Source organism: Hemiscyllium ocellatum, chromosome 37, assembly GCF_020745735.1.
Source record: "Hemiscyllium ocellatum isolate sHemOce1 chromosome 37, sHemOce1.pat.X.cur, whole genome shotgun sequence".
Lineage (NCBI taxonomy): Eukaryota > Metazoa > Chordata > Chondrichthyes > Orectolobiformes > Hemiscylliidae > Hemiscyllium > Hemiscyllium ocellatum.
This window is the reverse complement of record NC_083437.1, coordinates 22,039,182-22,111,270: the sequence shown is the minus strand read 5'-3', so window position 1 is coordinate 22,111,270 and position 72,089 is coordinate 22,039,182. Positions and strand designations below refer to the sequence as shown.

Genomic DNA, 72,089 nt, shown 5'->3' with positions numbered 1-72,089 from the left:
AGGTTACCTCAGATTACAATGGGATCTTGTTCAGATGGGCCAATGAGCCGAGGAGTGGCAGATGGAGTTTAATTTAGATAAATGCGAACTGCTGCATTTTGGGAAAGCAAATCTTAACAGAACTTATACACTTAATGGTAAGGTCCAAGGGACTGTTGCTGAACAAAAAGACCTTGGAGTGCAGGTTCATAGTTCCTTGAAAATAAAGTCACAGGTAGATAGGATAGTGAAGAAGGCATTTGGTATGCTTTCCTTTATTGGTCAGAGTATTGAGTACAGGAGTTGGGAGGTCATGTTCCAGCTGTATAGGACACTGGTAAGGCCACTGTTAGAATATTGTATTCAATTCTGTTCTCCCTTCCATAGGAAGGATGTTGTAAAACTTGAAAGGGTTCAGAAAGGATTTTCAAGGATGTTTCTAGGGTTGGAGGATTTGAGCTATAGGGAGAGGCTGAATAGGCTGGCGCTGTTTTCTCTGGAGCATCAGAGGCTGAGTGATGACCTGAAAGAGGTTTATAAAATTATGAGGGGCATGGATAGGGTAAATTGATAAGGTCTTTTCCTAGGGTGGGGGAGTCCAGAACTAGAGGGCATAGGTTTACGATGAGAGGGGCAAGATATAAAAGAGAGCTAAGAGGCAACTTTTTCACATAGAGGGTAGTGTGTGTATGGAATGAGCTGCCAGAAGAAGTGATGGAAGCTGGTACAATTACAACATTTAAAAGTCTATCTGGGATTATATGAATAGGAAGAGTTTAGAGGGATATCGGCTAAATGCTCGCAAATGGGACTAGGTTAGGTTAGGATATCTGGTCAGCATGGATGAGTTGGAGAGAAAGGTCTGTTTCCGTGCTGTACATCTCTATGACTCTATGACTGTCTGACCTGCACCTTGTCTAAGCCAGGTAGCCTGTCCATTAGCTAAGGTGTCTGACCTTGTAAATTGTCCATTCCTAACTCATTACTCTTGTTCACAGGTTTGTTTATAGTTTTACGTTGTGCCACTCCAGGATGGATTGTCCCAACAACATCTGAAGAGGCTTTTGAAATGTGTTTTAGTACATCAAACTGTTCTTTAAGCTTTGTTATCACCTTGCAAATCCTACCATTTTGCAACAATCCCTTTTATACAAAGTGCCCTAAAATATGAAAATAAGGCCAACAGACCACCACTTATATCACAGTTGTGTATCATTATCTGTAGTGGTATGTGGTTCTACCTTGTAACAGCCTTATACCATCCCACTAGGAATTATGGTTTATCTCCATGAGGGCTGAGGAAGGCCAAGAAAAAACTGTAATCTGAAAGCCATGGAATCTCTTTGTAAATTCATTGGTGGGTAAATCCACTGTCCTCCACGCAAATGGGGCCACTCAGAGATGAGGTACAGAATTAGTCGCTGAGCAGTGCTGTGTTACCTATTCTCATTGTCCTCAGCGGGCCTGAGCTAAAATGTAAAATTCAGCTGGGCCTCCTGCTCCTAACCTATACCCAGTAAGCCTTGTTGGAAAGCACCTACCTCGCAACATTCGGTGATAACAGATTCTGGGTGGCTGCCAGGTGCCCAGGAGCAAGACTTTCCTGCCAACATTCACTTACTAAATTCACACAGGAAAAGCAATAATTTGGGAGAAATAACCAAAGATGGAACATCGTCCTGTCTCCTGAGCTGCCCCCCTTCCCTCTGCTGTGTTAGTCAGTGCCCTCAGTAGCGAGGGAAGAAAATTAGAACTGGGTATTGTGCATCAAACAGGTGTTCTGGTTGTAGGTTCAGAGAACTGAACGTCAAAGCAACGAAACTGAGGAGGAAATCTGAGCGCAAAGATAAATTTTAAACCCTGACTCATTTCTGTTTGAAGATCTGTGGTCAATGATTAATCTCTTTGATCTTTCCTGAAGACATTTTAAGGAAGGTGTGGGTAGATAGTATTTCCTAAACTAGCATTTCATCACAAGCGCAAGGTTTGCAATCAGTTCATTCAATAATTTCTACTGAATCCAGACTGCCATTTCAGTTGGGTGTAAAGGGTCCCTTGAGGTGGACTGAACAGATTCTCCTAAAGACATGGCCAATCCATCGTTTAACCAGTTTACTTGGACATATCTCCTCTTCACAGTTTTGAGCCCCAGCTGTGCACATAATAGCAATGCCAGTGCTAGTTGCTTGATCATTAATTTGGGATTGCACTGAAGTGAGAAAAAACATTCTTCCTGAGAAGGTGAGTCTGTCTATAGCACAATGACAAATTCATCAAGAGCCCTCAGGCTTGTGAAGGATATCTCACACTACTCAAAAGGAGAGCCTCCCATTCAGAAACTGCCCGATCCCTCCCCTTGTTGCAGTGAAGTGAGTGTTCATGGGCTGGAAGCAAAGGAGCAACTTTAACCTTTTTTCCAGAACACAGCAATCCTCCCTGACCAACTACAAAGCAACTGAACATGGCTACTCCATGAATAAAATGCTGACACAAAAAGCTGAAGTACTGCGGGGGGAGGGAATCTGAAATGCAAACAGTAATACTGAAAAAACATTCAACAGGAGAGGCAACTTTTTTAAAAATTAATTTACAGGATACAAGTATCTTGGGCCACCATTTATTGCCCATCTCTAATTGCCCAGAGGGCAGTTCAGACTCAATCACATTGCTGTGGGTCTAGAGTCACAGGTAGACCAGACTGGGTAAGGATGGCAGTTTGAAAAATGTGTTGCTGGAAAAGCGCAGCAGGTCACGCAGCATCCAAAGAGCAGGAGAATCGATGTTTCAGGCATGAGCCCTTCTTCAGGAATGCCCGAAACGTTGATTCTCCTGCTCTTTGGATGCTGCCTGACCTGCTGCGCTTTTCCAGCAACACATTTTTCAGCTCTGATCTCCAGCATCTGTAGTCCTCACTTTCTCCAAGAAAGATGGCAGTTTCCTTGCCTCAAGGACATTAGTGAACCAGGTAGGCTTTTCTGACCATTGACTGTGGATTCACATTCATCATTAGACTCCAGATATTTTCATTATTCAGTTCATATATGACCATCTGCCATGGTGGGATTTGAACCTGAGATCCCCAGAACATCATCTAATTATCTGGATGAACAGTCCAGCGATAATACCAGTAGACTGTTGCCTCCTCAACTCACCTCTGTGGTGAGATAGAAAAACCCATCCAACGTTCAATCTATCAACCACACTTATAACAATGGTTGTGTACTGCTCCTTCAGATTAGCAGCGACAGTGACACCCCCTCCTACAGATGATCTCAAGCCCCTCTGACAAAAGTCAGTCAATGGAAGTCCATTGGACATACGACAATTGAAAGCCTCCCCTGTGGTTGATTGATAGTAAAATAAATAACTAAAAGTCTTAAATCAATAAAAAAAACAATAAATTCAAGGCTCACAGTATTGTTAAATAAAACTCGGTTCATTTATCTTTGCCTTTTGATTACAAGGATTTATCTTCACCTTTAACATAATCGGATTTGTTGCTTAATTGTTAAAAAAAAGTATCAGGTCATTCCAGTACAACCAACCTGGATGCTCAGTAAAGGAAGACGGAGTGAGAGGAATGCGCTTCAGGCTTTCCCTTTATTTCATTATTGATCCCTTAGGGTTGTTGGCTGTTGTCTCTGCAGAACTGATGCTTGACTTTGTGCTGACATTTTGCATAGTCTGATAATTGGCACTCGCACCAATCCCAGCAGTGTATCCTGCTGTCAGTAACTCACACAGCCACACTCCTGTACTTTAGCCAAGTGGCTTTTTTTTTTGTGAACGCGTGGGCAGTCTGTGGCTGGGTCCAAGATACTGTTACATGAGGAATCTAATGACAGTTAGAAAATTGTGTTGGGATACTGGTCTAATCATGATTTGGAGGTGCCAGTGATGGACTGGGGTGTACAGAATTAAAATTCACACAACACCAGGTTATGGTCCAACAGCTTTATTTGGAAGCACTAGCTTTTGGAGCGCTGCTCCTTCATCAGGTGGTTTTGGAGTACACAGTTGTAGGACTTAAAATTGTGTACTTCACAACCACGTGGTGAAGGAGCAGTGCTCCGAAAGCTAGTGCTTCTAAATAAACCTGTTGGACTATAACCTCGTGTTGTGTGTGATTTTTAACTTGGTCTAATCATGTCAGTGGACTTCAGACACTGTTAACGTGATCCTGTCAGAATGTAAAGTTCCAAGAATCTCACAAAACAGCTAAATTTGTGCAGATTTGGGGAGGCAATGGCCTAGTTTTATGATCACTAGGCTATTGACACAGAGATCACCAGGCAATGTTCTGGGGGCAAGGGTTCAAATCGCTGCCATGGAAGATGGTGGAATTTCAACTAATTTTTTTTTTAAAAACTGCTTAAAAATGTAATGATGACAATGAAATTGTTGGGGAAAAGCCACCTTGTTCACTACTGCCCTTTAGGGAAGGGACATTGCTGTCCTTTCCTGGCCTGGTTTACATGAGACTCCAATTGACAGTATGTGTCTCTGGCAATTAGGAATGGCCAATAAATGCTGGCCTAACCAGTGACACCCTCATCCCGTGAATGAATTAATAAAACAACTGTCACTCTAAGATGGTGTCCACATTTACCTCTAGATGGTGGTTGAGGATGAGTTTGTAGGTTTTAGAGTGAACAGGTGGATAATTTAGAATGAAGAAGTAGTGTGCTTAAAATAGGTTGGTGATGGTGGGGTAGGCCTTTGCAGAGGGTTGTGTAGAAGGTTTGGAATGAGCTGGTGGGTTGAGGGCAGATGGAAGACAAGGTTTATTAGCTATTTCCCTGGTGATAATTTTCAAACAGTTTCAAGTTGTGTAGACAGTGTAATTGGTTCAATTATACCAATTAATCCTATTAAATATGACACTGTTAGTTATTCACTCAATGAAGTTTTGGAAAATAAATTCTGACAATTAATTAAAACAGATTAGCCTAGGGTCATTTCCACAGTAATAAACAACCAACACAAAGTTTGTTTGGCCAGTCATCCTTGACACATTATTGAACTAAGATGTTAGGGCTTGAAAATTGCATCTATGAGGAGAGATTAGATAACCCAGGATTGTTTCCTTAGAACAAATGAGTGACTTAATCAAGGTGTATAAAATTACAAGGGACTAAGACATGGTGGCTCAGTGGTTAGCACTGCTGCTTCACAGCGCCAGGGACCCAGGGTCAATTCTACCCTCGGGCGACTGTCTGTGCAGAGTTTTCGCATTCTCCCTGTGTCTGCATGGGTTTCCTCTGGCTGCTCCGGTTTCCTCCAATAGTCCAAAGATGTGCAGGTTGGGTGAACTGGCCATGCTAAATTGCCCATAGTGTCCAGGGATGCATGGGTTAGGTGCATTAGTCAGAGGAATGCAGAGTAATAGGGTAGGGGGAATGGGTCTGGATGTGTTACTCTTTGGAGGGTCGGTGTAGATTTGTTGGGCCAAATAGCCTGTTTCTACACTGTAGGGATTCTAAGACAGAATAAACTGGGAAGATCTGTTTCCGCAGATGTGAAAGTGCCTATGTTGGATTGGGATGGACAAAGTCAGAGTTCAGGTGACACCAGGTTATAGCCCAGCAGGTTTATTTGAAATCACAAGCTTTCAGAGTGTAGCCCCTACTTCACCTGATGAAGGAGCAGCGCTCTGAAAGCTTGTGATTTCAATTAAAACAGTTGGACTGGAACCTGGTGTCATGTGACTTCTGGCTTCATCCAAGCAGAGAGGTCAATTAGTGCAGACACAGATTTCAGGTGGTTAGGAGAAGGATTAGAGGGGACATAAGGAAAAACATTTTCATTCAGTGGGTGATGGGTCTCTGGAATTCACTGACTAGATTGGTGATGCAAACAGAAACCCTCAGCCCATTGAAAAAGAACCTGGACCTACAACTGAAATGCTATTGACCAGGGGTTGGATGGTGATTTTAGGATAAGTATTTCTTGTTTTCTGTTGGTATAGATGTGATGGACTGAATGGTCTTGTTCTTGTGCTGTACCTTTTCAATGATTCAATCAACATGAGTGAAGGAGTCACCAAAACCTTACCAGACATAGGGCTACTGTAGAGGAACATTTCAACTTCCCCTCCCACTCTGCTGAGGACATGGAGGTCCTGGGCCTCCTTCACCGCTGCTCCGCCACCACCAGACGCCTGGAGGAAGAACGCCTCATCGTTCGCCTCGGAACACTTCAACCCCAGGGCATCAATGTGGACTTCAACAGTTTCCTCATTTCCCCTTCCCCCACCTCACCCTAGTTCCAAACTTCCAGCTCAGCACTGTCCCCATGACTTGTCTGGACTTGTCCTACCTGCCTATCTCCTTTTCCACTTGTCCACTCCACCCTCTCCTCCCTGTCCTATCACCTTCATCCCCTCCCCCACTCACCCATTGTACCATATACTACTTTCTCCCCACCCCCACCCTCCTCTAGCTTATCTCTCCACGCTTCAGGCTCACTGCCTTTATTCCTGATGAAGGGCTTTTGCCCAAATCATCGATTTCACTGCTCCTTGGATGCTGCCTGAACTGCTGCGCTCTTCCAGCACCACTAATCCAGAAATAGGGCTACTGTCTCGTTAGACCTGTTTGTTTGACCTGAGGGTCACCATGCCTCAGGCAAAGAGAGAAGTTGAGAAGGAGACTCCTTCATGGTAATCTTAGCCAGTACAGAAATTGAATACATGCTGTTGGCGCCACTCTGCAAGAGCAAACCAACCATCCAGCCAACTGAGCTAACCAAACCCCATGTGAAGGAATAGACTGTTGGAATGTTGAAAATTTGTAAATCAAATATAAAGTGCAGACTTTTGATGAAATGGAATCAGAGGGTGGGGTATAATTGGACCATGGTTAGCAGATATAATTTAGTCCCTGTTTTAAAATTATACATTCAGACCTTACTATTGCATAACACTTTGATTCATATTATTTATAATTAACTTACAAATCTTACAAAAGTGGTGGTAGGAAGTGGAGTTGAATAGTTGAAACCTTGAGATTTCACTGTTTACTGACTGGAGAAATGGAGACACAAAACTGAGGTCTTTGTGTATGGCAGGATGCCATAATTATGACAGAACATATTTACAAAGAGAGTTTTATGTGCAAATTAATTTAAGGGGATATTTCAGAACAGATAGAATAGCTACGTCCTAAGACGGAAAAATTCCACCATCTGTGGTTAATTAATACAGTTCAAGGTAGTATCAAAATAAAGAAAAAACATATAATTAGAAAAACTTGAAGTGACAAGTCAGAGGATTGAGCAGAATATTTAAAAAATAGCAAAAAAAGACTAAAATATTAATACGGAGGGAAAATTTAGAGTATGAGAGAATGCTAGATAGAAATATTAAAAAATGTAAGAGTTTCTATAGATTTTTAAAAAGAAAAGAGTTAATGTGAACATTGGTCCTATAGAAACTGAATCTGAGGAATTATTAATGGGAAATGGGAGACTAATTGAACAGGTAGTTTGTGATAGTTTTCACCACAAGCAATATCCCAGAAATAGCTGGAATTCCAGAAATGGGAAGGAAGGAGGAATCCAAGCAGATTGCAATCATTATGGAAGTGGTACCGAGTAATTTGCTGGAACTATGGGCTGGCAGACCACCAGGTCCTGACGGACTTTATCCTCGGGTCATAAAAGAACGTGCAAGTGAGTTAGTTGACACATTGGTTTTAATGTTTCATAGTTCCCTACATTTGGGAAGAATTTCATTAGATTAGAAAATAGCAAGTATATATGCTTTATTAAAAATGAAAGGCAGCAAACGACAGGGCTGTTAGATTAATATTTGACACAGGGCAGACATTAGAAGCTATTGTTAAAAGATATGGGGTCACCTTATCGAGGTTTATAAAATCATGAGCGGCATGGGTAGGATAAATAGACAAAGTCAATTCCCTGGGGTGGGGGAATCCAGAACTAGAGGGCATAGGTTTAGGGTGAGAGAGGAAATATATAAAAGAGACCTAAGAGGCAACTTCTTCACACACAAGTTGGTACATGTATGGTATGAGCTGCCAGATGAAGTGGTGGAGGCTGGTACAACTGCAACATTTAAAAGGTACCTGAATGGGTATATGAATAGGAAGGGTTTGGAGGGATATGGGCCGGGTGCTGGCAGGTGGGACTAGATTGGGTTGGGAAAACTGGTCGGCATGGACAAGTTGGACTGAAGGGTCTGTTTCCGTGCTGTACATCTCTATGACTCTATGTTACAGGAAAGCACTTTGAAAATAATAAAAGTAATCAGGCAGAGTCAATGCTGTTTTGTGAAGGGAAAAATCATCTGTAACCAATCTTTTCGAGTTCTTTAAGAAAGTAACATGCTAAACGGGAACCATTGGATGTACTTAGATTTTCAGAGGACATTTGATAAGATGCCACGTCAAAGATGATTGTGGAAAATAAAACACTAATGCTGTATGGGATAGCATATTGGGCATGGATAGAAGACTAACTTGTAAACAGGAAATGAAGAATAAGCATAAAAGGGTAATTTTCTGTATGGTTAGATGTAATGAACATTGTGATACAGGGATCAGTGTGGACGTCTCAAATTTTTACATTATTTATTTAACTGAATTGGATTAAAGAACTGAAAGTTGCAGTTGCTAAATTTGCTGATGACACAAAGGTAAGTAGGTAACTAAGTAGTTTGCGAAGAGGAGATAAGGAGGCTAGAAAGGGGTATATCCAGATTAAGTGGGTGAGCAAAGATCTGGCAAATGGAATACATTATGGGAAAATGGGAAATTGTTTATTTTGAAAGAAATGATAAAGAAGCAGCCGATCATATACATGGTGACGGATTGCAGAGCTCTGAGCAATCTGGATGCCCTAAGTGCAAGGATCACAAAAGGTTATTATGTAGATATAACAATAATCAGGAAAACTAGGAGAATGTTTTTGTTTATTGCAAGGTGAGTTGAATACAGAAGTAGAAAGTTAAAATCACACAACACCAGGTAATAGTACTTCCAATTAAACCTGTTGGACTATAACCTGGTGTTGTGTGATTTTTAACTTTGTTCATCCCAGTCCAACACCGGTATTTCTAAGTCATGGCAAAAGTAGCAAGGCTATGCTTCAGAAATACAGGGCATTGGTGTGACCATGTCTGGACTACTGTGTGCTTCCTTATTTAAGGAAGAATGTAAGTGTTTTCAGAGCAGGTCAGATACTTCAAAACAGATACTAGACCAATACTTCAAAATAACAGGCTGTCTTATGAGGAAAAGTTGGACAAACTATACTTGTATCCATTGCAGTTTGGAAGAGTAAGAGATAGTTTAATTTAAACATATCAAATCCCAAGGGGTCTTGACAGAGTACATGTGGGAAGGATGTTATCTCTTGTGAGAGAATCTATAACTAGGACCACTGTTTAAAAAATATGGGTTCGGCAAAAGTGAGGACTGCAGATGCTGGAAACCAGAGTTTAGATTAGAGTGGTGCTGGAAAAGCACACCAGGTCAGGCAGCATCCCAGGAGCAGGAAAATTGATGTTTCGGGCAGAAGGAATACGGGTTGCCCATTTAAGGTAGAATTGAGGAAATTGTTTTTTCCCTTCCTTTGGAAGGCTCTTTTTCTAAAGGCAGTGAATAGAATCTTTGAAAACTTTGAAGACGGACATAGATTGAGGAAGGAGGTGAAAAGTTATGTAGGAAGGAAAATGGTGTAATCAGATCAACCATGATCTTATGAATGATGAGGGAGCAAGTGGCCTACTCATGATCCTAATCTGTATGTTTACATATATATATGAAATGTAGACATTATCATTTGTAACAGAAACGTTGGCAGAATAATGTAGCAGAAACATAAAGAATGAAGCGTTTACCTCACAAGAAAGACATGCAGATTTAAGATATTTAATATATTAGAAATTATATATAAGTTGATGATCTGTTTCTTTGTGGACTCAATTCACTGAACTAAACATTAAAATAAGGCCAGATGTTTTGCTACTCTATAATTATTAAAAGCAACAGAAACTCTATCGGGGTCCATGATAAACTGATGATTGATGTAGTTAAAAATAATCATGTTAGTTTTGTTTATCGTTATTACTGAAAGATTATCTGGAGATCAATGCTGGTGAAGACGTTGTCAAAGGCACAAGGATAACACATAAGGGCTCATCTAACAGATGAATCTAAAATTTGGAAGGCAAATTATCTATTGTAAGCACAATAGAACATACTCAGCTTTGCAACTCTTGATTTGAGTTTACTCAGATATAACATGGTAAATAGAGATAGAGTTTGATATCACAGTCTGTGTCTGTTTCGGATCTGAATGTAGCATTCATCATTTATTTATTTTTTTCAAAAATCAACCGTTCAAAGATGTAATTGCACATCCCTGGGGCAGCTGGGATTTGAAGGTAGGTTTCCTGGATTTCACAGGTAAGGACACTACCATTGTGGTGCAACAATTACTATTTACACTTTCACAGATAATTGCTTCCACCTTTAACAAGAACCTAACTGGGAAGATAAATTGCTCAAACATGGGCGATGAATTGGGATAGATTGGTAATAGGAGAAAGCAGAGATAAGTTGCTACAGGTTTCAGAATGTTTGTTTGGCAGTGGCAGAGGGATTAGTTTAAAATGAAAGAACTGCCGATGCTGTAAATTAGAAACAAAAACCGAAATTGCCGGAAACCTTCAGCAGGTCTGGCAGAGAAATCAGAGTTAACATCTCAGAACAAGAGAAAGGGTCACTTGACCTGACACGTTAGCTCTGATTTCTCTCCATGTATGCTGCCAGACCTGCAAAGCTTTTCCAGCAATTTCTGTCTTTGTCGCAGAGGAAATTAGTTCCTGATCTTAGCTTCGATTTCAGATGAAGTGATATTTGACACAAAAATTTGTTGCAGCCCATTTCGGAGCCTAGAACTGATGCCATGCTTCCATCTGATCCAGTAAGCTCAACACACTGCCCCAAATTGGGCCTCAGCTTGTTGTAATGGCCTATGTTCAGACACAATTTGCTGGTGTACCAGAAGCCAATTTGACCCATTTGCTTCATTGGGTAATGTCCTGAAGCCAGCAAAGGAAGAACCAATGAGCAGAAAGCGGCAAACAATGGAACCACGCTGCAGTTCGGATCATATCATTGAGGGAAAAAGTTCCTCGAGTTGCAATGATGTGGAGGTGCCAGTGTTGGACAGGGGTGGACAAAGTTAAAAATCATCTAGGAGAAAGTGAGGACTGCAGAGGCTGGAGATCAGAGCTGAAAATGTGTTGCTGGAAAAGCGCAGCAGGGCAGGCAGCATCCAAGGAGCAGGAGAATCAGAAGGACTCCTGAAGAAGGGTTCATGCCCGAAACGTCAATTCTCCTGCTCCTTGGATGCTGCCTGACCTGCTGCGTCTTTCCAGCAACACATTTTCAGCAAAGTTAAAAATTACACAACACCAACCTGATGTTATGTGATTTTTAACTTTGTCCAGTTGCAATAAAAGCTTATGTAAATGGCACTGTAATTATTTTAGGTGTAGCTTGTGTTGTCATCAGTAGTAGAGGGGTCCTGATTGCCTCCTTGGCCTCAGACACTTATGGCTATTGAGGTAATTCAGTTTCAGTGTTTGATCAGTAAATAAAGCTTGTTTGGGAATTTGACTCTGTACTTTTACAGAGTCTCTCCATAGACACAGAGGAAGCTTTGATCCCAGTGGGGGAGGGGATGGAGGTGGGAAGAATTCAAGCAAGAAGTGTTGAGGTAGTTAAAACGTGTTAACAAAGGAAGCAGAACACACTGATTAGAAGATGCGAGGCCTGGTTCCTGACAAAATGCTCTGGTCAATCAATTGCAACCTGGATATAAGTGGAGCAGTATAACTGACCCTGATTTCAGGTGACGAAAAACAAACCAGTCAGGATTTGTGCTCCAGATCTCTTTGTATACCCCTGGAAGCCCCAACATGAATACAAGATAAAAACAGGGTTTAACTATCTCCTGTTGGCATGTTAAAATGTTATACACACTGGCACAGACATGATGGCCCTCAGAGTCTGTTCCTATGCTGAACTGTTCCACAGTTCAGTGGGCGGCACGGTGGCACAGTGGTTAGCACTGCTGCCTCACAGCACCAGAGACCCAGGTTCGATTCCCGACTCAGGCGACTGACTGTGTGAGTTTGCACATTCTCCCCATGGGTTTCCTCCGGGTGCTCCAGTTTCCTCTCACAGTCCAAAGATGTGCAGATTAGGTGAATTGGCCATGCTAAATTGCCTGTCGTGTTAGATAAAAGGATAAATGTAGGGGAATGGGTGGGTTGCGCTTCGGCGGGTCGGTGTGGACTTGTTGAGCCGAAGGGCCTGTTTCCACATTGTAAGTAATCTAATCTAATCCTTTGAGTGTAATAAATGTGGTGGCAGGTGGATCAAGATGTATGTCTAAGGGTTTGAGAAAGACAAGTTAAATTGTGGAAACATAAAATGTTTATAGCACAGTACACCATTCAGCCCATTCTTTCTATGCTGCAACCCGCTATCATAAGATGAAATGATGCAGGAGAAGTAGGTCATTCAGCCCATTGAATTTGCTCTACTATTTAATGAGAACATGGCTGATTTGATAATGCTTAACTCCACCTTCCTGCCTGAATTCTCTATTCCTGAGATGCTGCCTGGCCTGCTGTGCTTTGACCAGCAACACATTTGCAGCTTTTTCCCACAACTGCCGACTCCCCTTACTGACTAAACTTTAACCCTTAGCCCTGCAATCATTTACCCCTTCAGATAATTCTTCACTAGGCTTTTGAAAGCTATAGTTGAAACTCTCACATTCACAGGAGGTGCATTTCAGATGCAAGCACAGTGTTAAATATGTTTTTTTCTCATGTTGCCTTTGGTCCTTTTGTCATTTCACTTTAAATCATTGTTCTTTGGTTCTGGACCTTTAACCCCAGTTAGAACAATTTCTTCTTATCTAGGCTGTCCAGACCCATTATTATTACAAACACCTTTATCAAATTCTTCTCCACATCTCTTCTCAAAGAAGAAAACCTCATCTTCTTCAATCTGTTCATACAACTGAAGTCCCCCATTCATGGAGCCATTCTGAGAAATCTTTCCAAATCACACAGGTGATTCCAGGATCAAATCATTTAGCCATCTAAAGAAATATAGCAGATGATCTCAACTAGCCCCTGGTTCGAGAAAGCTTTGTGGGGTTGTGGTAGTGTCCCTACCTCCAGGCCAGTGAGGCCCAGGTTAAAACCCCTACCTGCTCCAGAGCTGTGTCATAACGTCTCTGAGCAAGTTGATATAGGGAAAATTTCTTTGAAGGCAACCCTCTCAAAGGTGACCAAATGAATTACTTCAGAAACATTAGGGAAGGTAGGGTGTAGCATTAGACATAATACTGAAGCCAAACTAGTATCTTATAAAAGTTTACTATAACATTTTTTAAGTAAAAAATCTCTCTCATTCCTGATGAAGGGCTTATGCTCGAAACGTCGAATTCTCTATTCCTGAGATGCTGCCTGGCCTGCTGTGCTTTGACCAGCAAAGCATTTTCAGCTATAACATTTTTTAGTTAACTTTGTTTACTATAACTTTCTTACTTTTCCTTCTCTATTCCAAAACCTTTTGGACTATAACCTGGTGTGTGCTTTTGTGCGGGTTAGGTGGATTGGCCATGCTAAACTGTCCCCTCATGTCCAGGGTTATGCAGGCGGGGTGGATTAGCCTTGGAAAATACAGGGGATGAGGGAAGGGGATGGGTCGGATGCTCTTCAGAGGGGCAGTGTGGACTTGATGGGCCAAATGGCCTGCTTCCCCACTGTAGACATTCTATGAGCACTTTCTTAACCTGCCCTGTCACTTTCAAGTATGTGTGTGCATGTTCTCGAGTCCCTGCATCATCTTTGCAAAGGTTCCATATTTCCTGCTCCACTTCATCCCTTTCGAAATGTTTCACTTGACAATTCTCTCACTAGGAGTGGGAATTAAAGGTAAAGTCACCGCAGTTCCATAGAGCTGCTCTCTCATTACAGATAGATATAGATAGATAGTGTGGTGGTGGTTTAACCTGACGGTCACCACACCTTAGGAGAGGTTGAGAAGGTGATCCCTTCATAGTAATCTCAGCCCAAAGTGGGAACTTGAATACTGACGAGTTGAGCTTTTAACCAAGAGCTTCAGAAAGAGTCAAAGAGATGTATAGCATGGAAACAGACCCTTTGGTCCAACTTGTCCATGTTGACTAGATATCCTAAATTAATCTAGTCCCATTTGCCAGCACTTGACCCATATCCCTCTAAACCCCTCCTATTCAAATACCCATCCAGATGCCTTTTAAATGCTGCAATTGTACCAGCCTCCACCACTTCTTCTGGCAGCTCATTCCATACATGCACCATCCTCTGTGAAAACATAACGCCTTAGATCCCTTTTATATCTTTCCCCTCTCATTCTAAACCTATGCCCTCTAGCTCTGGATGCCCTCACCCCAGGGAAAAGACTTTGGCTATTTATCCTATCCATGCCCCTCATGATTTTAAAAACCTTTATCAGGTCACCAACCTGCAGGGAAAACAGTCCCCGCCTATTCAGCCTCTCCCTATAGCTCAAATCCTCCAACCATGGCAACATCCTTATCAATCTTTTCTGAACCCTTTCAAGTTTCACAACATTGTTCTGATAGGAAGGAGACCAGAACTGCATGCAATATTCCAAAAATGGAACATCCTGTACAGCTGCAACATGACCTCCCAACTCCTATACTCAATATTCTGACCAATAAAGGAAAGCATACCAAATGCCTCCTTCACTATCCTATCGACCTGTGACTCTACTTGCAAGGAACTATGAACCTGCACTCCAAGGTCTTTTTGTTCGGCAACAGTCCCTAGGACCTTACCATTTAGTGTATAAGTCCTGTTAAGATTTGCTTTTCCAAAATGCAGCACCTCACATTTATCTAAATTAAACTCCACCTACCACTTCTCAGCCAATTGGCCCATCTGATCAAAATCCCGTTGTAATCTGAGGTAACCTTCTTCGATGTCCACTACACCTCCAATTTTGATGTCATCTGAAATTTACCAACTCTACATCCTATGTTCACATCCAAATAATTTATATAAATGAAAAGTAGTGGACCGAGCACTGATCCTTGTGGTACTCCACTGGTCACAGGGCTCCGGTCTGAAAACCAACCCTCCACCACCACCCTCTATCTTCTACCTTTGAGTCAGTTTTGTATCCAAATGGCAAGTTGTTTCTGTATTCCATGAGATCTAACCTTACTAACCAGTCTCCCATGGGAACCTTGTCAAATGCCTTACTGAAGTCCATACAGATCACATCTACCGCTCTGCCCTCATCAATCTTCTTTGTTACTTCTTCAAAAAGCTCAGTCAAGTTTGTGAGACATGATTTCCTACCCATAATGCCATGCTGATTCTCCCTAATCAATCTTTGCCTTTCCAAATATATGTACATCCTGTCCCTCAGGATTCCCTCCAGCATATTGCCCACCACCGACATCAGGCTCGCTGGTCTATAGTTCCCTGGCTTGTCCTTACCATCTTTCTTAAATAGTGGTACCATGTTAGCCAACCTCCAGTCTTCTGCCACCTCACCTGTGACTATCAATGATCCAAATATCTCAGCAAGATGCCCAGCAATCACTTCTCTAGCTTCTCACAGAGTTTTAGAGGTACACCTGATCAGGTCCTGGGGATTTATCCACCTTTATCCATTTCAAGACATTCAGCACTTCCTCCTCTGTAATATGGACATTTTTCAAAATGTCACCATCTATTTCCCTACATTCCATACCTTCTACCTCCTTCTCCACAGTAAACACCGATGCAAAATAATCATTTAGTATCCCCCAATCTCCTGTGGCTCCATACGTAGGCTGCCTTGCTGATCTTTGAGGAGCCCTATTCGCTCCCTAGCTACCCTTTTGTCCTTAATGTATTTATAAAAGCCCTTTGAATTATCCATAACCCTATTTGCCAAAGCTATCTCATGTCCCCTTTTTGCCCTCCTGATTTCCCTAAGTATACTCCTACAGCCTTTATACTCTTCTAAGGATACTCTCGATCTCTCCTGTCTATACCTGACATATGCTTCCTTCTTTTTCTTAACCAAAACCTCAATTTCTCTAGTCATCCAGCATTCCCTATAGCTACCAGCCTTTTCTTTCACTCTAACAGGAATATACTGTCTCTGGATTCTTGTTATCTCATTTTTGAAGGCTTCCCATTTTCCAGCCGTCCCTTTACCTGTGAACATCTGCCTCCAATCAGCTTTCGAAAGTTCTGGCTTAATATCGTAAAATTAGCCTTCCTCCAATTTAGAACTTCAACTTTTAGATCTGGTCTATCCTTTTCCATCACTATGTTAAAACTAATAGAACTATGGTCACGGTCCCAAAGTGCTCCCCCACTGACACCTCAGTCACCTGCCCTGCCTTATTTCCCAAGAGTGGGTCAAGTTTTGCACCTTCTCTAGTAGGTACATCCACATACTGAATCAGAAAATTGTCTTGTACACACTTAACAAATTCCTCTCCATCTAAACCCTTAACACTATGGCAGTCCCAGTCTAAAACTTAAAACCTCTTACCATAACCACCCTATTATTCTTACAGATAGCTGAGATCTCCTTACAATTTGCCTCTGACTATTAGGGGGTCTGTAAAACAATCCCAGTAAGGTGATCATCCCTTTCTTATTTCTCAGTTCTACCCAAGTAACCTCCTGGATGTATATCCAGGAATATCCTCCCTACATACAGCTGTAATGCTATCCCTTATCAAAAATGCCACTCCACCTCCACTCTTGCACTCCCCCCCCCCCCCTTCTATCCTTCCTGTAGCATTTGTATCCTGGAACATTAAGTTGCCAGTCCTGTCCATCCCTGAGCCATGTTTCCGTAATTGCTATGATATCACAGTCCCATGTTCCTAATCATGCCCCGAGTTCATCTGCCTCCCCTGTTAGGCCTCTTCCATTGAAGTAAATGCAGTTTAATTTATCGTCCTGCCTTGTTCTCTACTTCGTCACTGCCTGCTCTGACTGTTTGACTCGCTCCTTTTCCCAACTGCTCCAGTCTCAGATTGATCTCTTTCCTCGCTATCTCCCACCTTACCTCCCCCCGCCGCTTACTAGTTTACATCCTCCCGTTCAGCTCTAGCAAATCTCCCTGCCAGTATATTAGTCCCCTTCCAATTCAGGTGCAATCCATCCTTCTTGTACAGGTCACTTCTACCCCAGAAAAGATTCCAATGATCCAAAAATGTGAACCCTTCTCCCATGTACCAGCTCCTCAGCCATGCATTCATCTGCTCTATCCTCCTATTCCTACCCTCACTAGGTGGTAGCACTGGGAGTAATCCAAACATTACTACCCTCAAGGACCTCCTTTTTAAATTCCTGCCTAACTCTCTGTAATCTCCCTTCAGAATCTCATCCTTTTCCCTTCCGATGTCATTGGTTCCAATGTGGACAATGACCTCCTGTTGGACTCCTCTTTCCTTTGAGAACATTCTGCACCCTCTCTGAGATATCCTTGATCCTGGCACCAGGGAGGCAACTCACCATTCTGACTTTTCGCTGCCGGCTGCAGAAACATCTGTCTGTACCTCTGACTAGAGAGTCCTCTATCACAATCGATCGCTTGGAACTCGATGCACCCCTCATTACATTAGAGCCTGTCTCGATACCAGAAACTTTGCTGTACATGCTACATTCCCCTGAGAATCCATCACCTCTGCATTTTCCAAAACAGCATACTTGTTTGAAATGGGGATAGCCACAGTCCTGCACTACCTCATTCCTGATGAAGAACATTGATACTCCTGCTCCTTGAATGCTGCCTAACCTGCTGTGCTTTTCCAGCACCACATTCTCAACTCTGATCTCCAGCATCTGCAGTCCTCATTTTCTCTTGCACTACCTGCATACCCTTCCTGCCTTTCCTGGAGTAAACCCATCTATCTGACTGTATCTGCAGCTTCCTATAACTGCCATCCATCTTACCCCCGGCTCTTGTAAAATTCTCGTTACCTCTAACTGTCGCTCCAACTGATCTATTCGATCTGATAGGATTTGTAACCAAAGACATTTCCTGCAGACATAATCCTCATTAACATATGAACTCTCCCTAACCATAGGATATACAGAGTGAGGACGTCACAGAGGTTTTGGAAGATGAGATGTGATAAACAATTGCAGCACAGTGATTGTTTGGACCTTCTGGGGAGGGCATATTCCGAGGTCAGCAAGAGTGAAGAGAAGCGGTCCAAAGAAATGGGCACGGAGGCGAAGGTGACAGAATGTTGTGACTGAAATTCGTTAAGATGGGGATGCAGAGGGATAAAACTCTGAGGAAGGGTCACTTGAAATGTTAACTCTGATTTCTCTTGATTGATCTTTTCCTTACAAATTCTGTGTCTAAAGTCTTCTTCTCTCACTAGTAGCTGAGGAAGGAGCAGCAATGGGAAAGCTGGTGATTTCAAATAAACCCGTTGGAGTAACCTTGTGTAAGTGAGATTTTTGACCTGATTTCGCTGTACAGATGCTGCCAGACCTGCTGAGTAATTTACCCCAGCAATTTTTGCTTTCGGTTCAGCAAGAGCGAACTTCCCAAAATGAAGAAAGAGGGAGACGGTCTAGAGACGATGGAAAAGCTGGATGACTCGCCTCAGGTGTTTGGGTTTCGCTACAGTCTGTACAACGTGAGTGTTTAATTCTCCTCTTTTCCAGGGACCTGCCCGGACCTGTCTAATAACAGGCTGAGTCCTGGTGCAGTGTGTGTGTGTGTGTGGGAACTGCCGAGTTCTCAGGCTCCATTCCGCCTCCTCCCAGCCCAGGGCACTGAGCCAACTCTCCCCACCACCCCCCCCCCCCTGCTCTACCACACCCCGGCCAGGAATTTGGAGCGCACGCTGATTGGATGTCTCCAGGTAGAATTGGGAATGTTCAATGAGTGAGAAGGGGGTGGGGACGCTGGCGTCACTGGAACATGAATGAAAGTTTGGGCCGAGGGGGAGGGGAAGTTTTACTGAAAGTTTTCAGTCGGAGCCCGGGTTGCACTCTCTCACTCCGTCAGTCACTCTGACCAGTCCGCCAGCCTGCTATGGAGAAGCCGCAGCACCTGGCCCAAGCCTCTCTGCTCTCCCTGCTGTTCCTTACAGCAGTCAGCTTCACCCACCAGGCTGAGGAGGGTAAGGAGCAAAGTACCATTTCTTACCTTTCAATGGGTCAATTTTGGGGTGGAATTAGTAGGCATTGGGGTCTGTGCTATTGTGTGTGTATCTACATCTCTGTCGGTGTCTCTGTCTTTCTCTATCCGTGTGTCCCTGTGGCTAGGTGTGTACATATCTCGATCTTTTTTTCTCTCTCTGTTTCTAACTTTCTATTGCTGTATTTTTTTGTTTTATTCCTGTTACAAATCGTGGCTCTGGGTTTTCTGCCCAGGCAGGTGTCTGATTCCCCCCGACTCCCCTTTTCGTTTTCTGACTTTTGACAATTGAAATAAAAACTATTTGAGTTGGAACAGTTTCGGATTGAGTTTTATCGATAGCTCTCCAACTGTTGCTTCAGTTGGGGAACTGCCTGGGATTTAACTCTCTGTAGGTTGGTAGAATAAGACTGCCGGTTCTCTACCCCTGTCGCCTCTTTCCCCTGGCTTAAAAGCGCACTGCGAAAGACTTGAAAGCTGTGATTGGTAAGGTTTTGCTGTAGAGGTATTAGATTAAATCAGATTCCCTACAGTATGGAAACAGGCCCTTCGACCCAACATGTTCACACTGACCATTTAGTCTTATACTAGCTGCTTTGTTGTGGAAGCAGCCCATTCGGCCCACCGAGTCCACGCTGACCCTCCAATGAGCATCCACCCCATTCCTGTAACGCTGCATTTCCCATGGCTAACCCACACACCATCGGACAATTTAGCAAAGCCAATCCACCCAATCTGGGCATCTTTGGACTGTGGGAGGAAACCCACGCAGACAGTTGCCCAAGGCTGGAATCGAACCCAGGTCGCTGGTGCTGAGAGGCAATGATGCTTACTTATGAGCCACCATACTGTCCCAAATTGGTCATGCTTTCACCCTCCTTTCCCCAAAGCCCTGAGTCTTCTGTCCCCCCCCAAATCAAGTATTCTATCCCTTTCTTTTCTAAGTGAGAGGAACCCCCTCCATTTGGTGTTTATTAGATTAAATCAGATTCCCTACAGTATGGAAACAGGCCCTTCGACCCAACATGTTCACACTGACCATCCAAAGAATAGCCCAGCCAGACCCATTCCCTTATCTTCTATTTACCCCTGACTAATGCACCTAACACAATGGACAAATTAGCACGGCCAATCCACCTGAATCATTGGACTCTGGGAGGAAACGCAGACGCTGGGAGAATGTGGGAATCGAATCCAGGTCCCTGGTGCTGTGAGGCAACAGTGCTAACCACTGAGACACTGCGTTGCCCCAGATGAATTCCATCAGTTTGTACCAGGAGGGGGATTTTCCCTGGAAGAAGGAAAAGCTTCAAATGTTGGAGCAAAAGCCAGAAAATGCCAGGAATGATCAGGTGGTGGGTTAGTCTCCTGAGTGTTTATCGCTACAAGGGTGAGCGTTTCATCAGAATTTGAAATTCAGATCCAAATTTCCACCTGAAGTTCTGAGGCAGTCCCTTTGGCTGTATCCACTTTTTGTTCTGGGTGTAATATGGTCAAGAGGAGGAATGGGTGGATTGGTATTTTTTTGGGTGTCTTGATTTTCTCCAGCTCTGTCTCTATTAGAATAAAAGAAGCCTTTTGTCACTGGTATCCAGTGACTAGAATTTGGAGCCAATGTTTCTGTATCTGCTCACTTTGGAGTGACTGCACTGTTTTAATGTCGGGGAGGGGGGGTGTGGGGGCACAGTTAGGATCATTAGTGATGACATTCCTGGTAGAGCAGCCAGTTGTCACCCAATTCTGAATTGCCATTTGGGGCAATTTCTCTGGAAAACCTGCAGTAACTTAACCTGTTTGGGCAAGGAGGGAGTCACTTTTTTAAAAAAAAATGGTGGCCAATAAAGAGAGGGGACAGCGCAGTCTAGCAGTTTAAAATCCTGCATGTTTGAAGTGTGATGTGTGAAATGAAGGTGTAGGTTTAGATTTCAAAAGAGATTTAATCCTTTTGAAGCTTCAATGAGGCGGTCTCTCATTTTCTGTAAGCAGACACAAGTTATGAAGAAACAAACCTTTCCAGTTTCTTTAATCTAACAAGTGGCCCTGGTTTTCTTTTATGTTGGTTTTTTGTATTATAAAAGCTTCTGAGAACTGGAATTGTGTTTGTATGTTGAATGAAGGGTAACTTTTCTTTAAAAATCTGTTGTGAGGTCATGCGCTTTAAACAACTCCAGTCAGAAGACCAAAAATTCATTGCTCTTTTGCCATCATCTCTCTGCATTTCATGCAGCCTTCCACATCCTGTTACTACACCAGGCAACATTCTTGATGACTACAAACAAAATGATTCCTGTTTTCAGGAAATGTGAAGTTAAAATGCAGCTGTGGAGTTCCTTTAAAATCCCCCTGTTTTGTGATAGCTTCTTCCCATTTGGCTCTTGACTGTGTTACCGAGAGGATGTGAATGATGTAGAAATGTTCCTCTCGAGCTGCTTTTCCTGTGTAACCAACAATAACTCTCAAAGGCAAGGTTGCTGGTATCCTGTTACTAGCCAGATTGGTTATTAGAACTGGGGGTGGGGGCCTTGAGGCTGAAAGTTTATCTTTTTAAATACTGTCTGTCTCAGGGTGAGAGTGATCAACCTGTTTCTTGAGCTCTGCCAGTGTGGTATGTGACTCCCAGCTGAACTCTTGCTCATTTTTCTCCACACATTTATAGACTCATAAATGTTCACAGTACTGAAGGAGGCAGTTCAGCCCATCACATCCATGCTAGCCTCAACAAAGATCTGACTACACTTTTCACTCGTGGTTTTTACTACATTTCCCATTTAGCTTAACTTGTCTGAAGTTAATGGGTCAAGAGACTTCGGAAGCCTGTTTTTTTTTTCTCTCTAAGTGTTCTGGATCTGAACATCATTCAGCAGTAACTGGTTACTGCTGCAAATGAATAGAAGTGTGTGTGTTTAAAGTTTGTGCATCTCATGGAGTGCACCTTCACAGACCAACAAGCGTGGTCATCCTTCGTTAAGAAATCTGCGTAGAAATAAATAAAATTCCATGTACCTGGTTACTTGAACTAAAAGCAGAGTGCTTGGATTTTATTTCAATGCCTGGTTTTAATGGTGAAAAGAGAGGCTGTCACTTCACATGGGAGCTCCTCACCAGACGCCAACCTGCTATTTATATCCAGCATCTTTTGATGTTTGCTCATAAACTTTGAGCTTTCAAAGTTGTCTCTTTTTTTTTCTCGGCTTTTGTTTCAATAAATCCTGGATTGTTACAGGAATTCTATTGAATTGTTCTCCTGATTTCACGTACTTCCTAAACCCAACTCAGTATAGAATTTTGCAATTGGTGTTTCTTGAAACTCTTCTGTAAAGATCCTACTTTTGTAGCTGCATTCAGTTGACAAAATGGGGAAAATTGTAGCGTGTATCATGGGTTATTACTCACATTGTTCCGGTTGAATAGAGGTATAACACTGTCCACAAAGTCTCCATCTCTCATAGAAGCTTTTTTGAAAACCCATTTTTTTTTTCTCTGACCTTTGGTGACCTTCTCCCCATGACGAGGCGTCTGTTCCCCATATAATTGATAAGTTGTCTCGGGACAATTTTAAATGGTAACGCTGCTATGAACAGTTTAATGAGGTTTTTTAAATAAAGGCAATCAAAGCACTGGGGTTCATTTTTAAGAGGGTAGAATTGAAAAATTACACTTGTTACAAGTTAGACATGTATGGAACTTTGTTTAAATCACACTTGTGAAAACCAGAATTATATGCAGTATTCTATTATGAAAAGGGTATAGAGTAGAGACATCCTATAGGTGCAGCAGTAACTTGCCAGACAGATATCAGAACGGAGGATCATTCTGGAAATATTGAAACAAGTTGGGACTTTTTTTATCTGCCTAGGAAAAGATAGGCTTGTGGGTGAGCTGCTGCAACTCTTAGCGATTGTGAATCTGACCTGAGTTGGAGACCAGGGCAATAAATTAGAAAGATCGCTAAGAAACCCAAAGGGTAATTTGGCAGATGTACACATTTTTTTTACTCTAGTCAGTGGACAACGGAATTCGTTATCAGACGATGTTGATGAGCTGAATAATGCTTGAATGTTTAAGAGGCAAATTATACAAACACAAGGGAGATGGAATTGCAGGTTACGTAGATAGGATTGATTAAAGAAGGGCAGGAGGAGCCTTGTCTGCAGCATAAACAGGTGTATAGCCTGATTCAACTCTGAAAATCTGTGGTGCTATGTAAATTAAGTACTTGTTGTAAATACTGAATTTGATGTTTATTATCAGATGATAAACACCTTTTTTTAAAGAAAAATAGATCAAAGTGGTGTGGGCAAGGGGTTGGGATCATGATGAAGGACAGCATCAAAGAGACTTGGAGAATCGGAAATATTTCTGGAAGTATGGATGAGGTGACTGTAGGTGGGACTTCCAGAGACCAATTTAGTCTGCCTCCTCTATCTTTGAAATTCCATTTTGATCATCTCCTTGGGAGAATGATTTTGTCTGGCTGGAGCAGGAGTGTTTATTGCAAGGTAGAAAAGGAGTATTTTTAAAAAAGTGATCATGTTTCTTCTTTAAGCTCAGGGGCTAGGTGATTTGCTCCTTTTCTGGCACCCCATTCCATTGAAGGATTTCATTACTCTCTCCATTTAGTTTCATGCACACTATCTGCCTGCAGTTCTGTAGTTTCTCCCTCCCTATCGTGTTCCACTTCCTCAACTAAAAAGGGCTGCTGTTGATTCCTCCACCCTTGATTTGTCATCTTCAACTTTGCTGATTTTCCCTTTATCAGGATCCTGTACTGACTCCTCTCCAGTCACAAGTCATTAGTGGTTATTGCCTGTGACTGTGGGACACTGCCCTGTAAGTGACTGGCTCAATCAACTGTTTGCTTAAGGGCATGACACAAAATATTGCAAAAGTTGGAAATCTGAAGTAAGAACAGGTAATGCTGGAAATACTCAGCATTACAGGTAGCATCTGTGAAGAGGGAAACGGCTCATGTTTCAAACTTGACATTTCCACTTGCTGATGAAAAGTCACAGACCTGTAATGTTTCTTCACGTTTCCCTCTGCTGCCTAGTTATAGGAAGAGAGAGAGAGAGAGAGAATGTGAGGAGGCCATTCAGCCCTTTGAGCTTGCTTTGCCATTCAATAAGAACATGGCTTCTCTGGTTGCAGTCTCAAATCCATTTTCTTTTTTCCCCCCTCCATCCAACAAAAATCTTTGCCTCCCTTGTTTGTTAAAATATCTTCAACCCAGCCTTAAATAAGTTTGAAGATGTGGCCTCCTTGGGAAGAGAATTCCACAGACTAATTACTTGCAGAGGATTTTTAAAAATTTCCTAAAAGGGACACCTCTTTATTTTTAAACTGTCTTCCTTCTAATTCTAATTTTCTGAGAAATATCCTCCCAGTATGCAGCTTATCAATGGCCCTCAGGATCCAATAGTGTGTGCGGGAGGGGAATTTTAAGATTGCAGTTCCTGGTTTGATTTATAGTGTGATGAGGTGATCGCTTTGTCCAATGAATGAGCTCAACTGCTGTGACATCAGTGGTGCCAGCAGGTAAAGAAGCTTTGTAGTTCTGATATTGAGTCAAATAGATAAGGAAAGTCTCAGCTCTGTCATCTTGTGTTAATCAAAGGTACACTCTGAAAGAAGTGGGAATGGAGGGCTAGGAGAAGGGCTGGTGTTACACTGGCTTCAGTGATTGTTCTGAACGCATGAAGTCCGGTTGTCCTGCTGCTGAAGTTGAAGAGCAGGGTTGATCCACTGAAAACAAAGTGCTGGATATTACAGCAGGTCAGGCAGCATCTGTGGAGGGAGAGAGAGAGAGAACAAGCTAATGTTTCAAATCTAGCTGGCTCTTCATCAGAGATGACCCACTTGGATTGATATCATTACATCCACTTATCCCTCAGTACCTCAGATTGGGCACAGTGTCTGGGGGGGGGGGGGGGGGGAACTCGTGAATGGGATGTGCACCCAGTAAGATGATCCCTTCTGTGATAAAGGGCATGCAATTTAGGGGTGGGGAGAGGAGTTACTGTGCACTTCCCCCCCCCCCCCCCCCCCCCCCTTGACTGTTGTCTTTATTCTGTGGGTTTCTGAAGAGCCTGACCCAAGAGCCCTGTCTTGATTAAATGATGGAGTTTTGCTGACAGCCCACAGGAATGTTGAAAGGCTGAGTTTGCGTCAGACATTGATTGGCCCCGACAGGTTGTCTGTGTGCAACAATAAAAAGATGAATTGTCTGTCTCTCCATTTTTAAAAAAAAACCCTCTGCAGCCCACATCACTTTATGACATGCATCAAGTTTGTGGGGTTCAGAGGTCACTGTGCATTTTGCTTTGTGTGCTTCCTAATAAGCTGCAGATGTTAGTGTATCCATGTTCCGAGTATGTGAACGAGGGGATGGGGCGCTGAAGGCTCTAAGTGCCGTGTAATTTGATCTTGGTGCCAGATTTCCCAAATTTGATGAGACTTTTGCAGGTGTTTTTAAAGTGAGAAGCTGGGATTGCTTCTCACAATCCATCTCAACTCCAGACAGTCCCAAAGTTGAAAGAATTAAGAGGCAGGAACGCAGTTAACCCATGAGTATTGATTAAGTGATGCTAAACACGGTGATGGGTTTGGAAAAAGGAGAAATGTAAAGAATTTCAGAGCTTTTGAAACCTGGGACGGAAGTGCACGAAGTCATTATCTACAGAATAAGAATGGAAAGTGGAAGCTGTGGTATTTTGGTGGGGCGCTTGCATTAACAAAACGTCCGGAGGAATATTGGTGTGGCAGGAACTCCAGCATCTTTGCTGTGCTTAATTGGTTCAGAATAAGCAGATCTCCAGGAAAGCCTTCAGCAAAACAAAAGTTGAATGGGAGCAGTCAAACTTTGGATATGCTTTCAGATATTCTGTACTGTGAATTTGTCTCTTAATTGCTGTCTGTATTTCACCTACATAGTGATTTCTTTCAGTGCATCATTGAATAGAAAAATTGGCAAGTGTTCTGGGGTGGAAAAAGGCAGGTACAATTACAGCATTCAAAAGGCAAGTGGATGGCTACGTGAATTGGAAGGGTTTAGAGAGGAATGGGTCGCATGCTGGTAAATCAGAGAGATTAGGATATCTGAATGGCATGGACAAGTTGGACTGAAGGTTCTGTTTTCATGCTATATACCTCTTTGACTATGTTTTCAGATTTGAGTTTCTGTATTTGAATGTATTTTATTACACTGTCTACTGGATTACCATTTACTCATTGTAACATAACTTGTCCTTTTTTGTCTTTTAGTTGTCCTGTTGGATTTTGCCTCAGCACATGGAGAGCTTGGCTGGCTGACTGACCCCTACAATGCAGCTGTAAGTACCCGGGCTGTTTTGGGGTAACCTGCCATTGAGTGTAATTAGGACAGAGAGGTTCTTCATTAGCAAGGGGTTCAAAGGTTACGGGGAGAAGGCAGGAGAATGGGGTTGAAAAACCATTCAGCCATGATTGAATGGCAGAGCAGACTCGATGGGCCAAATGGCCGCCTTCTGTAGTGATATCTTAAGGTCATCAAGCCACCCCCAATCCATCTCCGAGCTGCACTGTACTTTGAATGATGGATTAATTTCTTAAAGTGGGGGTGGGAGGGTATTGGCAATTTTGGAACTCCATGGAGCAGAGATGTGACCATCACAATGGTCTGAACTATAACCCAGTTTTCTCACTAGCATTGATTGAATATACAATTGAAGCTGCTCATTTACTTTGTGTGATTTATTTTTTTTTCCCTCCCTGTCACTTCTCAACAGCTTTGTCTTCCTAAGCAGCCGGCATGACTTCTAGGAGAGAATTCCACACACTCCATTTTTTTTCCCCCAATGGCCATTTTTTCATCTCCCATGCATTTACTGGCTCTTCAGCTGTGGCCGCATTGCCATTTTGCAGTCACCTGACCTCTGACTGCACTTGCTGTTCAAGGATTGGGGATTGCTGGGGCAGTCTGAAGTCTTCCCTCTCGATTGTCATGATCCAAGTTCCTGTGCTAGAGAATGGCCACTCAATTATAGCCACCCAGGTAGGGAACGGAGTGTGGTGGCTGGGTGAAAAAACTAGGAAAGGCTTTTTTCTGGTAAGAGTAAAATTGTCAATGGTATTAAAACAGTGATACACAGAAGTGTTGAAAGTCCCTGCCTTCAGAGATGTAGGGAGGAGATGTGGATGTGCGGGTAAATAACTTTCCTTTGCTCCAATGGAGCATTTCACCTGTAGCTCTGAATGGCTGTTCCCTTGCAATTTTTTTTTCTCTCCTCCTCTTGTTTGCAGTGGGATCTTCTTCAGAATGTGTGGAATGACACCCCCATATACATGTACAGTGTGTGTAATGTGGTGGAAGGTGATCAGGACAATTGGTTACGGACTAACTGGATCTACCGCGGAGAAGCTCAGCGAATATTCGTCGAGCTCAAGTTCACTGTGCGCGACTGCAACAGCTTCCCCGAGATAGAGACCTCCTGCAAGGAGACCTTCAACCTCTACTATGTTGAGTCGGACTTTGATTATGGAACAATCTTTAGGAAGAACCAGTTCAAAAAAATTGACACCATAGCACCAGATGAAGCCACCAAGAAAGAGGACTTTAGCTCCCGAAACGTGAAGGTTAATGTCGAGGTGCGTGCAGTGGGCCCACTGAAGCAGAAAGGCTTTTATTTAGCTTTTCAAGATGTCGGTGCCTGCGTCGCGCTCCTGTCTGTGCGTGTGTATTACAAGAAGTGCCCAGCCATGGTTCGCAACATGGCCACCTTTCCAGAAACCATAGCTGGCGAGGATTCTCAAGCGCTCTCTGAGGTTGTCGGATCTTGTGTCGAGAACGCAGTGGCCCATGAGCCTCCGAAGATGTACTGCAATGCTGATGGCGAGTGGTTGGTCCCGGTTGGGCAGTGTATGTGCAGAGCTGCATACGAGATGGTGAATGGTACCTGCAAAGGTAAGTGCTGTCCAGTTTGAACTCCTGAGGTTGTATAACATGAGGACTGATCAAGCTATCATTTGTAAAGCTGTACGATGGAGGGAAAGGGAGGACACAGAATTCTATATTACCAGGGCTGTATGTCAGTCCATACGTTACTAAATGGCACAGGATTAATCTTTGTTAATTCCAACTTTTGTTTGCAATTATGTCCCATAAACAAAAGGAATTCTAGTGACAATTAACTCCTGTCTCCCAACTCTCTCTCATTCTTTGGTGGTTTGCCTTATTCTGCACACCTCTGATATGGACTATGGTCTGATGGTGCAACTGCACTTTAACCCCATGTTGACCTTAGCAGAGCATCTGCTCGTCCTGGACTCAGTTTGGAGAGAAATCGGTATCTCTGTGTGCGAGAGAGATACACACATCTGTGTGTGTTCATGTGTACAATTTTTCTTGCTTTATTTAAATTGCACAGGCGGAGAGTTATGTTGGGGTTTAGTCTCAGGAGCTGAGTTCACTTTGATGCAGCACCACAGAAGGTGCCTGGGTGAGACCTGCTGAACACTGAACAAAGCCCCGTTGTAAATTCTGGGGGGTATGTTGAACACTGGGCTTGAGGTCAGGTGGGTGGGGTTTGTGGTGGAGTGGACGGTCGGGGAAACATAGTTGTCAAAAGAATTCATCGGACAATGAACGCTGTTGTGTAGCGAGTTTGTTTAATGAGATGTGGCCTCAGTCACTCATCAGTGATTTACTGGAGACCCTCCCTACTTCTGGGCATATGTGAAATTCCATTACGCTATATAATAGACATTCCACAGTCTCTGCCTCTGTTACTGGTAAAGTTCTGTGTTTTTGTTCCCCAATTCTTCAGATCTTAAGGAAATGTTAATGTAATAACAAGCCACATGTTGTCCTCACTATTGACTGGGCTCTGGATGAAATATAGTCAAAAAAACCTGGAGGGTTTAATTTATTTTCTATGATACTTATGCAATGTATTAGTGAGGCTGGAATGTTAACTAGTTTAGTTCAGATTACTTGGTGTAACTGCAACGGTGAGATTAATTTCCACCTTTGCTGCCAGCACAGAATTCTTTGCAACAAGCAAAGGACCTTGTCCTTGTTTAAAAAAATTTTGATGGATTGACCCATTTAGTCACCACATACCTTGGGCTGTTGCTCCATAAACGTGTGTGCGTGTTATATCTACACCAACAACCTTTCCTGCAATAACTTCTCTGGGTAAATAATAGTCCCTGACTTTCTTTCTTTTCTTGATGTGATTGCCTCGTTTTGTAAGTGAACAACAGTTTTTTTTTCCCTTCAGAATCCTGAAACTTTTCATTGGGATTGGCTCATTGTGCTTCTCTTTCCAAAACCAATTGTTTTCTCCTGACAATAAATAGGAGTTAATTAGATTAGGTTCCTGACAGTGTATAAACAGGTCCTTCAGCCCAACAAGTCCACACCGACTCTCCAAAGAGTAACCCACCAAGACTTGTTTCCCTACATTTAACCCTGACTAATACACCTAACACTATATGGGTAATTTTAGCATGGCCAATTCACTTGACCTGCACATCTTTGGATTGTGGAAACTGGAGCAACCGGAGGAAACCCACACAGACACGGGGAGAATATGCAAACTTCACACAGTCACCCGAGGCTGGAATTGAGCCCTGGTCCCTGGCACTGTGAGGCAGCAGTGCTAACCACTGAGTCACCATGCCGCGAATGGGAACATATTTATTCTGAACCCATCTCGAACTCTGGTAAAATATAAACTAGTTGTAAGAATGGTCCTCTTGGCAGCGTTGATGTTTGATGCCTAATACCAATTCCTCACATCAAAGGTTGTCTTTATTTCTTTGGTATTTGACCTCTTTCAAACTGAGAAGCGCTGCAGCCCATTAGAATTTCAAGATGCTTCAGTTGGGCAAGTGAGATGGATCAGGAGGTTGATGCGTCGTTTTTTTGTCTTTTGGGGCTGTAGCTCTGTCAGTTCTGAGGGATTGGTCGTTTCTGTGCAAAGAATGAGAAACGGGGTTGATTGCTTGAGGAGGAGGAGGAGGAGGAGGTGAAACTGCTGTAACCGTGGGGAGCCACGTTGTATCAAACCGTTTCCACCTCCTACGCCTGAGCTGGGCTTTGTGCACCTTTTTGGTTAATTAGTGTGGAATGCCCTTCACTTGCAAAACAGGAAGTTAGTTGCACTTTGAGGTGGAGGTAGCATTATTTGACAAGGCCAATGGATTTAGTGAGCTGCATGTTCATTAGAACTCCCCTGTCCATACACGCATTAAACCATTCAATAAGCAGCCATACAGCGAGAGTTTGGGTTTTGTACTTTACCACAATTGACTCAGGGTGACAAAGGGAGTCTTTCTTTCAACCTGTGTTCTTTTTTGAAGAAGGGGATTAGTCGATATTCAGGGAGGAACTGGATAATCTGCATCTAGTACAAGATCCAATTATTGTTTGAAGTTGGCAGATGTCCAACGTTACTCTGGATATTTTCAATAATTCTTGTTTCTGAGTTAAACAAATCCTGCATTTTGAAGTCTGACTGAGGTGTCAGACAGGATGGCACCAGCCAACTCCTTTTTAAAGAAGGTCTAATGATCTGGTTATGAAGTTAATCTGTAATTAGACCAGGATGTGTTTATATAAGATTTTACCAAGTTTGGGGAGTGGGGGGGATGTTTTTGCCCCAAAGATGTACTGGACACCTCCATTCTTGTGACTGCTGCCTGGTCTTCATTCAATACACTTAGATTTCTGTAGTAACAGGTCATGCAGTTTGGGAAAATCTACATTAACTCCCATTTTCTGTTGCGTTGACTGTTTATAGTTCAAGCCAATTTGCTTCACTGCTCCTGAGCGAACATTTATTGAGGGGGGGGTTCCTGACTCATGATCGCTACTTGAGATTTCAAACCTGAAAGGTGCACATGAGGCCGGTGAAGATCGAATTGGGTTTGGCTGCTAAAGCCAAATTACTTGCTCACTGCTTGAGTGAAGGGTTGTTTCAGCGAAGTATTGGGGAATAGGAGAGGAGCAATTTAGAGGACGGAAGAGATTCAAATAGCTTAGTCACTCATGCAGAAACACATCCTTTGGTCCAACCAGTCCATGCCAACCATAATCCCAAACTAAACCAGCCCCACCTGCCTGCTCCTGGCCCACATCCCTTAAACCTTTCCTGTGTTTCTAAATACTTTCAACTCCTATTGTGTTCTTGGGATTGTTTTGCAGTAGGCACAGCTCCTAAAATGACAGTATGTATCAAGACCTACACAACACTCTTGACATTGAGCGTTGGGGGTGGGAGTATTGATTTGAAACTAGCTGACAATGCTGCGTGGAGACAATGTGCTGGTCAGTCACATCTCAGCACTTCTATTGGCCTGGAAGCCATGCCTCATGTCCCAGCTCCAGTTTCCTGTGCTCTGGTGGGGGCGGGAGAAAGAGGGAGATTGTGTACCACAGGATCAGTGCTTTTCAGCAGTCCTACCCTGGAATGAAGTCATGCAAAACCACAGACTGTTTGAAAGGCAGCAGAGTAAAGCCACAGGGACTGCCTGAGAAACAGCACCTTGCCTTTAATAAAAAAAAAGAAGCACCTGACTCCAGCTATGATATAACCTAGTCATTAAAGCATTGAAGGAATGAGAAAACATGGATTAAGCTGACTGCAGCAATGGCACTGAGCTCCTCTTTGATCGATATTGTTTTTAGATATTCATCTTTTAAATGGTTAGGGTGCTCTTCTCTGGAAGGCTTTGGTGCGAATTGCTGTCCGTTCCTTTTCTCTTTTCTTTCCCACCAAGTCCTGGTTGTTCCCAGATGGTGTTGGGTGCACTTGCCGGGGTATAGGTACACCAGCCACCCTTCCAGCAGCCCAGCTAAATGGTCCCTCCTTCCAGTGGGAGTCCGAGAGCTTGACCTCAGCACAGTTAGACATCCAGCTGGTGGCCACTGGGGCTTTTCAGTCTGCTGCATAGTCTTCATGAGCAGGAATCCTGCCTCTGGGATTTATCTTTTTTTGCTTCCTCCCTCCTTTTTTTTTAATCCAGTGAAATGTGCGAGTTCAGCACGGCCTGGGGGTGAAAATGATTTGGCCTCTGTGTAGGGGGTTGTAGGGGTAATCTGAGCAAACTGTTTAAAATCTGATCATTTGATAGGGTAGATCCTGAGAAACAATTTCAGCTGGTGGAAGGAGGCAGAATAAGGACATTGGTGGGATGGGGTGAAATTGGAAAGCATTTCTTCATCTACAATGCAGTTGATGCCGACTCCATTTCTGTCTCCAAATGACTGGGGACACTGGTAGCTCTTGAGATGATAAGGCATTTATGAGATGGAATATGGAACAACTTGGTAGTAGTTTGGAGGTGTGAAGGGCAATTAGCTCTGATCTGAACGGTCTGAATCTCCTATTCTCTTTCCATTCGTTGGTCATTTGCTTTGCAGAGAACTTCAGGGTAGAGATGAGATGAAAGATGTTCTGAGATCTGGACTGACTGAATTTGCCTCTGGTCATCTTATCTGACTTGGTGTCAACAGGGTGTCCTCACACGGTGAATTAAACAGTGCAGATTAAGACCAAACCAGTTGCACCAGTCTTCCTGGTTTGGTGTCTCCTGGAGATTTGGATACATCAATATCCTCTTTCCCAAAACGCCATTTAATTGAATCATGTAATTGTTTCTTTAAATGAATATCCTGATATTTTAAGGTACACCAAGTAAACTCTTATGAATGTGTTTTGCGTCTTATTTTACAAGATGGTCAGTGAGCAAAAATCTTTGGTAACTTCCATCGTTCATATCTACACATCACAAAAGACAAAAAGAATTGAGTTCTCTGCTAATGGACCATATGTAGGCAATAGCTTAGAAATCTATAGGTGTCCAACTCAAAAGCCAGGCTTGTGGTGATGTTGGCATTCAACCTTCCTGCTCATTTAGATTTTGTGATTTTTTTTCCCCTGTCAGGTATGTGTTTTTGCTATCCCTATCACATTCCCCCAAATTGTGGTTTTTCTTTTAATGTAATATCAGTCCCAGTGAGGTGTTTGAAGCCTCTGACTTTAGTTTTGCCAGTATTGAATTTGGGAGAGAGTACTGCACCTTTCTAAACCCACATGGGTGCCTAGGAGTGGAGATTAGCTGACGCCAATGTTGTTTGTTTAATCATTCTGCACTCTCCTACAACCTTGGTGCTATGCTGTACCATTCATCTCCTCCTGTCATCTGATTCCCTTAATTATATGCTTTTTTTTCTCTTTAAAAGCAGCTGAGACGTTGAGTCTTGCTGTGTCTTGATGTTTTGTGGCAGTTATGTTGTGGCTGGTACGAAGTTTGCATTTTTGTTTTGTTAAATTTTGTCCCCATCATATTTCACAATTCTGAAGTGTGTGGATGAAAGATGCTGGTGTCATCTACTGCCAGATGTAACGACACCACTTTGTTCAGCAATTTTAAACCAAAAATCCTTTGGCTTCTCTCTCTCTCATTTTGTTTTTGTGGGTAGATTTACACATGTTTACAGTTGGGTTGCGACTGGATGGCCAACCTCAAGAATGACGTGGAGGGAATGAGTCTGAAACAGTGGGGAACCATCCGATTGACCAAGGCCGGATGGTTACAGTTAACCAGGGTAGTTCCAGTTAGCCAGAATAGTCATGTGACCTGTCTGCTGTTTGTGGGTTGGGTGGATGCACTGGTTTTAGTTGAATCGCCCATGATGGTAAACCACATTGATGACTTTGGCTGGATTCTATCCATCACAGCCAGCCCCAGGCAACTGAAAACCTGAAATTGCTGCTGACTTCATCTCTCTCTGGACTGGCTATGGGACAGTTTGTGTTCTTAATTTAAAAATGCATCATTATTGGCTCAACGTAGGGACTTCTCCCTGACGTGTGATTCCAAGCCCAGCCCTAGCTTTGGACATGCTTTTAGATTCCATTTTGTTCCCAGAAGGGATGTGGTCATTTTGGTGTTTTCCTTTTGACGGAAGCATTCGTACAAACAAACAGCCGCTCCCGGGTCACTGCCAAAGTGATCTTGTTGCTCTACTTCCCTCGTGAGCACTCTTTCGTTCTCTCGGTTGTTGGTTTTGTCGCCATGTTGCGCTTAGACAAGATCGGATCTTATCTCTACACGTCAGAGTGTAGCTCGCTCACTGCCTTCTACTTCCCCACTTGCAGCTGGCCTGTAACCGGACAAGCCTCTAATCTTTTTCTGACCCACCTACGTTTTCTTTGTGTGAGTCGCTGTTATCTTTTGAAGCTGAATGGTCAGTCAGTTCCTTCCTTAACTCTGGCACAAGTATGGAGATTTCATTGAGTGTGGTGGGTGGCTGCTTGACTCTCACAACAGCATGTTTCTGTACTCGAGCATGACCCTGTTCTATCATGCAATAAGCTGAAGGCACACAGGCTTTCAACTTACTGGAAGAGCTTCTTTCACCATCTTTTATTGAAAGATGCTTCACTGATAAATGCCTGTGCTGTTTTTGTTGGGGGACCTGAGTCTGACCAGCCAGCATCTCAATGAGTTGTATGTTAGAATCTTTCCTGACTTAGAGACTCAATGTCCTAGGGTTAATGATGATAAATGCACCAGCCTCTCCTTTCCCAGTGTTCCAGTGCAAAGGGCCTGTTTAAGTATCTGAAGAATTTTTCGTTCTGACTTGACTATTAGAGAAGGCTTTCCCCAAGTGGGATTGAGTGCTGACGTTTGGGGTCATGAACTCCAAAGCAGCAATAGCCAGTCCCTCGTTTCCCTTTCCTTTTGCAATAATGGGTCAGGTCTCCCGTAGCTCCCCAAGGAGTCACTGTCTTCAAAAGGGGGCTCACTGTGGGGGAAGTGTTTGGGACACGCTGGTTTAGAGCCCCTCCTTTACTGATATGTTTCTTGTTAACTGTCTAATCTACCCTCTTTACGTTGCTTTTCTTCAAAAGCTTGGTTCCGGCTAACCAAGTCACTCTGTCTGTCTGTCTGCTGCAGGTTTGATTCCCTGAAGGGGTCACCCTCTGCTTTAACCCTTCCATCTGTCCTCCCAAAACTCTAGCTAACTCTAGGAAAGTGAATGCCTTTTCCAGACCGGACACCAGCCATTCCTGCCTGGCCTGATCCACGTTGTGACCCCAATCTCAGTTGCATTCAGCTATTAGAAAGTCTGCCACCTCACCCACTTACCGTCCACTGTTAACTCGTTGAGAGGGGAGCTTTCTAATTAACTTCTGTCGCCAATAGGCCAGGGTTGTTGGGAAGAAAGGAATTGAGTTGTCACACTACCTCAAGGCTGATCCTTACAAAGGACGGTAGCAGGATGCCTATGACTGATGAACCTGTGCTCCAGTCACTGCCAATAACTTTGGGGAAGGAAGAAAATAGTGTGCATATGTATGCGTCATAATACTGACTGAAATTTGAGCAGGAACACTGTACAAGGATTTCAATAAAACTGCATTTGTGTCCAGCCATATCTGTTCAGCAGACCTTAGTTACAAGAGCACAGTGACGTATTTTAACATTTAATCTGAATTCGTTTAAGTCTTGTCACCGTCATCACCATATCCTGTTGTAAATGGGAATGCATTTAGGTTTCAAACGTGCTAATTTATGGGTGCCATTATGAGCTCAGTTGTAATTATTGTGTTTTTAATTTCCTCCCCCCATCCCTGTTACCAGTATTCAGTTTTATTGTGGAGTGACTCCAGGGCAATATTAAGCCATAAATATGTACTTAAGCTGCTGATTCACATCAGTCCTGTGTCCATCACAGCAGGAGAAGTCCTTTATGCAGCTGCGCTTTGTCCTAAAGGCAAAAGATTGTGTTTAAATGCAGTGGCTCTGTCAGACTGTAGGAGACAGGAAGACTACTTCATCCCTATCTGGGCTGAATTAGAACGCACTGGTTCCCTAACCTTGTTCTCAGTGTCTTATTCTAGTACACTGTTACTGCTTGACTTTAAATGCAAAACCTCTGTGGGACAAATACAACATAATTATGTACAATTGAAAGGGAAAGTCAGCCAGTGTTTTGTCTGGCGATGACAGACCTTTCCTAGAAGTGTGTGTTTGCCACCCACCCCCCTTCCCTTACTTGCTAGTACTCATGAAAGTTGCTTAAAATATATAGCTGAGGCAAATCCCACAGTCTTTAAGATGTTGCTGAGCCAGTTTCATACACTACTGACCTGGGGTCTCATTCTTGGTGGAAATATGTTACCTTGTCCAAAGTATGTTCATCCTCATCAAATCCTATTTTAAACCCTTACTTTAGTTCAGTGCAGTTTAGTTCTGCCCTGAAGTTTGAGATCATGCACAAGCAAAAAAAAAACTGTTTTAATACATTTCATTCTCCAAAAATGTCTTGCCTTCCCAGCCTTGAGTGGACATTTAATTACTCTAATTGACGGACATGTGGTGAAAATTGTCATTCAGTGGGTTTGGGTTGATGTGCTGATGTGGATTACAGAGCAAGGTGGCGGAATACAACTGATTATACGGTGACTAATTGCATAGCAATAGTCAGTGGTTTGACTAGTTAAGGCAATGGAAGTCGTTTATACAGGAAAGTCCCACGGCTATCTGGTCAATTCTAAATTGGCGTTGGTTGTGAATGGGGCTGGTACAATCCAACTGGGTTTAAAGCTAACTCAAATGCCCACTATTATTGATCCCACTTGCTATCAGAATTGGTACACCGGATGATCGTATAATTGAATGGGAGTTGGCTTCAATGTTCATCCCAGCAAATATCCTGCTGACTTCTATTGCTTCTATCGCGCAAGATTGGCATTTGGGCAAGATGGTTGGGAGGGAAGGGAGACCAGTGCAGTGAGGCTTGTGTGCAGCAGGTAGCTCTTAAGAGGAGGTTGGATATGTTGGGAAGAGAAAGGGGAAATAATTTGCTTAGAAATTTGAGAGAGGAGAATGGGAAAGGTATTTAATCGGTTAATCTGTAGACATTGTAGATGCACCCTGGTTAGTAAGTACAAAATAAAGGCTTTCCATAATGGCAGGTATTTGAACAGGTCCAGTCCTGCCTTGTATAGTCCCAGCGTGTTTCACTTGAACATAGTTTGAAGTTACTGTAACATTAGAGTCTGAATTCTTGCTGACATTCTTGAAGCATTTGCTCACTTCCTTAGCTAGAATTTGGAGCTGGATATGCCTCAGCTTGTTTTCTCCTGCACCACCTTCCCCAATGTGTGGACTCCAATACAATGTGGGCCATTTTCCCCAGGCTGTCCAGTCAATTGCTTTGTCAGCTGGAGCAGGGTCTGACCTTGTCCAGTTAAGGTATGAGTCACAATTTCCGACGGACATGAGCCAATCGAATCCCAGTTTTGCAACATCACCTGATCCGCAGATCTACGTTCTAGGTTGTGAACAGTACGGAGAATCTCAGAACCAGGTTATGAGATGGGCGAAGGATAGTTATTGTATTAACAGCATGAATACGTACACGGAAGGTTTGCGGGGGGGGGGGGGGGGGGGGGGGGGGGGGTGGGGTTGGGAACAGAAAAGACCTATTGGATTTCAAGGCGATTCACACTGGGTGACCTCATTCTATTCATAGATTTGAGTCACTGGTTCCGCAGGAGATGCTCAGTGACCAGCAATAACTCCAAACTTCCCCTCACTACTGCAGATCTGGGCAGCGTCAGGAAGGCACTGACTTGTCATTCTCCAGCAGATGGATGAGTCTCCTTGGGTTGATGCCAGCGTTGGTTTTTCCCTTGCTTTTCCCCTCTCGTTTTCTGACAATCTTGCAGATACTGATAAACTTCCTGACAAGTCAGCGCACCACTTAAAATAAAATAAAAGTCAGATCTTTGACTTGTCCGTTTTTTAGATTAGGTTACTCAGTGTGGAAACAGGCCCTTCGGCCCAACAAGTCCACACCGACCCGCTGAAGCGCAACCCACCCATACCCCTACATTTACCCCTTACCTAACACTACGGGCAACTTAGCATGGCCAATTCGCCTGACTCCCACATCTTTGGACTGTGGGAGGAAACCGGAGCACCCGGAGGAAACCCACGCAGACACGGAGAACGTGCAAACTCCACACAGTCAGTCGCCTGAGTCGGGAATTGAACCCAGGTCTCGGGCGCTGTGAGACAGCAGTGCTAACCACTGTGCCACCATGCCGCCCACAATCTTTAACACGAGGACAGTCGTACAGTTGGCTAGATGCCTTTCCATCCTTGGAACAGATGGTGCTACTTTGTGTAATTTCTGTTGAGGTTTTTGTCCCTTGGCTCCTTTTTTATTCTGTTCTCAAAACCCTAATCAATTCTCCCCGTGTCTGCGTGGGTTTCCTCCGGGTGCTCCGGTTTCCTCCCACAGTCCAAAGATGAGCGGGTCAGGTGAATTGGCCATGCTAAATTGCCCGTAGTGTTAGGTAAGGGGTATATGTAGGGGTATGGGTGGGTTGTCGCTTCGGCAGGTCAGTGTGGACTTGTTGGGCCGAAGGGCCTGTTTCCACACTGTGTAAGTAACCTAATCTAATAGTTCCTGAGAATGGGATTTTTCTTTTAAACAGATCCATTCAGGTTCATGGCCATCTCAGAGGTTCCCTTAGCCCATCACTTTGGCGATATTGTTCCTCTTGGTTTTCTTTAACTTCTCACTGATTTCCATCCTGATTTGTATTTGTTTCTGTTGTCTCCTTATCAGCTGCCTCCTCTGTTTTCATCCAGGGGCATTTTACCTCTTCACTGCATCTAGGTTGTTGCCATGGATGGGCTATTGCTGACTGCCAGCCAATGGTGCTGAGAGTGGGAGGGGGGAGGGAGTAGAATCATGACCGGTTCGTTTCAAGGCCCATTCTCTTTCCCTTAGCCAGTGTATCAGTACATACGTATCATGTTTTCCTGAGCCAGTCAGTATCCAGTCTATCCCCTTGCTGTATTGTTGTTGGTCTCAGCTCAGAGCTGGTCCATTGCAAATTAGCCATTGTCCAGTTTAGGCAAAGGAAGTGTCTGCTCTGATCAGACATCGGAGCCCAATATATTGGAAAATGTGTCTGTGGAAAGGATTGGCTTCGTGGCAATGAATAGTTCTAGGTCACCGCTAAAATCAGTCACAAATTTTTTAAGTCATTTCAAAAATTTTTCCCCTCCTATCAATGGGGACAAAATGGTTGAATGAAGTCAGCAATGACCCCAACTGGTAACCAGGAGTCGGCATTCACTTTGCCATCTTCACATGTGAATGGAGATGTTAAACGACCTATAGCTGGAACTAGGGTTCAGGGTGGTTAGAAGTTCGGAAGTCGGGTGATGAAACTTCCAGAAACACTGCCCATCCAAATTGTCACCCTCAATGGAGATCTGACTGGGGTTGGAGGAAGGAATCGCCCCCACCACCGATGCTTCAACAGATTGGTAAGGCTTTGTGTTGGCTGTCCCTTCAAAACAGAGCAGCAGCTCCTGACCAGTGACTGATTTGATTGAACCTGTGACTGTTTCCCAGTGGAGCTTGGTGACATTGGGACTGGGGAGGATGCAGTGTATGGTTATGTCGGGCTGTAGTTTGTTCACATTCTATGCGAGTTGGCAGCTTTGGCTGAGCGGAGTGCCTTTGCCACTATCTCTGCAATGCTACTGCTGATTTGTACCTGAATTGTCCCTTGTGATGTTGCCAGAGTGCTCGCTGAATTGTTTTATTTTCAGAGCTGGGCACCACCTTCAATTCAGATCACAGCTACCAGTCCAATCTAACCGATCTCTGCCCTCGTTTTCCAGGTCATATCCCTCTCTGTAAATGCTCCGGTCTGATTGCTGCAGTTTATTGTCCCTGAGGGACTGTTGTGTTTGTGTTGCTAGTTAATTGGAGGATCACACAGAACGGAAGTGTAGCCAGCCTGGTGCTGACAGTTTGCTCCTAATGACAAGTCGTTATCCTTTACTAAAGCCCTGTGCACCCTATGTGATAAAACCCTGGGCTTTCAATTTCCTTTCAACTCCACTCACTCACAGAAAGGTTAAGAGCTGTGACCTTTCTCTGTTGAGCTGCTTTTTCTCTCCCCAGATGAGCCCCATTCAGTTGTAATGCATTTGCAATGAGATCCAGGTGTTGTCACCCAGACCTTCTCTCTTGGGGATATCACTGTTGTTTGTCTGGTATAAGACACCTTCGCAACTTAACTTAACAATTAAATGCACACATGACCTCAGCAGCCTTTGAACTGTCACCTTTGCCTTGTCAGGCCAGATCCCATTGAAAAATCCACCCTCTCTCACTTCGGCATTCCCTTGCATGTTCATTCATTACAAAAATTTCCGAAGGGTGGGAGGCTGGTGTATGTGTACTTCCTTAACCAAACAAACAGCACTGGTTTGGGAAATGACTTCCTAGCCTGGCATCCTCCTGTGAATGTGTTTTACTGAGGAATTAATATAAATGAGTTGAAGTCTTTTGATCTGCTTATCCTTATCAGCCATTTCCTGTAACCTCCATTTTAATCTACCTCCGCAATTTCTTTTTTTTTAAACCTGGGATTACTGCCCCACCTTCCCCAGTCTGTCACAGCATCATTGGCAACTGAAGCTTCAGAATTGGAATTTACCCCCTGACACCACCACCACCTTGGCTCAAACCTATTCAGAAATTCAACCCTTTGTCTGACTGTTGTTCACCTGGTATCCACACCTTCCTGTGGAAATAGTGTTTTTAAAAAAAAACTAGTCTAATTTTAAGTCAAATGTGAATCTAGCTCCGATTTAAATGAGGGTATCCAACGTTAAGAATCCATCCATCCATTCAATGTTCTCTCCATTGACTCCTGTTGTCCTTTTGGCATTACCATTGGCATCTCCAACTATCAGCATCCTGGGTGGATACCGTTGACTAGAAACTGATCAGGACCAGCCAAGTAGCCATGGGCTTTACAAGAACAGGTTAGAAATGGGGAGCTCTGCAATAAATAAATCCCCCAGTAGCCCCATTTACTCCCTTCATTGAAACAGCAATGTAGATAATTCACAGCTTGCATTGCAGTAACTTGCCAAGGCTCCTTTTTTTGGGTAGCACCTGTTAGTTTCCACCCCTCAATTCTTCACTGTCACTAAATCTGAAAACCAAAAGATCTGCAGATGCTTTATATCGAAAACAAAAATCGATGGAAAAGTTCAGCTGGGCTGGCAGCATCTGTGGAGAGGAATCAGTTAATATTTCAGGTCCAGTAACACTTCCACAGGTGCTGTCAGACCTGCTGAGCTTTTCCAGCAATTTGTTATTGTTCACTGTCACTGGGTCAGCAACCTGGAATTCTGTTCCCCTCAGTAGTACGCCTACACCCCCAAGGCCAGAGGTACCACCACCTGCAGGACCATTGGGGCTGGGTAATACACACTGAGGTGACACATAACCCTGTGTGCAACTCAAACCCATTGTCTGTGAGAACACTTTTTTTTGTCTTTCCAGGTTGAGTACTAGCAGAGTAGATAATGTTAGGGTCTGCAGGTTCTGAACTGCTCCATCACGTTGAGATTAGGCATCTTTCCATTCAGGGTAGCCCTTTGTATGCTGAAGGTCATTGTGTTGTACTCTGGTATGTTGGCAGGGACACTCCTACTGCATTTTTTCGCAAAACAGAAACCAGCTGGCCAGTGTTTGCTTTGTTACTGATTTACAGACCTGTTGTTTGATGTTTTAAAATTATAATGTAGGATTGCCTCACCCAGGAAATACCAGAGCGAAGAGCTCACCACCTTTTTAATGCTTGGGCAAAAAAAAAGCCATGACTAGCCCTTCTCACCACTGAGCAAACCTATCCAAAGCCATGAAAAATGGCCCTCTTGCCTCCAATCACGGTCCTTTTCCCTGTTCGGTTTGGTCTGTCTGTGATGTTTGATTATAGTTAATCTCATTATCCGACACGTGATTCCATGTGGATCTGAGGTAAAAGTTTCTGACCTTGGCTTCTCATCTTCCCCACACTGTGTCAATGTTGTCTCCCCTCCTCCTAAACAAACATCTCCACCCCACCCCTGTCCCAATCCTTCCTCTGTTTTGAGAAAGGGGTTCAGCTTCCAGCTGCACTCTGAGGGCACTCACCTTGGATAGGTTGCAGTTTCTTCCAGCTCCACCTCAAGTTGACTTATTGTCATTGTTGAAAATGTGTTGCTGGTTAAAGCACAGCAGGTTAGGCAGCATCCAAGGAATAGGAAATTCGACGTTTCGGGCATAAGCCCTTCATCAGGAATTGTCATTGTCATTGTCACAGGCGTCATTCCCTTTCCCATCGGTCGGTTTGCCCTCCAGCCAGAGTCTCGGATTTCAGTGGACTGCTGCCAGCCTCTGCTTCCTGTTTGAACTGAAACCTCTCTTCCCACCCCACATGCCATCCATCTCAAAGACAGTTTGCTTTTGTGATGTTAGCATCATGCCCGCTAGTAACTGGCACCCTGCCAGAAGAGGGGTATTCAAAGAGTTTATCCCACTTTGTATATTACTGTTGGATGTATCAATTACTTTGAGGTTGAGCTCTGGTTTCAGATGGTTCCTGTGTGAGAGAAATGCAGCCCAGGCCAGTGGAATGTTGAAGGCTTCTATAAATATTTCCATTCTGTAAATGGGCTGTATTCTCATTTTTCAAATCTTATGTGGGCTGTGGACACCTCTGGCATTTGTTGTCCATTCCTCATTGCCCTTGACGTGATTGGCCCTAAAGACCCTTTGTGAGGGCGGTTAAAGGTCGAGCAGCTCTCCCTCTGGATCTGGAGTCACATGTAGGCCAGACTGGGTTATGACTTACACCCCACCCTCACTATCCTTTTTTTTTGTCTCATTTTGCTGATAGCATTAAGAGATTGCCTCCCCCTGTTGCTCAGCTTTACACAGTCCAGGCAACCACCTTTGGGGTCTCCAAATTGCCCTTCACATCTGACAATAAAGTCCTCTCCTCAGTGAGGGTATCCATCCTGAATGCAAGGTGATGGTACAGGTGTAAAGACCATCATCCTCTGCCCTTCATGGCGTTATAAGGGATGGCCTGGGGCTAAGAGGATCTCTGACAAAACACCATGGTCGTGTCCAGGTCCTGATCGGAAGCTCCAAGGAATGTTTGACCTAGTGTGCCTCCTATGTGGTGTAAACACAATTATTTTCAGTTTAATTCCACTTCGGAGATCTTCGTATTGAGAAGATGCCTTTAAGCAGGCAAGTTCAGCAACAATGTGAAGCTGCTATCGTACCAAGTTCAGTCAAATATCTGCTTCAAGCTGGAATCTCGGCTAGAATAAACAAGCGGAGATATTTTTAGATTCTTCCTCTCCGCAAGAGATTAGAAAGACAATCTCTGCCCTCCTTGGGAAATCTGAGTCCTTTTGAACTGTTGACATGTGTATATCCTGCTGGTTAGGCAGCAATCTACTCTGCCAATACCAGAAAGCACAGTTACTACAGTCTCCTGTTCAGCACGATCCATCAGATATGTGCTATAGAAGCAGGCCATTCAGCCCAACCAGTTCATGTTGGGTTTTCTCTGATCCACTGGAGTATCCTTCTATGTTTCCTCATCTAAATCATCATTGTAGCCATCTAGTCCCTTCTCCCTCAAATGCTTTTCTAGCTTCTGAAATATATCTTTACAACTCATTCCAATGGGAGCAAGTTCCACGTTCTCACCACTCTCTGGATGAAGAGCTTTCTTCAGCATATCCCATTGGGCTTCTTGCTGATGGCCTCTGGTTGTAGTCCCCCCCCCCCCCCAAAATTTCCTAATTTTACAGGCCTTGATTTGCTCATCCTTTTCAAATGAAAGAGGCGACCTATTGATTCTTGCCTGACATCTGTTAAAATTTGCAAATCTTCTGTGCCCTCCCCATCCTTTCTATGTATCCTAATTGACAAAGGAGACCACCATAGTATCTGAACTCCAACAAATTTGGGTGGTAATAGGGAGGGCATTGACCTAGTAGATACAGCCCTGCACACCTAAACTGAAAATAAAGCTCACTCGACACTGTCCCCATCAAATGCTCCTGTGACAGGGACTCTACCCTTGCAACCCTGTCATCCCCTCTTCACACTCCTCCATTTTGTTTCTTTAATTTTGCTTGGGGCACTAATGAGTTACAGCTCCATAGCAACTGGAATATATCCGTGGTCATTCTCCACGTATGAGCTCTGCTAGCGCTGGAGCACAGACGATATCCCACATCACATGCTCAAGATCTCATCAGTTTGGGAGACTGATCCAGCTCTTGAGATCACGCTTATGTTATGTGATAAATGTTAAAGCTTATTTTGTAGGCCATTGGTGCTATCATGCACCTAATGTGATTGAAATCTTTCTGTTCATGAAAGAACATGTGCTTGGGCTGTACCAGGCAATGGGAATTACATTGATACAGGATCTGCATACTCTAATGACAGCAACCATTATTAAGACAGAGACTGTCAGGAACCTGACTTTGTTTTGTGTTAACAGCAAGCAGAGGGAATGGCATGCTGACTAAGCTCAGCATGTCAGCACCACACCTGAGTGTGAATTACCATCTGGCTTGCCCAGATAAAGATTCCTATTAACTTCAACCCCAGCTCTCATGAGCTGCTGGGTCCAACAAAGCAGCCTTACTATCCCTGTCTCTGGGTCTCCATGGTAAGACAGCTGTGTCATGTGAGGTCTTTTGCTATTTGGGCAGCTGTTTGACATCATTATTAAGCAGAATATCTGTGTTGACATGACTCTTGTCAGTGGCTGTCTGTTGGAATATAAATAATGAGAGAGTTGCTGTCAAAAGGACTTGGATTTCCTTTTGACTCTGATTAATGAACTGGCCAACCCAAAGACAGTGGGCACAGTTTGAGAGGGGGGCTATTCTTGCTGCATTTGTTACCACAGTTACTGAAAGCTACTTGTCTGGGAAATACAGGTGTGTATGGATAATGGGATGTGCTTATGGTTTGGAGGCCAGCCGTTTCAAGTAACGGGCTTTACAAAGAGCTGTGCTTCATTCTATTATCAAAGTGGGAGCCTTGGTTCAGTGGTAACCTCTGAGTTGGAAGGTTATAGGTTAAGGCCCTGACCCAGGAACTGGAATGCAGAATCTGGACAGATTCTTCAATGTGTGACTGAGCCAAGCATTGCAATTCTGGAGGTTCTGTCTTTTGAATGAGATGATCTTCAGCTTGAGTGGAGATCAAAGATTGCACAAAACCACTTTGAAAGGGCAAGGGAGAGCTCCTTGGTTTGCATCGCTCTTGCCATCCTGACGAGGCCAACGTTCTGGCCATATCTTACTGGTGTTTGTGGGATCCTGTTGTGCAAACATCAGCTGTTCTGCTTCCTGCCTGATGCCACTTCAAATGCACTTAATTGGTGGATGGTTTGGGGAGATAAGAAATGCTTTAGTATGCCCAAAGTTAGGGAAAAGTTTATAAATTTAAGTTCTTACCTTCACCCATTCACTTTGTTACTTTGATTCAGGTCTACCACCAAATTGCGTGGGGTGGAGGGTGTTTTGCGATGTACGCTGTTAGGGTCTGAACATTTGCAATGATGATAAGCTTCTGTTTTGTATTAACACTTCTGTTTTCAGACAGAGGTAGTTACATGAGTCCTCAAATTGTAAATGGTAATTTCCCGATGATCACTCAGTGGGACATCGGAGAGTTATATCACGCATCCCTAAAGCAGACAGATGCATGACTGCGAAAGTGGGCTATGTTTTCTGTTAACTGTGCTCTGAACACTAATTGATAAGTCACTTGGTTGCTGGAGAGATGGAGGGAGCAAACCATTTGGAGTGAGTGCATCTGGGATCGTGTGAAGAACCAGTTTCCTTCCCTGCCCCCTCGAATTCTTCAGCCTTTTGTCTGTTTTGGAAATGTTCTCCAAGTGAATGGAAATGCTTGGTGTGCGCGCACACACACTTGCCCATGAGGTCAGCTGTGCTGAGCTGTGTACACAGAGGAACTGTTATTTTGCCTCTCGTTAAACTTAGGCTCGAGGTCTGAACCCATTCTGTGCGACCGACAGGAGGTAGCTGTTTTCTCTGAGCAGTTGTCCCCTCAGCTGTCGACTGCTTGTCGAGTTGGAATGCAGGAAAATGCCAGGAATTCCCCCAAAGTGAGGGGAGCCACCTCTGGACTGGGCTTCAGGGCAGTATAATAGATACCTGCTGACACCCTTCATTAGAGTGACAGGCTTGGCAGTTCTGACCTGCTGTTTACACAAGTAAATGAAAATCCTCCCTAGCTGCTCATGAGCATTTAAGTGAAAAGAACTTTCCATTGAGAAGTAACTGCCTATTTTGTGCACTTTGCCAGGGTGCACTGCCTGTAACTGTCTGTCTGGTTAGTGTGGCTGAGAGATGGATGTTAGAATGGCAGATTTCTGAATTTCTGCACAGTTCACTTGTTGGATTTTCCTGGCAATGTGTAAATCCGATGTGAAAACCCATGTTTATTGCCCTGTAGAAAAGTTAGCTCACTGTGGAGGTCATTCGTCCATTTTTGTCCATGCTGACCATGTGCAAAAATGACTGACTTTGCTCCTCACCCCCACCTTCTCTTCAATAAAGAGGTCTCTTCTTTAGATAATCCTTCAATACCATTTCAGTAGGAGTGGTTGTCATGCTGCATGATGTAGTGAGGACCCCAGAATATAAAAAGCACCTTCCTTGGATTTGCTGAAATTAAACAACACCAGACTTCATTACAATGGTCCCACCAATTCTTGGCTGCCTATATTGAAGTGTAAAGAAAAGGCCATCATGGGAGCTTCCAGGGAAGGGTTTGAGTGAAAAGCTGTGTAGTACTGATATGGCTGCCAATCTGTGACTTGAACCATGACCATATGGGAACTTGATGCGCTGTTCCTGATCCCACTGATTCAGTACTCAATCTGGGATTTGCCTTTCAGAGTGTAAGGAGGGCTTCTTCAAATCGGAGGCCACCAACGATCCCTGTTTGGAATGTCCTGCCAACACCCAGCCCTCCGAAACTGGTTCCACATCGTGCCCCTGCAAGGGCGGTTTCTATCGAGCACCCAGTGACCCAGCCATCTCTGCATGTTCTCGTAAGTACAATCTCCTATTCAACATCAGAAGGCATTACACTGTGCACAGTATGAATCCTGTATCATTAGTCTTTGGTGCTACCTGGGCCCAAAGTCCACTCCAAGGATTATTAGCATGGGCAATGATGGCTATTATCTCTCCTCAGCAGCAAGCTGATTTTTATTGTTTATCTCTTTTATGGTTAAATCCTCAGAACCACCGTCTGCACCAGGGGCTCTGACAGCTACGGCCATGGGTTCCATGGTTGTGTTGAAATGGATGCCGCCCAGTGACACTGGGGGCCGCAGTGATGTCACTTACACTGTGGTATGTGAACGTTGTGCCTGGGACACTGGAAGCTGCAAACCCTGCGAGTCTGCTGTTCACTTTACCCACCGGTCTCCATTTGTGCAGACCACAGTGAGTGTGATGGAGCTGGAGCCACACACCAACTACACCTTCAGGGTCGAAGCAAGGAACGGGGTGTCTGACCAGAGCGCCTCCCGCAGTATTGCCAGCACTGTGGCCCTCATCAACGAGACTGGTAATTGATTGATGCGTTGGCTAGGGGATGGTTTAGCTCAGTTGGCTGGTTTCCACTGCAGATGATGTCAATGTTGTGGGTTCAATTTCTGCACCAGCTGAGATTCCCTTGAAAGACTGTCCTTCTCAATCTCTCTGGAGGTGTGGTGACCCTCTAATTAATCCACCACCAGTTGTCTCTGTTATGTGAGAGCCCTACAATGGTCCACGAAGACTATGGCTAGTTGTAAATGCTAGGGTTTGCATGGTTAGTGCCAAGCTTCTAACTGTGGTTTGGACTGGCTAGCTCTGGAAACCGCTTCTGTTCTGGCCTGTCCAAAGTGGGAGCAAGCTATTTATTTGTTAGAAATCCTCTGCACATCCAGTCAGGTCTTTCTCAGTATGTGAGAGGAGTGGCAATGCCACTCTGGATTAGTAATCTGAAGGCCCAGGGTAATGCTCCGGGGACATGGCTTCCAGTCAATAGCTGGTGGAATGCAACTAAACGTTTTTGGCATTGAATGCTGGTCTCTTTTTTTTTGTGTGGTCGCCATCACTATAATTGTGTAAATGTCTCTGATTCATAAAGGTCCTTTTTAGAGGAAGAAATCTATCCTCTTCTCATCTGGCATACACATTGCATCAAACCCACAACAATGTGGCCCTCTGCAATAGCCTAGCAAGCTGCTTTTGTTCAAGGCAGCAAATGCTTGCCTTGTCAATACCGACATCCCACCAGAATATTTTTCAAAAAAGGATATGTCCGGCATTGCAAAAGACCTTTCCTAAATTTCTCTCCGCTACTGGGTGCCATTGCTTAAACTGAACCAGGGGATCACTCTTCAAGTGACAGTATGTTCAAGGACAGGCAACTGAGACGCTTGCACAGTATTCATGGCCTGTTCTCACTCCTACAGAGCCTCCTAAAATCACCTCGATCGCTATGGAGGATCAAGAGAAGACCAGCCTTACCCTGTCCTGGAGCGTTCCCAAGCGGCAAATGAGAAGCATTTCTGGCTATGAGCTCATGTACAGCAAAAAGGTGAGAGTCTTTATTGTAGTACTTGGCCCACTCCAGTTGGTGCAGTGACTCCCTACATAAACCTGTTCCCTCCTTGTTGAAGGTCCAATAGCCCATTGGCTGGGGTTTGATTCACAGCTGCCTCCCTGGTTCTCATGTATATGTCAGAGTTGCTACGACTTCCTTTTAGCTGTGTGTGGCGTTGATCTGATGTTTGAGGAGTGGTTGTCATTTGATAACACTCTTCAAATGGGTAATTGAACCTGCTATTGATCCTGATACTAGTTTTCCTTCAATACCACATTGTCTTCAGTATGGCCCTAGTGCAACGTGCCATTTAAGGAGCCACTGCTGTTTGTTGCTGTGGTGTTGCATTGAGAATGTGCCATCCTCAATATGGCTTCGGGGTGTGGTCCAGGTGTTTTGGAAAATGTTATGACACTCTGTTTCACATGATACTCCAGTGCTGACTTGATCCAGCCAGTGTTCCCCACTCACTATCCTCCACAACACCTTGATTGACAGATTCATGGGTTGTGTTCTACAGACTCCGCATCATGGGAAATCAAGTGGTGTTTATGTCGCCACGTGGAGGCTCTCCACAGAGTCCCCAAGGAAGCACTGTTGTGTTTTTTGTTTTAAAAACTTCTTTTGATGGCACCAAATTCCCAGCGCAGGTTTGCGGTGTGGAAATGATCAAACGTGCTCTTTTTTTTGTGTGACTCTTTACTTCTAAGTAAATAACAGAAGGCCACATGTGAAATTCAGAAGCAAGCTGTGAGGTGAATTTATCTTAAGAGTGAAGGAGTCAAAGAGACAGTTGGCTGCTTCCCCTCCTGATCAAAGACACTGCACTGGGCGGTGAGCTGATGGATTGTATTGGTCTGGAGCATCCAGGACAATGGCATGAATGGGACTACCCTGTGTAGCTCCTTCCAGTAAACTTAAAACTGATGTTGAACCTGCAGCTAAACTCTGGGTTCGAATCCCTGTGGGGAGGGATTATATTGGGGAAATCTAAACCTTGCAGATTAGGTGCGGATCTCTTGCTAGCTTGGTTCAGGTTTTAACATGGTGGCAGTTTTCATTCATACCAAACATACAGCTGACCAGAGGAATTTCACACCCAGTAGATCTGCTGAAACCGGAGGTGATCAGTCTGTGATTTAATTAGGAGAATGTACAAGCGAGAGAGGGGTTGGACTAAAGCAGCTGTAAGGCTGTGTAGAGTGTAATAAGTGTAACATCCTGAAACACCGATACTGTTACATATAGTCAGACTAATCCCTCGTTGAGATGAGCAAGAAACACCCAGTCAATTCCCTTGAGGTGTTAAGTGGAAGCTGACAGGTTGTCAATAGGAATTAGTGAAACTGCAGCACAAGTTCCATGTCTTTGGCGAAGTGAATTTGTTCGGCAAAATTCTCACCCTAAAACTTGTACTTTGGTAAGAAGCGTCCTGTTGCAGTTCTTTTATCTTGCACCAGAGACACTCAAACATTGCGTGAATTGTACCAGCACCCCTAGCTCCTTTCTAAAATCATCTTGGAAGAGTTTCATGCTCCATCTTTGCTGAATAAATTGACATCCAAAAGAGCTGTCGTAGAGGATGTTAATTTGGTTTGAGTATTTCTGGGCTAAAGGGAGTGGATAGAGGCAACAATATTCCAACCCTTTTTTTGTTCTTTTTACTGTTATAGCCCAGCACTTCACAATTTAGGTTCACACAGGAAGGAGGCCGATTTCAGTGAACACAAGCCCACGTGGATTCCACTTGCGAGTGCGTCCTCTTGAATAGGATGAAAAATATTGATCAGGGAAATAAATTTCTGTCCACTGCACATCCTAAGCTTGTGAATGTGATGTTACAGTGAATTGAAATTGCTTTGCTTTGTGGCTTAGGGCGCAGTCCCTTTTTTGTGAATTACAAAGGCGATGTAATTCTCTTGTTTAGCATGCATGTATTCTTTGTGCTGAACACTTGGTGCAGAGAAAGGTTTTCATAGTTCTCAGGGCATCTCATTACTGTGTTCTCCTTGTGTTTATGGTCCATTCACTGTTCTAAAGAGATCATTACTGCCTCTTAATCACCACTGCTTTACAGAACAAGAGGAATCACAGAAAGGAGAGATTTAATTCTTTTCACTTTATATTCTGTTGCGAGCAACACCCTCACCCCAGCCTGACCCCTAAGAGGCTGAGGTCAATTTATTTGTCTACATAATAGGAGCGGCTGCTTTATCTGCCTTTTCTTCCAATGTCTCCCTGTAGGTGGATCAACAGAGCTACACAGTGCTGCGGTCTGACAATAACTTTGTGAAGATTACAAACTTGCAGCCCGGAACAGTGTATGTTTTTCGTGTGCAGGCGCTGATGCCGAGTGGCACTGGGTTTTACAGTGAAACCCACGAGTTCCAGACTCTTCCAGATAAAGGTGATGTATTGTTATTGGATTCCCAGATTCTGTAGACACTGTTAGAAGCTAATTCATCAGTTCCCACCACCATCCGGAAAGAATTATTGTATTGCCAATATTCCTGCACTGTTTTAGATCCAAAGTTTGATCAATTGGTTTGATTTGATTTTTTTCCCCGTTTTTATGATTGACTTTTAAAACCACTTGGCCCCTTACAATCTGGTCCAAGGATTGCACCAGCAAATCAAAGGCTCCTGGGCAGCCCTGGCTTGCTCTGTGATGTCTTTGAATCCATTCTGCATTTAGTGCTTTGTAAGTTGCTTGTGCTTGAACATATAAGAAATGAGCACGGAAATAGACTGTTCAGTCCATCTAGCCGGCTCCATGGTTGACTTTCTATCTCAACATCACTCCCCATATCTCCAAGAAACCCCAAATCTCTCTATCTTGGTCTACAATATGTGAATGATGAATCACCACTCCACGTAAAGAATTCCTCCGATATTTATTTGGGTAAAGAATTGAGAGATTCACAATCCTTTGGAAGAAGCCTCTCTGCTCAGTCCCAAGTGATTGTCCCCTTAGCCTGAGACTCTGCTGTGTTCTAGATGTCCCAGGTAGGCTTAAACCATTTCTCAGTGCTTACCTTATCAAGCCACTTCATGTTTCAATTAGAACACGCCTCATTCTTTCTAAACTTCACACAATATTGAGTCCTATTTATCTCCCACCCCACCCCACTCCGGCCTATCACCCTCACCTTGACCTCCTTCCACCTATCCCACCTCCATCGCCCCTCCCCCTAGTCCCTCCTCCCTACCTTTTTATCTCAGCCTGCTTGGCTCTCTCTCTCTTATTCCTGATGAAGGGCTTATGCTCGAAACGTCGAATTCTCTATTCCTGAGATGCTGCCTAACCTGCTGTGCTTTGACCAGCAACACATTTGCAGCTGTGATCTCCAGCATCTGCAGACCTCATTTTTTACTCCTATTTATCTCCTCACAGCACTGCTGTTATATCCTAGGAAGCAATGTAGTGAACCCATGCTCCAAAGTGAGATAGAGGATAAAATGAAGACCATACTGCAAGCATGGTCTTACCAAAGGCTTGTGTGTTTGTAGCAAAGCTACCTTACAAGGGGTTTAAGAGTACATAAGTAAGAAACGGTCTAGCTGTCCGGGTACAGAGGGCAAGTTGCACTCATAACTTTGCACTCCTGCTGATTCCGGGCTGGCAGTACAGCCCAACATTCACTTTCTGGTTCAGTGGGTTTCAAAGTATGTTGGAATGTCATCTGAAATAAACATAAATGATGTTGGGCAAGGAGGGAATTTTTGTGGTGGAAATGTGCAATGAAATGGGAACTTGTGAAGGGTAACAGATTGGATGGAACCCAGTTGAGACAATTATTCCCTTTCTCTCTGCAGGTTCGAATTTGACACTTGTAGTGGGCTTGGTGGTTGGAGGAGTTGTGTTGCTACTGATGCTGTGCATTTTTATCTATATTAAGCGGAGGTGAGTTTTCAACTTATCGCAATCAAAATAGCTACTTCAGTACTTGTGTTTGCATACAATCTGTAACTTTGTGGGTGATAGTCAGAAACTTGTTCCGACAACGTGCAGCCAGTCCATAGTGTAGTCCACTTACATTAGTGTGAATAGTACTCCTATTTTGAAAATCAGGGAGGGTCTGTCTGAGGTAGGACAGAACAAATGGATTGATCAAAGCACGGTCACTTAATTAGTTTGGATGGGGTCACTTTTCCTCCATCTTAACAAAAAAAGGGAAGGTGGTGAAATTTTTTCAGAAAAATATGATAGCATTCATGTATAAACCTAGTTAGAAGCTGAATGTGGGTGAAATTGAGGCACTTCTATTCATTTCTTGCTACTATATAAAACAAGGCTACTTAATTGGTATTAAACGGTCAAAATTAGCATGTACACTCCTGAACTAGGATATAATTTATCTTTTGGAATTTGTTTCCTAGGAAACCAAGTTCCCGGGCACGTCAGGGACCTGAGGATATTTATTTCACCAAACTCCCTGGTACGTCTCACTTGGATAAGGATCCTGCCTCCAGAACACACAATCTAAATGGAAACCAGGAGATGCTATTTTTAACTACCCCAATTTCACAGTTCCCTGGGGTCCTATTTGCAAACTGTCTGTAATACTGACTTAAATATTGAAAAAAGCCGCTTCTTCAAGGCCTTACTAATTATGGTTCCCACTCAGCCTCTGCCACGGGCTTACATGACAACTACTTACAGGGCCCACCCTTCAATAGGCCACTTGGCACTGTTTCGGTAACAGTGCCCCACCCTGCTAGGCCCAGAAGTTTTATTTGGGTATCAGCAGGCCTCTGCACTGTCTTGGTCCACGTGGTTAATCACATTAGCAGTTGCCAATGTTTGTTAGTTTTGCCTGTTATAGAGTCGGATGTACAGCATGGAAACAGACCCTTCGATCCAGCATGTCCATGCCGACCAGCTATCCCAACCCAATCTAGTCCCACCTGCCAGCACCTGGCCCATATCCCTCCAAACCCTTCCTATTCATATACACATCCAAATGCCTCTTAAATGTTGCAATTGCAACAGCCTCCACCACAACTTCTGGCAGCTCATTCTGGACTCTCCCATCCCAGGGAAAAAACTTTGTCTATTTACCTTATCCATGCCCCTCATAATTTAGTAAACTTCTATAAGGTCACCCCTCAGCCTCCGACGCTGCAGGGAAAACAGCCCCAGCCTGTTCAGCCTCTCCCTATAGCTCAAGTCCTCCAACCCTGGTAACATCTTTTCTGAACCCTTTCAAGTTTCACAACATCCTTCTGATCGGAGGGAGACTAGAATTGCACGCAGTATTCCAACAGTGGCCTAACCAATGTCTTGTACAGCTGCAACATGACCTCCCAACTCCAGTACTCAATATTCTGACCAATAAAAGAAAGCATACCAAACACTACCTTCACTATCCTATCTACCTGCGACTCTACTTTCAAGGGGCTATGAAGCTGCACTCCAAGGTCTCTTTGTTCAGCAACACTCCCTAGGACCTTACCATTAAGTGTATAAGTCCTGTTGTTTCCACAGATATGGATTGCACATTGAAATAACGTTTTTTTTGGTGTGCCTCCAGACCAGCTGAAGCCTCTGAAGACCTATGTTGATCCACATACATATGAGGACCCAAACCAGGCTGTCCTAAAATTTGCCGATGAGATTCATCCATCTGCGATAACCAAGCAGAAAGTGATTGGAGCTGGTAGGTAACACTTTATAATGGCAATGAACTAACATTAAATACAAGAACTGAAAATCTAAGCATGTTTTCGAGTGCTGGGAACAGTAATAGTACTAAAACCAGGACTGCGCAATATTGAACCATGGTGCTTCTGCCTAATAGAGCATAAATGTACACCTTGACAAATTCTCTGCTTTGTCCTGGAACAGGTGAATTTGGAGAGGTCTACAAAGGGATTTTGAAGAAGGGACGGAAGGAAATTAGTGTTGCTATTAAAACCCTGAAAGCTGGCTATACAGAGAGCCAAAGGATTGATTTCCTGAGTGAAGCAAGCATCATGGGACAGTTCAGTCACCACAACATCATTCACCTGGAGGGGGTTGTGACCAAATGTGAGTAACTTGGTTAATGAAGCAATACATCCTCTTGAACATGTCAATCAATAAACTCCTTACCAATGTCTTTGGCAGTGACCAAATGAATCAGTCTTATGACAATATTCTTGTCTTTAACACTTTGTGTCTCCTTACAGACAAACCCCTGATGATCGTTACAGAATATATGGAAAATGGAGCACTGGATGCCTATCTCCGGGTAAGAATCTATCTACATTTTGGATTCCTGGTTGGATCCTTATTAGGAGAGAAACTGAAGCATTTTTAAATTGCAGAATGGAAGTTTTTATACATTGCAGTGTTTGGCCTGATTTTGTATGTAGAACAATGTCCTTAATCACATCCCTTGTAACATGCAGCAAGAGATTGTAGTGTAAGAAGGGAGCCTTGCCGACCAGAGAGTGCGTGTATATATCTCCTCCGTTTTACATGTCTCGGTACTTTGATACATTCCAACTCCATACTCCTCCGTAATGCATATATGCAATTGAAAAGCATTTCCTCAGTTTCAGCAAATGTATTGAATTGTCTACCTAAGAGTGAAAGGTTGGCGGAGTATTAGAGTTTTAACTCTTGCAGGTTGATTAGATTAGATTACTTAGATTAGATTACTTAGTGTGGAAACAGGCCCTTCGGCCCAACAGGTCCACACTGACCCGCTGAAGCGCAACCCACCCATACCCCTACATTTATCTCACACTACGGGCAATTTAGCATGGCCAATTCACCTGACCTGCACATCTTTGGACTGTGGGAGGAAACCAGAGCACCGAGAGGAAACCCACTCAGACACGGGGAGAACGTGCAAACTCCACACAGTCAGTCGCCTGAGCAGGAAATGAACCTGGGTCTCTGGCGCTGTGAGGCAGTAGTGTTAACCACTGTGCTGCCCACCATGATGTCACCACTCTCAGAACCCAATGCTCTGGCGTTGAGACACAAGCAGTTCATTACTACAAGCCTTCCTTGTGTCTAAACATTGGAAAGTTCAGGAGCTGACTCTCCTGTGCAGCCTCTGATGTTTGTGTTGGGATCCCTTCAGTTTTTTCTGAAATCATTTTTGGGTTTAGGGACTGATGATTGGGGCTTGTAGCTGGTTAATTAGGTTGTTTTAATTTTGCAATGGTTTTGAATGGTTTTAACTATGGATGAGTTTTTGAGTGTTGTGGAGATTCATGAGTATTCGTTTCTTTGGTTGCAGAGAAATGATGGTGACTTCTCTTCTCTCCAACTGGTTGGAATGCTGCGAGGAATTTCATCTGGCATGAAGTACCTTTCCGACATGAATTATGTACACCGGGATCTTGCGGCCCGTAACATCCTGGTGAACAGTCAGCTGGTTTGCAAAGTGTCAGACTTTGGGCTCTCCCGAGTTTTGGAAGATGACACAGAGGGGACCTACACTACTAGTGTGAGTAATTGTTTGTAATCAGAATGAGTTTAATTGGAAGGGATGGGGAGCGATGAGGATGGAAGCAGATGATTGTTGCATCAATGTGGTGCCAGATGGAGGAAAGAGAAGCATGTTATATTTTGTGGACAGTTAATATCCAAGACCTCATTGGCCAATCATGTTGATGCCTTTGGTAACTTGAATTCAGTAGCTTGTCATATGTAAGAATACCAGGAATTGTTGACTGCAAGAATGGATCTGCTTGTGCCCACTTTTTCTATGGGGTATCTTGTATCAACAATTTGAACTTTAACCCAAAAGCTTTTATTGGTTGTCAACATGACGAGCTGCTGCCTGCAGATGGCATGGCCACAGAGCAGCTAGAATCCAGTTGCGTGATTGAAAATAATCCAGTGCTGAGGGCAATGTACCTGAAGTGTCACAATCTGTACCTGAAACTCATGTGGCAAGCTAAAGTGAGTGATATTAAGATGGGCATTGTTTGAGAGACATCTGACTTCCTGGTGCTATTGATTTAACTGCAAATGGGAAACTGTGATCCTGAGTTGTTGATGTGCTGCTTTCAGGGAGGGAAGATTCCCATCCGCTGGACCGCTCCAGAGGCCATTGCTTATCGGAAGTTTACCTCTGCGAGTGACGTATGGAGCTTTGGCATTGTGATGTGGGAAGTCTTGTCCTATGGTGAGCGGCCTTACTGGGATATGTCCAATCATGAGGTAAGTGGCAGAATTGCCTTAGCAATCAAACTCTAGTCTTACTTTCAACAAATCAAAGATACAGGGCACTGGAAAGTTCAAATATGGCAGGAAATGAGATCATGCAGCCCAGAATTATATCGCTAATACGTAAAAAGGACCGTATTGGAGTAACCGAAGAGAAGAGGTGGTTTGAAGAGCACTGAAAGGCAGGCACATAGCTTGGGAGAACAGGCAATTCAAAGGGAATGAAAGTCCACAAATATAGTAATGTTTGCAGAAGAGATGCTCCAAAACTTGCCCAATTTCATACAACCATTTTGTAATCTATGAAGGAAGAAACCACTACAAAATTAAGCTTTGAAATTATAATAGGAACAAGGCTCTAGTCCTGTGAGGAATTTTGGCTCCACTTTCTCGACACTTTGTTGTTACATTAAAGAAATTTGGCAGTTCTGAAGGTTCTACAGCCTGAATTGCCCCTTGATGTTAATTAAAGTGAGGATTTCAGTGCCAGGTAATGAATATTGTGGGTGGCCATCTTTTTGAAACCATTCCCTACAGACTGTAGAGGCTCAGTCAAAGACTGATTGATTATTTCTAGTTATTAAGATATTAAGGGATGGGAGATTGTGTAGGAAAATTACACTTTTTTGAGGTAGAAGATCAGCTATCATCTCATTGAATGGTGGAGCAGCACAGTGGGCTGAATGGCTTGTCTGTGCTTTCCCATTTCCTATGTTTATGTACACCTGTTGTAGCACTGGTTAGAGGTCTTGACCTCAATCTCTCTCTCTGAAAGTACTTTTACTGCATCAGGTGTGGCAGTTTCCATATGCCAGGAAACCTATCGCTCACCAAAGGTGGATACTCCCGAGACACTAGACTACACATTAAATTAGGAGCCTTGCACTCAGTCAGGCTGAGAAATGTTTGAATTTGTTGCCTTCCTTTATAGATGATATCTTGATTGTGTCCCTGTGGTCTGTGAGATTGTAGGCAGACAGCACTTGCCCACGTCCTGGGTTGTTAATTTTGGCTTCCTCTCTTTTGTCTCTGCTGTAGGTGATGAAATCGATAAATGAAGGATTCCGCTTGCCTGCTCCGATGGACTGCCCCTCTGCCATCTACCAGCTGATGATGCAGTGCTGGCAACAGGAGAGGACCAAGCGACCCAAATTCTGTGACATTGTCAACATTCTCGACAAATTGATCCGTAACCCTGACTCCCTGAAAAACATTGCGGATTTTGATCCACGGTAGGTCTTGTGGGATGGGACTTTGACCCAGACTCTGTTCAGAAGAGCTGACAGTTGCTGAATCTTAATACACTTTCACTTTGATCCCTAATCTTGTTAGTTAGTTTTAGAAGGGACATGAGTGGTCCATGGATATGATTTCATTGGCAGCTAAAGACCAACACCAGTTCCATCAATGCCAACTTTGATAATACAATTAAGTTTTTGGAGCATCTTTTGATAACCACACAATTGATTAATTGAAGACTTTCTTCATTATCATGCGGGAGTTGCCTAACATATCTTGCAGATTGATCCTGTTGGGTTTGTGTTGCTGTGATGTCTGATTTACCCAAATGTCCAATAATATCGGACTATGATTGAGAGCGCACAGAAGGGTCATCCCTCATCGAATGTCTGCACTTGCTAACTGAGCAGTTTTGGGGGTGGGGGGGGGGGGAGGGGGAGGGGAAGGTTTTGTCTGTGTGTAATGTCTTGAGTTTCTGCCATGTTCCATAAAGAACAAGAGACCAAATCTTTCTTCTCTTACAAGAAAGTATTATTCTCTAACCATTTCCCACAAAATGTCCACAAGGTTACTCTCTAGCACTGCCAAAGGAACATGAATGTGTAAGAATTGAGTGACCTCTGTGTGTGAAACAAACAAGCACTCTGGTGAATAAATGAGTTGTTTTGAACAAATACTTGCAGCTAGCCGTACTGGTGCCAGGCAATTACTAATATAGCTCTGACTCTGGTTCCACAATGGTGAGTGTACCAATCTGGTTCTGTTAGGTGCTGGTTTAGATTTGTTGCCTTGCATATATGCTCTTGGTAATGAAATCTCAGTGCTGGCAAGGGTCCAACGGTGTACTTGATAGCTCTGTAGTCCCAGAAGCGCACATTCGTGATCCAGGTGCATGAACAATAGAAAGCCCACAGAAACTCCTGTCTTAGTAATGGCTGTGGGCAATTTAATCAGGGCCCATCCACCCAGGCCTGTCTGTCTAGCTTGGGACAGAAATTGAGCATTTGCTGAAAGTGTGCTTATGAACTTGAACAGCCTCGTTATTAGCCTCTGCAGTGAACTGGCCGTCTTTGTTTTCTGATATTTAACCCCTCACTGCCGTGGTTTGCAGTTACTCCTAAGCTTGAGGCCATCCTGAGTCAGGCTAACTTTTAGCGGAGATTAACAGGCCCTAAGTAAGATTTAAGGATCCTCTGTCACCCACTGGGTACTGGATATGAACCAGACTCCAGTAAAACCTGTCAATCCTGCTGTGTCAATTAAAACATTCCAAAGGAAATCACGTAGCTTTCTGCTTCAGCAGATTAAAGGGACATAGTTGATCAAATGCTGTGTGTGATGCAATGATACCTGTTCTTCAGTCCTGGATGAAAATAAATCTGAACTGAATTGAGTGAAGATACAGAAATTAATTGTTAATTGCCTTTGATTTGAATATCAGGGAAGTATTGCAAAATAACTTTATTTTTGGGAGGTTTAAGGGGTGGAATTCATCACCAGTGAAGGGGAGCCACAGGAAACTAGGCCACCTGGTGATGCCAAGTGTCAGCCTGACCAAGAGGGTAGCTCTGTGTACAACTCTGAGCTGGTTTAACAACAGGAATCATGACCGCCACTTCTGAGACATTATTTACAGTGTTGCTGTAGCTGAATTTAGCCCACACATAAAGAAATTGTGCATCCCAAACTTGTGAATAAATTCTAATCGCTGATCTCCTGGCTCTCTGCAGAGTATCCATCCGGCTGCCTAGCACGAGTGGTACTGATGGTATGATCTTCCGTACTGTCAATGAGTGGTTGGACTCTATCAAGATGGGACAGTACTTGGAGAATTTTATGTCAGCTGGGTACAACACCATGGAGCATATTGTTCAGCTAACTACAGAGTAAGTACATTGGAGCCAGCAGTTCAGGCACTGCTGTGTTGCTCCCTATAGATGGTGCTAATAGCTCCTGCTCTAATTCGTTGTGAGGTCGCTGATTTATCACCATGGTTTTTCTGTGTGCGTCCAAACCAGTTCTGACTGTCCCCAGAGACTCTGAATCTATCTATCTGTCTGTCATGCATTACTGAACAGCTTTGCCTATGGTTTTCTATAACTTTTCAAAAGTGGCACTCACTTTCTGGGAGGTGATGCTCCAGTGAGTTGAGGACCCATCACTGCAGTGCCTGTAGTGCTCCGTCTTTGGAGAAATGCACATGGAATTCTCTCCTCTACCTTTCATCAGTTTGCAACTTGAACCCATTAATGTGAAAAGATGGTTTAATGGGGGAGATGTTGGCACAGTGGTAAAATCACTGGGTTAATACTCCAGAGGCTTGGCCTAATCCCGGGGAGGCTGAAACCAAAGTACTGGAGGAATTCAAGGTCTGGTAGCATCTGTGCATCATTTTGACAGAGGTCTGTTGGACTCTGTGTTTCTCTCTCCACTGCTACTGGACCCACTGAGTTTCTCCATTGCTTTTTGAATTAATTGCAGGTTTCCAACTTCTGCAGTACCTTGCTGTTATATTAGTGCTTTTGGGGGCGGGCGGGGGGGGGGAGAGAGAGAGAGAGAGAGAGAGAGAAAATAGGTTCAGATCCTACCTTGGCTGCTGGTGGAATTTAAATTCAGTTAATAAAATGTAGAATTCTCAAGCTTGTCTCAGTTCTTATGGTAACAACTATCATCAATTTTTTTTGTTTTTAAAAGAAAAATCTGGTCCACTAATGTTCTTTTCAGGACCAAAATCTACTATAAGACCATAAGACATAGGAGTGGAAGTAAGGCCATTCGGCCCATCAAGTCCACTCTGCCATTCAATCATGGCTGATGGGCATTTCAACTCCACTTACCAGCATTCTCCCCGTAGCCCTTAATTCCTCGAGACAACAAGAATCTGTCAATCTCTGCCTTGAAGACATTTAGCGTCCCGGCCTCCACTGCACCCTGTGGCAATGAATTCCACAGGCCCACCACTCTCTGACCTGACTTCGCTTACATGTGATTCCATACCCACAGCAATGGGGATAATATTGTGACTGTGAAATCATCCCCTCAGTTCAGGAGTAGGCAACATTTTGGTGGCCTTATCAGTAACACCCACATCCCAGGAGAGAAAGTGGGCTCAAACCAAGTCTCGAGTTAGAGAAAATGTTTACTTCCCTGGATTCTTTCTTATGGATATGTAGGCACTTCAGGATGTACGATTAATCTAACTCCATCTTAGCCGGAGAGAAGTTATCACTTGACTAAATAAATAAATCCATCTGGCCCTGCAGACTATAATAAACATTGCATGCAGCTTGCTATGCAGTAAGACTGGTGCTGTACCCCATTGTTAGAATGACAGGCCAGCAGCAAGAGGCTTGTCACAGAAGTGAAAGCATACCCTGGTCCCTAAACGTGACAGAATCTACTGTCAAGTCTGAGCATTGTGAGAAAGCTTGGCCTTTTATTTCATACTGTAACAGCGAGACAAACCTGTGATGGGCCCGTGGAAGTGATTGGAGCAGACTGAAATAAAACACACACGCACAATCAGTGCTTTTCTTTAATATTTAAAAAGTGAGGGGGAAGGGGAAAGAAGATGATAAAGCAAGAAAAATAGGATGTGAGGACAAAATGCTTTTACAAACCAGGTTTTGTTTATCTTTTATTTCAAAAATATACTTTATTTATAAAAATAGCTTTTATATATATAGTCCCTAAAGCAATTCAGTTCTGTGCAGCAGTGTATGGAGAAACAAACATTGGAGTATGACCCTATCTCGCAGACGAACTAAAGATCTGCCTCCCTCTGCCTCCCTCTCTCAAGCATTTGAGGCACCAGAAGAATCCGACAGCTCAACAGGCCCCCATCAAACAGTGGCCTTTCCCCACTGTCCCAAGGTTTAGTGCACCCCTCAGCCAGGTAGTGGTTTGCCTTAGAATGTGCCAGGCTGCAACACCTCAGTCGAGGTCAACTTTGTTCTGGAAGATGCAGGTTTTGCTGTTTACACTAGTCCACAGAAATGCCAGTCTCTCAACTGGCATCTTTTTGAAAAGTATTTTACTCTACTCTAGGTGGAGAACTACACTTAAGTTAGGCAGATTGTGTTCTTCGGTGTTGGCTAGATGAGTCAAGGTACCTGAGGAGATGAGTGGCATGTTTCTGGGACCTAAATATCAGGGTGTAGCAGAGAAAAAAAACGAATCTTTCTATAGAGACTTGAAACAAACAATGGAGGAATTTGCATTATTACTGTAAACCGAGCAAGTGAAACAAGCTGTGATCGTCTTACAAAATGCATTTGACCTGCAATCGGAGTGTTTGCTCGCCAAACAGGAAATGTCAGGTTCTGTCTCCATGGAGATGAGGACAAGTGGAGGTGGAGAACAAAGGGAGCCAATTTAGTTTGTCCCCTCCCTCATTTGGGGGAATGCAACCAGTGAATGGAAAATGACCTGTTCTTTCCCAAGTTGCACTGGGCCATCCTTGGCTAAAGCTGATCTATGTGGGCAATCTTCAGTGGTGTCTGCAGTTTATGAAATGACTGCAGATGTTGGCTTGTGAATACTTTTATCATTGGCATCAGTGAGACAACACCTGGAGATCTGGGCACAATATTGTTCTCCATTATTGGCAGAAGAATGTCAGTATATTAGAAACAGTTCAGAATAGATTGACTAGATTAATAGCTGGAATGGCTGGGTTGCTTTGAGGAAAGGTCAGACAAGCTAGTCTGGTATCACTGGGGTTTGGAAGGATAAGTAGCAACTTGATTGAAACATAGGATCCTGAGGGGTCCTGACAGTGTGGGCATGGCCAGGATGATTTGTGTGAGAATATAGAACTAGAGGGTCTCTGTATTTAAGAAATAAAAATCAGGGTGAGGAGAAATCTTATAGGGTTGAGTGTCTTTCAAACTGTCTCTGAAAAGGTGTTTTTTTAAAGGCAAAAGCAGTTTGGTTTTCAGCTGTGCGTCTCTTGAGTATATAGATGGGAGTTCAGGCATGATCCTGTTGAATGGTGGAGCAAACTCAAACGACCGAATGGCTTGCTACTCTTGTGTGTTTGATATCCCCTTCATCTGCTATTTGACATTAAGTCATTATAAAATGGGATGTCCAATTCCTTTTTGAAAGCATCACTGCAGATGTATTTCAATGCTAACACTAAGCTAGCTTCATTTCTTGGATGTAGTTCTATAATAACTGGATTCGGTAAGATTTCCACTGCTTGTTATTTCTTGCATCTATATGTTAAACCCAAATTATACTCTTGTTGTGCAGCTAAAATTTATTTGCCAAGTGGTTCCACATGACTCAGTGCCATCGTACTGATGGAGACTAGCTGTATCCCACTGTTAGAAACGGTTCAGTTGGTATCCTTTTACTGCTGAGTCACAAGGTTTAGTTCAAGACCCACATCAGGACTTGAACATAAAGCTCAAGGCTGACATTCCAGTGCAGTACTGAGGGAGTGCTATACTGTTGATGGTACTGCGTTTTGGAGGAACTGGAGCTCTGTTGGCTGCTCAGATGGATGTTTGGAAAAAATTCCATGCCACTATCAGTGAAAGAGCAGAGGGGTTATTACTAGTGTCCTGTCCAATGTTTTATCTCCTTAATCAATATCACTGAAGTAGATCATCTGGCCATTATCACAATGGTGTTTGTATGAGCCTTCTGTGTGTAAACAGGCTGCTGCTTTTTCTTGTGGTGTGACAGTGACTACATTGGGACTTTATTGTGCAAAGTGCTATATGAATGCTGTTCTTTTAAATAAAGGCCTATGCTAACTTTGTTCTTTAAAATTAATTCAGAGATGTGAAGAAGATTGGAGTCCGGTTACCAGGGCACCAGAAGCGGATTGCTTACAGCATCCTGGGACTGCAGGAACAGGCTAGCAGCATGGGTGTATACACAGTATGAACTGTTCCTGTACACTGCACCGAGGGGGCTAAACCCCCCCACCCCCCACCCCCCCCTCCACAAGACCTTTCCAAACATCTCTTGATACTTGAATCGAACAGCAACCCTGCATGTGAGTGCTGGAAGGATCCAGTGCTGGAGAAAACCTCTTATTTTAACTTTTTTTAAAAAAAGGAAAAAAAAAACTGCAAGAGATTTAAGAAGAGACAAAGGCATCAGCACGTGGACCTCACTACTCCCCTCATTGGTGCTTGGGATTCCAACTGACAAGTGACCAACATGATTGTGTTAGGAAGAGGGGGAACATTCCAGATGCCCTACAGCCAAAGTGGCTTTAACTGAATTGCTGAGTTGGTGCAGTGTGTACCCGTGGAGGGAATGAACAACTTTATTTGGATCTAGCAGCATCCATTTTGACTGTGCAGTTTAGTCAATATCTGATTGGTTGGTTTGTTGGCTTCTTCTCTAATTAGAGAGTCGAGTACTCAGTAACAGGATCATTTGAGGAAGTGTCTCCTCGCCTAACATCTGCTTCAGAGTCACCTCTATAAAAGTTAAGACTCTTGTCAGGAAAAGCACTTGCTTTTTGAACTGTTTCCTATTTATAGGGGTTTGAAGGACCAGTTGGGTGGCATTAAAGCAGGCTGAAGTGAACAGGTGGCATATAGATCATTGTTCCAAATAATTTTGTATAAATGTAGTTTAAACAATGCCAGTTTAGAGAAACCAGTGTGGAAAGTGAACCAGCTAAATCCCAAGCAGCATTTGCAGTTGCTTGAATCTGTAGATAATTTTGGTCCTATTGAATGATTTCCCCGTGGAATGGTGCAGACCCAAACTCCCTTGCTTTGGGCTGTAATGTACCGTGTGTCAGTGTGTGCGTCTGTGTCAGTGTGTGCGTGTCTGTGCAATGAGGCACTGGACATGGTCCCTGGATGATGGGCTGGTTGTTTCAAACCCATTAGTACTGGTGACCATTGGGCAAAACACCATCTGTTTAATGAGGGGCAGGTCATCCAAACAATTGCTGTCATGTGCCAATCAACCAGTTCAAAGACTACCTCTCAGCTACCCGCAGCTGCAGTAAAGCGTACTTTTGACTGTTTTCTGATACAAGCTGCCAACAATGTGCCACATTGCTAAATCCCAAAGATAAACAAATTCCCATGTGTCTGATCTCCACATCCTGCAAACATTCCCATTTCAAAGATTCCCCTGCCCTTTTTCTGTGTAATTGTAATGCACTTCGGTAATGATCTATAACCAAAATAGCAATAAAGGTTGTTACCTTTTTGGGTTTGGGGGAATGCACATCTAAGTGGTAGATTTGCACATAGCATTGAGGGGAAATCCTTTATTTTTCAAATCCATGTTTTTCTTAAAGTTTTAAAGAGTGACTTTGCACAGCTTAGATTCCTATAAAATCAGGACATTTGAAAAATATATATATATAGTGAGTCTCTTCTGAAATTAGACACTTTTGCTCTTGTTTTAAGAAAAGGAAAATGTTTTATTTAAACTGTATTTATTCTGTGCTTTCCTCCAAAACTTTGTTAATTTATTTAACTCAATTTAATTTGCTGTCCTGGCAGCAAAACTTTCTCCTTTTTTATTGTCTGTAATTTGCTTTGTATTTAGAAAATGATTTATTTATTCAGACTAAGGTGGAGAAGGCTCCTTGCCCAACAAGTTTTTTTTGTAATAAAAGCTGGTGTACTGGTCTCGAGCGTCTCTTGATTTTCCTTTCTCTCTAGCTTTTAATGTATGTTTGGTACAGTGCAAGTTGCTACTGCTGTTTTGAGATTACACTGCAATAAAATCGTAAATAAATCTTGCAGAGCATATTATAGATGCGTTTGCACTAAGTATTGCAAAGCTCCAGATGTTCCACTATCCAATCTTATTTTGAGCTGCCGCATGATAATGTTCCCACTTGGATTGTCCCATTCTGCTGAAAGTGAATAACCAATTGGAAAATTCTGTGAACAAGTGTTCTGGACATCTAGGGGTTGTTGTTTGAATGAAATTTATAATGACCCACTGGTCAGACTGCACCTTTTTTTTAACTGGGGTATGACGTTTCTGTGATCGTGCTGTTGCTGTGCCTGGAGAGCTGGCCTTGTGGCTAGTTGCTAGGACTTCCCAATTAGTAAGCCTATAGTCTGCAGTCAAAAACCCATCTATACTGGTAAGCCTTTATTAGCATCCTTCAGTGTTTGTCTGAGTGTCTAGGCCTTGAGCACAAGTGGAGGACATTCAACCCAATTGGTTGTCTGTGGGATTAATGGGAGAAGGCATGTGAAATAAATAATCTGAGATACCGTTGGGGCAAGAGTTCTGGAGAAGAGTTAATTGCGTTAAGGTAGATCTTCCATTTTAATGAGATGCAGATACTCTGAGCCAAGTGGACTGGAGTCATGGAGCTTTGTATTTGGAGGAAAACAACACAACTACCATGCTCTGTGTTTAGTAGAGAGCACTGATGTATTAGTAACTAGGTTCGGAACCTCCAGTAATTGCACACGAATATTAAGTTACCCATTTATCAACGAAACTGTTCAATAATGAAAGGACATGAGCAACTTCACCCTATCTCATGACTTGGTCCCTTTCACAGCCTGTCCATTCTGGTTTGTGATTCATGTAGCTGGATTCTAGCCAGTATAGTTGAATATATTTAATTGCCAATTTCTTTCTGCAAGGCTAAAATTTCAGTTAACTAATTCTAAAAGAGCAAGCAATTGTGTGCATTCAGTAAGTGCGAGCTCTGGCTAAAAAGCCTTTGTCCAAGTGGCTGCCTTTTATGGTTATCCAGAAAAATGATTTGAGTTCCGAGTCAACCCGGTGTAGAATAATACACAGCGCAAGGAGCCGACAATTTGATCTAAATATCTCTGGTTTGAGCCTCCACCTTCAGGCCAGTCATGGCTTGGGAAGCTTGAAGATCTAATCAGCTGGCTGTAGTGAGATGGAGGTTGCAACATTAAGTCCATATTAATGCTCCCCTCATTTGTGCTTCAGAAAATTCCAGCTGAAATACTCTCAAGAGCCAACATGGGGGATGTACAGCGGTGTGTTATTTCCAACAGCAGAACCAGAATTCTGTGCCATTTTGTAACATTTGTCCCATGATTACAATTTAAAATTTAAATGTTTCTGTGGTGGGAGATACTTCTATTGGCAAAGATTAGAGTGGTGCTGGAAAAGCACAGCAGGTCAGGCAGGATACGAGGAGCAGGAAAATCGATGTTTTGGGCAAAAGCCCTTCATCAGCAAGCTATTGGCAAAACTAGTTGGCAATTGGGTATTTATAGGTGAATCTGGATAAACTGGCTTTGCTTGCTCTCTGATTATCTTCTCTAAGGGGTTCTGTGGACTAGTCTCTTACTCAGTTGCTAACAGTGTGACCCTGTAGGTTCTTATGGCAACAAACCGAAAGCTGTGTGATGAGAATGAGCCCATGAATTCCACCCCCTCTCCCCTTACCTCCCAAGAAGTGGTGAGAAGGGAGCCTTTATAATTCCTTCCATTGACCCCAATCAAAACATCAACTACTGCCCACTGGGCTCCTTCCAGTTTGACCTCCAAATCTGGCATTGCATATGTAGCTAGGGACATTGCAGAAATGGTTTGTAGCAACTGTGTTCCAATTTAATTCCCTCTTCGTCCCTCTTATGAGCTTCACATCTTCCCCCATTGTCTTTCTTCTGTCGACCATCAATCTCAGGACCCTGTTGTTGTATAAATGAAAATTCCATATCCCTCCATTGAGTGTCCACCCATTGCCATTCCCCCTTTGATCCTATCCCTGCCTTGCATCATCGTTAAGATGATTGTTGGATACTTTGGACCATGCTATTCAATTATCCCAACTTCAAAGTGGACCTGCCTCCCATCAAAGCGCAGCAGATCAAGGAGCAGGAGAATCGACGTTTCGGGCATGAGCCCTTCTTCAGGAATGAGGAAAGTGTGCCAAGCAGGCCAAGATAAAAGGTATCTTAGCCTGCCTGGCACACTTTCCTCATTCCTGAAGAAAGGCTCATGGCCGAAACGTCGATTCTCCTGCTCCTTGGATGCTGCTTGACCTGCTGCGCTTTTCCAGCAACACATTTTCAGCTCTTGATCTCCAGCATCTGCAGTCCTCACTTTCTCCTGCCTCCCATCAAGTGAAATCGTGTACGTGTCCTCTCTATCAGCCAATATCCAGTCAACAGACCCACATGTGGGCAGAAATGACCCTGTTCTCTGGGCTGCCTTCTCTCTACATTTTGACTGACAGTCCCCAGCTGCAGCCAAGGACCCAGACCTTCCCACTTCAGTGACCTATACTGTTGACCCCAACTTCTGCCTTCCTTGGCTCCCTTGCCTACTCCTCTGTACCCCTGACCCCACTCCGAACCCTCCTGCCTTCCCCCTTCCTGATCCCTAGCTCCCACACAGGCTGCAGCTCTCACTTGTCATATGGACTTTAATAAGAAAAACCCCTGACCTCAATCACAGCTGCTCAGAGAAAACTGTCGACTGTCCCTTTTAACCAAATGTAAACCGGGTTCAACTAGATCCTCTGTTCCGCTGATTTTGATTTGAAGATCGGACTTCTTTTTATGTAGAGTCATTAATACAAAATTTAATGTGCAACAGGATTATAAACATGCAATCGCTGTGGGAAGCTTAACATGCCACAGACATGTAACTGACTTTAATTGCCTCTCAAGCCACCATTTAAAAAATAGAAATTTTACATCCCCCTTAGTTCAGTCACACTGCACACCATGCTTTCTGTAAGCTCCATTGAAGGTTCCCACACAAATTATGATTTTTCTGTTTCCGTCTACGTAATAAATCTGCTATCCCTCCATCCAATCTCCCAGCCAGCAGCATTGTAAAATGGGAGCTAAAACTGATTTCCTCAATCAACCTGCCCACTCCATGTGTACGTACACACACACACACACACACACACACACACACAGTCCTCCAATGGAGATTTCATTGAGATGTAGCCAAATCTTCCACTGAAAGGGAGACTGGCCCTGGCCTCATGACCCCCATTACTACCCCATCATTGTTGTCCTCTCTCAAAGAGGTGTACAGCATTGAAACAGATCCTTTGGTCTAACTCATCCATGTAGATCAGACATCCTAAACTCACCCAGTCCTATTTTCCAACATTTGGTTCATATCCCTCAAAACCCTTCCCATTTATATACCCATCCAGATGCCTTTTAAGTGTTTTATCGTACCCACCTATTCCACTTCTTCCTCCGCACCTACTCAATCTGACCTTGTTCCTCTCCCTACCTCTCCCAGAAATTTGGGAGCAGGGACAAAGGGTGGTGATGAGTCCTTTAAGAGGTGAGGTGATAGTCTGAAGACCTCGTTCTCAACCTGAGTCAGTAAAATAATTGGCTAATCTTAGATGAGTCACAATAGCCACGTTGATTTTGGTAACATAAGTGGATAATTTCTTGTGATTTATGATGTGGAAGAGGAATCACTTGCCAACTTTCTGACCATGTCCTTGTCTACACAAGGATCATGAATCAAGCCACAAATTCCTGTGTGACAGGAAACAAGGCCATAGAGGTCACATTTGGTCAAGTCATTTGGGTGTTGTGTACTGAGATAGAGGCTTGAAATGTCCATGCAAGTTACCTGCAGAGAGATTGGACCAGCCTTTTGTGTAAAATCAATTGCAATTTGTACGAAATGTGCTATCAATGTTGTGTTGTGTTGCCATCATCTTCCCAGACCGTGGAGGCTACTCTCTTATTAGAGAGAAGTGACTGGTGGTGATTTAAGCTGAGAGCCATCAGACCTCAGGCAAGGGAAGAGGTTGAGAAGGAGAATTCTTCATGGTAACCTCAAACCCGGTTATGGGAATTGAACCCAGGCTGTTGGCATCACACTTCTGTAAACCAACAATCCAACCAACTGAGCAGCAAATACAGTAGCGCATACGAGGGCACATATGCAAAGGATGCAATCTCCAGCACAGATTACGAAGAGATATTGAGATGATATCCCAAGTTAAATAATGGGCAATACAGGAATCCTCTTTGCTATAAAATGTGGGGATCATTTATAGATGTGATTAATGCTGCTTAACTTAAGAGAATATCTGTAATAGACCTGAAATTTCTGAGATCCCAGATGGTCTAGTAAGGCAGCTGGGTGGGTACATAAATAGGAAGGGTTTAGAGGGATATGGACTAAATACTGGCAAATTTAGGATATCTGGTTGGCATGAACGAGTTGGACTGAACGGTTTGTTTCCTTGCTATACATCTCTATGACATTATTAAGTGCGGTGCAGATGTTCACATTGACAATTTGAAATGAAAATTTTTAATTCCAGTTCCAAAGGGATTAATTCTGTACAATGAAAATGAGGATTCCAGGTGTCTCCAAACATCATCCCTTAGAAGTCTTGATCTGCTGATGACAGCCCACATTAACAACCTCATTATATCAGTTCTACCAGAGGGTAATGACAAGCAAATAACATACTATTGCCAACAAGCTTCTAGGTAAACTGCTTTTTGAGAGATTTTTAATATTATAACCAGTAAACACAATGCAGCCACATGATTCAAAGTACCTGGGAACAAAGGCAGACAATGTGACAACAGTTACTTGCAGCAGAAGGTTCCTTTTATCAGCACCTTGTCAGGAGTGCATTGCAGAGCTGTCAAAGTATCAATAAGCAAGTGAGTGTCAAACCAATAAAACAAATTCCCACTGACAGAAGTAGTAGTTTGTTAATTGCATTTCGTCAGCCCTTCATTATCACTCCTTCATCATCAATATAAACAGGTAATCACGCAAACAACAAAATCTACAGCTCACTACGCTTTAGGATTATAACAGTTTTACTACATCCAGCTGTGCTCTGTCTATAGAGATTTCATCATTTCCAATGTTTTTCTCCACTATAGAATCTCCACAGAGCTGGTTAAGTGTCACACCAATTCATTTTTTTATATTGGATCTTTGCTTATCGTCCACCATTCCTCAGCACACAAATAGGTCTCCAAGCTCAACTCTGAGTTTTGTTTGTTTCCTGTTTATTAGTTATCGAGTCAGAGTCATAGAGCTGTACAGCATGGAAACACCCAACCCGTCCATGCTGACCCTGGAGTGAGAGAGTCATAGAGATATACAGCACGGAAACAGACCTCTCGGTCCAACTCATCCATGCTGACTAGATATTCCAACCTAATCTAGTCCAATTTGCCAGCACTTGGCCCATATTCCTCTAAACCCTTCCTATTCATTTACCCATCTAGATGCCTTTTAAATGCTGTAATTGTACCATCCTCCACCACTTCCTGTGGCAGCTCATTCCATACATGCACCCCCCTCTTTGTGAAAATGTTGCCCCTTAGGTCCCTGTTATATCTTTCCTCTCTCACCTTAAACCTATGCCCTCTACTTCTGGACTCCCCCATCCTGGGGAAAATACCTTGTGTATTCATGTCCCCCATTAATTTATAAATCGCTATAAGGTTACTGTTCAGACTCCGATGCTCCAGGGAAAATAATCCCAGGCTAATCAATCTCTCCCTACAGGTCAAATCCTCCAATCCTGGCAATATCCTTGGAGATCTTTTCTGAACCTTTTCAAGTTTTGCAATATCCTTCCAATAGCAGAGAAATCAGAACTAAATGCAGTATTCTAAAAGTGGCCTAAACAATGTCCTGTACAGCTGCAACATGACCTCTAGCTCCTATACTCAAGGCACTGTCTAATAAAGACAAGCATACCAAACACCTTCACTGTCTTGTCTACCTAAGAATCCACTTTCAAGGAACTATGAACCTGTACTCCAAGATGTCTTTATTTAGCAACACTCCCCAGGACCTTACCATTAAGTGTATAATTCCAGTCCTGATTTGCCTTTCCAAAATGCAGCGCCTCACATTTATCTAAATTAAACTGCAACTGCCACACCTCAGCCCATTGGCCCATCTGATCAAGATTCTGCTGTAGTGTGAGGTAACCTTCTTCGCTGTCAACCAAACCTCCAATTTT

The 72,089-nt window shown here is 43.5% G+C and overlaps 1 protein-coding gene across 2 annotated transcripts; it reads left to right on the top strand.

The window, feature by feature from the left end:
* The first annotated feature begins 18,626 nt into the window (after positions 1-18,626).
* Positions 18,627-65,775, top strand: epha2b (eph receptor A2 b). Of its 2 annotated transcripts, none has more exons than XM_060852142.1 (17): positions 18,627-18,705; positions 26,472-26,539; positions 27,489-28,149; positions 47,042-47,197; positions 47,392-47,721; positions 48,617-48,741; positions 50,992-51,154; positions 52,564-52,651; positions 53,128-53,186; positions 54,282-54,407; positions 54,596-54,778; positions 54,919-54,980; positions 55,983-56,192; positions 56,762-56,911; positions 57,956-58,149; positions 59,887-60,042; positions 63,946-65,775. In XM_060852142.1, the coding sequence occupies exons 3-17, from the start codon at positions 27,531-27,533 to the stop codon at positions 64,052-64,054; spliced, it is 2,730 nt and encodes a 909-aa protein (XP_060708125.1). In that variant the 5' UTR covers positions 18,627-18,705; positions 26,472-26,539; positions 27,489-27,530; the 3' UTR covers positions 64,055-65,775. The 2 variants fall into 2 exon arrangements, with proteins under 2 accessions (XP_060708125.1, XP_060708124.1); XM_060852141.1 differs by lacking the exon at positions 18,627-18,705 and adding an exon at positions 19,035-19,194.
* The last annotated feature ends 6,314 nt before the right edge of the window (positions 65,776-72,089 follow it).

Coding starts and splice junctions, on each gene's coding strand:
- epha2b (XM_060852141.1), top strand. CDS start 19,107: ATGGAGAAGCCGCAGCACCTGGCCCAAGCCTCTCTGCTCTCCCTGCTG. Junction 51,155..52,563: donor CCAGACTCTTCCAGATAAAG/GTGATGTATTGT, acceptor TTCTCTCTGCAG/GTTCGAATTTGACACTTGTA. Junction 58,150..59,886: donor ATTGCGGATTTTGATCCACG/GTAGGTCTTGTG, acceptor GGCTCTCTGCAG/AGTATCCATCCGGCTGCCTA.